The sequence below is a fragment of the Clarias gariepinus genome, chromosome 2 (genome assembly GCF_024256425.1).
Source record: "Clarias gariepinus isolate MV-2021 ecotype Netherlands chromosome 2, CGAR_prim_01v2, whole genome shotgun sequence".
Taxonomy (NCBI): Eukaryota; Metazoa; Chordata; class Actinopteri; order Siluriformes; family Clariidae; genus Clarias; species Clarias gariepinus.
Window position 1 is genome coordinate 40,320,789 of NC_071101.1, and position 60,948 is coordinate 40,381,736.

At 42.5% G+C, this 60,948-nt stretch overlaps 1 protein-coding gene across 1 annotated transcript; it reads left to right on the plus strand.

Annotated features, from left to right (window-relative positions):
* Positions 1-9,265: 9,265 nt before the first annotated feature.
* On the plus strand, positions 9,266-59,945 carry sh3rf1 (SH3 domain containing ring finger 1). Its single transcript, XM_053488305.1, has 12 exons — positions 9,266-9,559; positions 11,367-11,874; positions 33,429-33,704; positions 34,279-34,374; positions 38,043-38,360; positions 50,999-51,109; positions 52,250-52,377; positions 53,648-53,818; positions 53,950-54,233; positions 54,346-54,677; positions 56,897-57,285; positions 57,456-59,945. Exons 2-12 carry the CDS (start codon positions 11,500-11,502, stop codon positions 57,622-57,624), a joined length of 2,649 nt encoding a protein of 882 aa, XP_053344280.1. The 5' UTR covers positions 9,266-9,559; positions 11,367-11,499; the 3' UTR covers positions 57,625-59,945.
* The last annotated feature ends 1,003 nt before the right edge of the window (positions 59,946-60,948 follow it).

A 60,948-nucleotide genomic window follows, 5' to 3' on the forward strand; every position in this document is an offset into this window, starting at 1 on the left:
AGCGCTACAGGGAGACAGGAAGGACAGCTGATCATCCTCGCAGTGGAAGACCACGTGTAACGACACCTGCACAGGATCGGTACATCCGAATATCACACCTGCGTGACAGGTATAATTTACAGTTTTTGTTGCTGGCATGAATCTGTGGTTTTTAAGGTTCCAGCATGAATTAACAATAGGACGAGATGTCCTATTTACTGAAGATGATTAATAGGATGATGATGTGCTACCACCCAGATCATTTCTGCTTAACAGTTCAACTACAGTCATTTGTTTAAAGAAGGTGGCACGGTGGCGCAGTGATTAGCAGTGTGGCTTCACACCTCCAGCAAGGGTTTTCCTGCCCCTCCATGTTCTCCTTGTGCTTGGTAGGTTTCCTCACAGTACTCTGGTTTTCTCCACAGTTCAAAAACATGAAGATGAAGCTAATCGGTGTTCCCAGTGCCTGTAGTGTGGCACCCTGTCCAGGGTGTACCCTGTGGGCCTTGTGCCCAAAGTCTCCTGGGATAGGTTCCACCCTGTATAATGCATAAAGTGATATAGAGGATGGGTGAAGATAAATAGTTAGATAAAAGAATGAGATGTACTTTGAATCTGTTTGTGAGGTTTGTATATTACAGTATGTTTAATGTTTAATCATTAAGAAAAGTTAGTTTCTGTCGCCACTGGCATTATAAAAGCTACAAACAGTCATTTCATCTGCAGCCTCTTTTCTTTTTTTAAAAACAAAAAAGCTTCTCATGTAACTGAGAAACTGGAAAACGTCCTGAAGATTTTTGAAAAAAAAAAAAAAAAGACTGACGGCGGGCTTTCTTCCAAAAATGCTAAATGAGCTTTTCCTTTAAAACAGATATTAATTTGTTAAATTAATACAACTTTGTGGACCTTAATGAAGTAGCCAGTTGCTGTTAGAGAAACCATGGTCTGTTAGAGTTAGTTTATTAATATACACCTGTGATTTGTCTTGCAGACAGGGCTGGTATAATTAAAAATGATTCATCACCTCCTGACTAATCAAATTTGAGATCTATTAGCTACAAACTACGGAATTACTAATTGGTTACACGGTACTCAGGATGTTGTGTTAATGGGTGCATTGCAAACCACTTGCGCTCTTGCACAGTTCTAAAAATAATTCCAACTCGAGCTATAATTAGCTTGGTGATTTATCAGACGAGTACATCATTTTGGGGGTCATCCAGTAAGTTAGCCTCAACTCCGATGGCTGTCATCCCTCCCCCCTAGGGCTTGTTGTAAAAGTCTCCAGGCAACAGTGACATAGGACCTGAAGGTTACTGCCAGGTCCAATAAGATCCCAGATGCCAGCCAAGGGCCAAGATATCGTAAATCAGCCTGTTTTTATTACACACATTCACAGCCCCTTCTCTCTCTCTCTCTCTCTCTCTCTCTGTTTCACCCTCCTCGATTGCAGTGTCCTCAAACACATGGAGATTAGTGTAAATCACGGCATTTTATTGTTCTCTCCCTCTGCCCTTGAGCTCTTCACACCGCAGCCCTTCTGCTTTACTGCAGTGCTCTGTAATGGGCCAGTAGTGTTGGCAGAATGGAGTCGAAAAGGAAATCCGTTACATTTAAAAGATATAGACACACGCATCCAATCGTATTCGTTCTTTCTTCATTTTCCTTTTAGTCATCTGTGACTTGCACAAGAGCAGACACAGTCTTTGTTCTGAACGGTTCATTGAAAATGCTAACTGGAAGCAGATTTAACTTTACAACCAGCATCAAAATACTAAAAAATCTCAGTGTATCATTTATATAATTTCACTAATATAGGATTTCGCAGATTTCACCCTATCAAGCACACTGTTTTTGATTCTACACAAAGAGCAAAGAAAATGTTTCAGCTACATAATGAAATATACAGTAGTATAGGATAGTACGGTATACAACACACAGTCATAGCCAGTATTATAGATACAAAAGTAAAATTCAACGCTTCAATTACATTCTCAAATTTTAAAAGTGTGCCAATAAGGATAATACAATTAATTTGTTATTTTATACAATATAATTGATATACAACTATCCATATTCAGTATGAAGTCCTTTTTTCATCAAAACCTGCTGGATCCGGCTGGGCATAGACTCAAAAAGACTCCCGCACCACTCTGGTGTCACTCGCTCAATCCATGGCCGCTTCATTGCATCCTAAAGATCATGTACAGAAATTCAAACTATTTTTGGGCGCAGGTGGACACGCCGGATTCAGAAGGGAAACGTCCTACCACCCATCTATTAACTAAACCATTCTAATTATCAACACTAAATAGACCTGAACTGATTAGTGTTATCACCTGTTTTGCGCACAAAGAGAACTCGGATACGTGGCATATTTAAGCAATATTACAGTTAGAGGGTGGGGTGCTGTTGTAGCGAATATCAGGATGGCTGTGATGCAGTTGTAGGCACGAGTGCAGTGAGCGAGTGCTATTTTGTAATTAACAAGAGTGAAAATTGTTTAAAATTATTATAAATACTATGTGTTCAAAGATGAGGAGAATAAACTATAGACGTGGTGGACAGCCCTGAGAAATCTACAACATTTACTTTATATATCCACTTATTCTTCTTTAGAATGCCAGTTAACATCTGGGGTTGTGGGGTTGAATCCCATTAAATGGAAAGCTAGTGTGCTGTGTAAGTTAGAATCTCTCGTTCCACATACCAAGTAGTGCCCTTGATCGGGGTTACTGAAGGATTTGGTATTCAGCCTTTTGTTCGAATACTAAACAAAATAACACAGATAGTTCAGAGGCAATTTGTAATTGATTTGTAATCAATTACTAAGGAGAACTGTTTTAGATGAATGTGGGTTTTGGCAGGTAGCCACTCTCTCCTCAGTACTGCCGAGTGTTCTGACCTACTTTCACCCATGCTGGCGACTGACAGTTTAGTGTAATTAACAACTGTTAGAACATCTGGGATGCAGATTCGTATTGGCGTTTCGTCCACACGGATCCGGCATTTTAGGAGACTAAAACCGCTATTTTTTTTAAACGGATCCCAAAGTGGATAAATCTGAAAACGACACCCTTGCGTCTTCGTGTGTACGGCCAATCCGTATATTTTGTGAAACGATGATGTCATCACATCACGTGTCGGCTGCGTCACACATAACAGCAACAACAATAATGGCGGACTTCATTGGTTCGTATACAGCGCGAAGGTTATGCGCATGCTCAAAGTCTTCTTCTCCATGTATAGTGTATCTCTATGGCAGAATTACAGCGCCCCATACTGGTCTGGCATATATACTACACCGTTTTCAGTGGTTTCGTGTGTACGCAGATATTTCTTGAGACGACGCCATGTTCACGAAAAAAAATGATCGTGTAGGGAATGCACCGGCTTCGTGTGGACGAAGTCTAAATGTCCTGGTGCTGTTATGCTCTATTATTCTGGCACATGGAACTCTTGTCCAATTAGATTACTTGGTCAAAACTAACCGTTGTATATGTTTTTCTTAATAATTTTGGCCACCGTTGTATAAATGGGGTTAAACTGAGCTGAGATTTAATGCTCTAATGTACATGGAAATGTATATCTTTGCATTGTATTGGGGTGAGAATTATATACATAGACATCTAAAATTGTGGATTTAGTATTCTAGGCATTCTAGAGGAGCAGGGGTGTCTGGTAGGATGAAAAAGCAAACGAATTAGCAAACAGATTTGAAAAATCTATTAGGGATAAATCAATAGCTTTATAAGAGCATGGGACTTGAGCGGTCAGTAGTGGCTTGAGATGAGGGCACCTTCTTGGGGTGCATGTAGAAGAAGATGAATGGTAGTTGTGATTGAGATCACTACATGATGTTTAGAAGTAATCAGCCTACCTTATAGGTTTAGGAGTACAAAAGGTGCATTAAGAAGAGAATTTAGGAGAAATATGTTGATAGTACGAGATTTCTTGGTCTATGTCCCAGAATGGTTTCGAGATTAGATTATTTTACTATACAAGAGAACAATGTAGCCTATGTATTTGGGATCCTGTACTGTAGCAAAGTGCAGATTGAAACTTTGCAAAAAATTTGCCACTTTGTGCCTGTCAGTGATTTATTTGTTTGCCAGTTTTCATATACTCCAGATTCTTGTGGTTGGTGAGGAAGGTAAACGGATGGGCCAATCCCCCTAACCAATGATGGCATTGTCCTAATGCAAGCTTAACAGCCATCTTCTGGAGATCTTGTCACATGAAGGCCCTGTGTGGTCTGCTTGGGATATGTGTTCCACTTTACCATGAAGACGATCCTGTCCTTGGCTGATGCAGACTGCTGTTCTCTGTGGACTTTTGATGGCAGTCGCTTAATAGTTAGGACTGGAATTTCCTACAGTCTACCTGATCCTTCAATAATGAACTAGAAGATATTAACTTAAAACACATTAACTGTTACATTGAAATTCCACCTGCCCTATAAACAGTATGACTGCACTACAATCCCTGCTATCCGTTATCACACAAATGGATGGGTTTCCTGTTCAGTCTGGTTCCTGAGCTTTGGGGCAACACCCACAGTGCTGCCCTAACATGTTATTACTTATAGATACATTTCAGGTGTTTGGATTTAGGTAGACAGTTATTCTATCTACTTTCAAACACTTTTAACTTTCTAAAGGGTAATATATCCTAAAGGGGTTTTATTTAGAACATTTTGTGTAAGCAAAACCCTTCTGTTGTCAGGTAGTTGTGGATTCTGTGGGCTGGTCCCACCAGGTCAGTAGAACCAATAAGCTCCAGAGGGTGCTAGATGTAATATTTAATTAAAGACAGTAAACTGTGCTGACTGTCAAGTGTAATAGAAAAAAAACACATATTTATTAAATCTTTATGTCCTTGTGCTGCAAGTGGCCACTTGCGACTGTGACGTGTTCATGAGAGGAAATCAGCAAGGGTGTTCTTAATGTTTTATTGTCTCTAATTATTCTGGAGACACTTTGCTTGTCTTTCATTTTAAGCAGGTCCTTTCCTAAAATGTGACTTTAATCTTTTACGATTACTTATTAGATAGTAGAGATACACAGCAAAGAGCTAATAACCCTGAGGCTGTTCACTGGTGATGTGACCTTATGATGCTTTGTGATCGCTGACACGAATGTGACCTGACGAGTGATTTTATGCTCAGATGGCGTTCTTGAACTTTGATGTGTATATATATTACAGCTGCCTGTTTTAGTCTTTTTGCATGCCATTGTTATTCTGGAAATCACCAGGTCTTGCCTTAAGTCCTAGAATGTTTTGATGAAGGGCCAGAGCTTCAGTTACAAGGATGAAACCTGCCTTTGTTTCGAGAGAACAGGGGAAATTTAGACATAAGGGCGTCAGGGGACCTTGTGTTTTCCCCCCCCTTTTTTTTCTTGCTATTACTCACTGATTAATGTAATATATATCCAAGAGATTCTGTTTATATCTGTGGGTTCGAGTTGGGACTAAAGTACCATAATAATCTCACAATCTTCAAACAGCAATGAAAATGTGATGTAATGGACACATTAACTAGCATGTGTGTGTGTGTGTGCAGGCTGGCAAGCAGCTGGAAATCTGACCTTTGAGCAGCCAGGTGGAATACCTGTTGAAAAGCTTTGATAAATGGGCTGGCAAAGCCGTCTTCATTACTGCGCCCTGCGTCTGAATGCGCTTGGAAACATGTATACCATGACTGTTATTAATTGTGCACATTGGGAATTTCCTGCTTCTGTATGAGTTTTCATATTTATTTTACTAACGTTATTGTAGGCAGACCTAATTCATTACTTCCCACGTTGTATTCTGCTATTTTGGCCAGGTCTCTCTCTTGACACTTTTACCTGGTTAAATAAATTAATTGATGAATTATGTCCTTAACTCCAGCCACGTCTGCTGTGTCATTGTGATAGACAGTGAACCTAAACTTAGACGCCATAGACTTAATTAGTTTTATTTAGCTAGTCCTCCACATTACTAACACAATGTTAGCATTTTATCGAGGATTGTGGAAAAAAGTTAACTTCAAATCATAAAATGTAGGCTTTAAACTAGCTACACTACTAGCAAACATCCTAAGTAACTAATTTAACTAGCTAGATAGTGTATTAGTTCACATTTAAAGTGTTAGGCATGTTTAAATGGGCAATTTGTTAGCTAGTGTTAATACTGCTAAACAAAATTCTGTGATGTCATTTGTTAATAGTTCTTCCATTTCATGTTCACAAGCAAAAATAATCAGGATTATTAGTTAATTGAATAAAAATAATAATTTTCTTTTTGTAAATGTTTATAAACTTTTTCATAATGAATTTTAGGTAGCTTTGGTTTTTGCTAGGTAATGCTAATTTAAGCATCATAAAAATGTAGGCTCAAATTAACTAGCTACATTTAGCTTAAAAGCAATTAAAGTAATTAAGTTCACCAGCTTATGTTATTCAATAAGCCAAGACCCGTGGCAATATCTGCATTTTAAAGTTCAGCATTGAAAATGCAGAAAACACATTCAATACAGGTTAGCCATTAGCTAGCTGAGTGAACTAGACTGGCTTGTTTAAATGCCTTGTTTACATGTCAGATGGATATTTGATAGTGATTTGACATTTATTTTTAATAAAAAGCTAAAAACAGAGCTAGAAATATGTATGAAGTAACACGAGTTAATTAGTGAATTAACCTAGCAAGCTATTGATACCTCAACAGGTATCGAAGTTAACTACCCAGCATTTGTTATGTTTCTGTATAGCACTGATTACATCATTTTACTATTTAATTAGTTCACTCATTTTCTACTTAAAACCATAACATGCTCAAAATGAGAGAAATAAATGAATAAATTGTACTTCATCTTGATGTAAGGTTCAAATAAAACATGCACACGTTTAACGTCCTGATAAGGTAATATAAATTCATTCCCTCATATTGAGTAATTGAAGAGCATGACCTTTCTCATGAATAAAGGTGTTAAACTGATTGCCATTTACAGAAGACAAAAAGAAGAGACTCTTAGCCACAATAAAACATTTAATTGGTGCGAACAAAAATGCTGTATATCCGTGAATGACGATCCCAGTCGAGGTGGTTTGGAGGACACTGCAGTCGTTCCCATGAACGTTCAGCTTGAACCTTTAATTTCGATCCTTGAATTTTGCCAACTTGCGCAAGAGACGCTTATGTCTGTGGGAACTGTACACACAATCATTCACAAATACCGCTTGCACATTATTGCCACTCAGCTGGGAGTTATTGCCACGTCCCGTGTACAGACCTGGCCTTACTCCAAGCCATTTCCACATGTTTGGCCCATTAAAGATAATTGCATTTTACTGTTCTGTTATTCATAGTTCATTCACTCATTTTCAGAGAATGAAACACTCATTTCAAATGAAACATACTAGAAAAAAAATATATAATGTGATCACTCTGGGGCACTGTAAATTTCCCTACTGTTAAAAATGGAGGTGGTGCTCACTAAGCATAACTTAGTGCAACTTAGTTGCTTAGTTGAAATAAGAACAGAATAGAAAATTTGCTGATAGCTGTGTTGATTGTAACACACAATATGGCACTTAGTATGACTGCAGATTAATCCCTGCTATCTGACAACACCTAAATGAGGATGAGTACCTTATTGACTCTGGTTCCTCTCAAGGTTTCTTCCTATTGCCATGTCAGGGAGATTTTCCCCTCTGCCCTTGGCTTGCTCATCAGGGATGATCCAGCAATTGTGATTTACTCAGTGAAACCTCGTCATATGAATTAATTTGTCCTGGAGGTAAGTTCTAAAAGCAAAATTTTTTTATAAGAAATATATAAGAAATAATATAAAGAGAAAAAATCCACCCAGAAATATTACCAATATTACCATTGTACAACACTTTAATCATATTATTGCATATAAAACCATTTCTAAACATGTACGTGTAGTAAAAGATAAAATAAGACATTAAACCTCACTTAACCAGTTCCTTTTGGCACTGGCTGCTTTGTCTTTTTAGTGATTATACCTTTCTTAATTTTCACTGAAAGTGGCTCCATTTTCTTTTTGCTTTTTCTTGGGACCCATGGTGCAATATCTCCAATAAATCTTGCTCAAAATGCCAAAAAACAATCAAAAAGAAAATCATAAAATGTATAAAGTATCATCGCTTGGCTTTCCACTGATGCAATCCAGTTGCATTTTTTCTTTTTCTAATTTTATCCCTAATTTAGTCGTATCCAATTACGACTTCGGCCATTAAGGCGCTCCTGCATTAAGGCTACTAATACCAGTCAGGGAGGACCGAATACTCTGAAAATCCTTTGTATTTCAATGCAAATTTCTTGCAAAATTTTTATTCTTAAGGTGAAAATTCATAAGTGAGTGCATTCGTATGTTGAGGTTCAGCTGTACTTGTTTCCTCACCCTTTTCAAATGAATTTCCATCATATTTTTTATTCTTTAATAAATGCTGTTTTGGTTGGTGGGTTTCCTCCAGGTACTCCTGCTTTCTCCCTCAGTCCAAATACATGGAGATTATGCTAACTGGCATTCCCAAATTGCCCACAGTGTGTAAGTGCATGTGTGAATGTTGACCGGAGGCTCTTACGGTTGTAAAAACAGGAATAAATATAATAGTAATTGTATTTGGTCTCCATGGTCCCTAGATGGATGGATTTTTGACATACTGTACAACGAATCACATGAATTCTTCACCAGACAACCGGTTCACTTTTATTTGAGTAAGTATTTAATGTTTACAGTACATTGACTTCTACACAAGAGAATTCCTCCTACAGGAGCACTACATTTACACTCAGTAGTGCTGACTTCAGGGTTTTGCACTTTCCCCAGCACTGATTTTGTACTAACACTGCCACGGAGGTGCTATCCACTCCAGCAGGCTGTAGAACAATGAGAAGTCTGAGATGGGAGGAGTTCACCTCCACTCACTGGACTTTTGTGTCTGCAGGCGTCCGTCTGATTTTGCGTCACAACCTGGAGTAGCTTCTCAATCAGTGTGGGCGGAGACTACAAACAAACAAACAAAAAAAATTCAGAGCGCAACGCAGTAGTACAAAACAGTTTTTTTTTCTTCCCCTTGCTCAGACTTTTATTCTGTTTGGGAAAAAACACCAACAACGTGTTTGTGTTTCTTTTAAGTAGTACAAGTATCGCGGGTTCTTTATGATAATGTTACCCCCCCCCCCCCCGCTCCCTCCGTCCCTCCCTCCCGAGTGAGAGCTGTTCCTCATGTGTCTGCGTGTAACACAAGATCAACTCAGTTGATCATGGCGCTCGGAGGCGGCGGGGTCTCGGTCCTCTTGCTTTTTCCTTGTTTTCCCTAAACTATTCCCAGCACAAGATCTCCTCCGACTCGGATCAGCAACACACACACACACGCACATACACAACACTGAAGTCGACTGATTTATTTTGGACTTTGAGATACCGGATGTGAACATGTAAACGTCTGGGTCGGCTCAAGGATCGAGATTTCAGTGTCCCTTCGGCTTTTCCTTTTCCTCAAGTTTCCCAGTTTGAAGCGGAACAACTCGGCTGTTTCTGGAAGAGGAAGGAGAGGCCGTGTGTAAGGTAGATTTCATCTGTCTCACACAGCTCTTACACATAAACTTATATTTATGGACATGGAATAGTTGGGATTCGGGATATCAAAGTAATCTGATGTGTGTGTGTGTGAGAGAGAGAGAGAGAGAGTGTGTGTGTGTGTGTGAGAGAGAGAGAGAGAGATTGTGGAAAGCATGTGATATTGCGGCAAAGTTTAAATTTCACATTGTATCTAATATGCGTCCGTTTTGTTTGATGTTTGTTTCTTTGTTTGTTCTGCAACTGTTGTTTTTCGGATAACATCAGAGACTGGTTACATTTGTAGCGCTGCACGGAAACAATGTTGCCTAATGATAGTCTTGGAAAAACACTGTTGTTTTCTAACTCTAACTACACATTACTGCCGCCGTTACTCATTATCCGAGCGTGTTTACTTCGCATGTGTAAGGGGAAAAAAACGGCTTCGTTGGAAGTCGGCTTTTTTCGGCTCGTTCCGGCGGACTGATCTCAGTCACCTTGCAGCAAAGCCATCCGAATCGTGATTGATAAATCTGGGCTCATTATTATTATTATTATTTAAACAACCATTTATAATAATTATTTAATATAGAATTATGTATAAATTAGTTGATATTTCTTTAAAAGCTTTGTATTTTATTTGTTTTTTTTTTTAGCTTGGTGCTTGTAAAATGCAGAGTTATTATTCTGAGCAGTTTAAAGCGGCAGAATGTCTCTTTACAGGCAGAAAAAGATTTACTACATTTTTATTTGAACATTTCCTTTCACCTTTTCCTGTCCTTGTTGCATTTTTTAGTCACACCTGGAAAAAACATCAGGATGCCCAAACAACACACCTGTCCTGTAATAGAGTTTAAAAACTCGTAAAGGTGCCATTATTTTTATTAGGTTATTATGATGTGATAGTAATGTCCTATGGATGGTTTAAGTAAGACTAGTCTTGTACTTCTTCTGCATTCTCTCTCTTTCTCTCTCTCACACACACAGAAAAAGAAATGTGTGATCATGCAGGAGGAGTACAAGACCAGCCTCAAGTCTTAGTTAAAACTAGTATGGCATTTGGGTGCCATTATTTTTGCATATACACTATTTATTTGTTAGTAATGACCTATGTATGGTTTAAACAGGACTTGACTGTAGTCCTGTAGACCTGCATGCTCACGCATTTGTGTGTGTGTGTGTGGTGTTAGCCTTTTGTCTGCCTGTTGGCTTGGTACTGGTGCTTTTTTCTCTCTCTCTCGCTCTCTTTAATGAGGTATAAAGTCCTTTGTCCAAAGAGGTGTTTTAATGCTAATAGAATAGTTTAGCAAGTCTGGAGGGGTGTTTTCTCTGCCGGCCTGAAATCCGACTCCCACGATTTTGTTTTGATGATGGAGTTTTCCCTAAACACCCTGCATTCCACAGAATATCCGATATCTCACCTCTTTAAAAGAAGAAACACTTGAAGTCGATATGGCAATAGCGAAAGAATGTTTACTGGCTCAGAACCTGTTTTTGTGGAATGTATTTATATTTACTTTTATTCGGTTATTCAGCTTCATTCTGGTCAGGGTTAAGGTGGATCCAGGGTCGGTCCTGGGAATGGACATCCTGAGTAGGATCCCAGTCTGTCGCATTCACACTTACAAGGATTAAGTGAAGCCAATTTACCCTCTGGCATGAGGTGGGGAAAAAAAAAAACCTGGAAACTTTCAGAGATACAGGGAGAAGTATAGAAACTCGAACAGGCAGTAGTTTGTATATACAACTCTAGATCATAATCTGTATATCTTTGTTCTGCTACATTAAATACAACATTGCATCTGTCTCTTTGCAGTGCCTGTTAATAACCCAACAATGGTCATGGTATGGGCGTGACATGACAGCTGAGGAGAACCTCGATCCTTTCGCATGCACGCGCACCCACAAGCAAAATGTGTCTTTTATATCCGAGAGCCCAGCTGGAGTGAATGAGGGACAGCACGAGCACCGCGATGGACGAATCGGCCCTGCTGGATCTGCTTGAGTGCCCGGTGTGCCTAGAAAGGCTAGATGTCACCGCCAAGGTACTGCCGTGCCAGCATACGTTCTGCCGCCGCTGCCTGCTTGGCATCGTGGGATCGCGCGGCGAGCTGAGGTGCCCTGAATGTCGCACGCTTGTGGAGAGCGGCGTGGACGAGTTGCCCAGCAACATCCTTCTTGTGCGCTTGCTCGACGGCATCAAGCAACGGCCCTGGCGAGCAGGTACGGGTTGTACCAACGGCTCGGCTGGCGGGGGAGGCAGAGAGCATGCGAACCCGGGAACGCAACCCCAGAGAGCTCAGACCAAAAGTTCTGCTGTCAGGGTGAGTCGAGTTTTCTGCCTTGCTTATGTGTAGTTGATGGTGGTGGGTGAGACAGGTGATGGCTACCACCTGCCTGTAGATTCCTTTGTGTCTGGTTTATAAGAAATGTCTGAAAGCATATTGATTGCATTCTGTGAGAGCCAAGTGTGTGTGCAAGGGTGTGACCAAACCTAAACCCAATAAAAGACATTTTTTTATGAGCATGCTTTTTGTGGCAGACACATCAGCAAGACGCAAGTTTTTACAGATAAAAGTCATGAAGATATTGTCAAATATTGTTGAGTTCCTGGTCCAGGGCAGTCCTGGCCCAGGATCTCAGTTGCTGAGCTGAAGGTTAGGGCTTCAAGCCACACCACTTGAGAGAGAAAGAGACACTTAACCTTGTACCCCATACAGCATGAAGGGTATCCGTCGTCAAACCTGTGCCAGATCTTGTGGATCAAATGATCCGATGTGACACTTTCTAGGATAAAAGGCCAAAAGCTCAAGAATGAAAAAAAGATTCTAAGTTTCCCGTTCAAGTGTGAGCACAAAAGCACAGTAATCAGATCCTAGTAAAACATCAGTAGAAGATAAATGCCTTGGCATTGAATCCACAACCAGCACAAGCAGCTGTAAAGCACAACTAATCACAGTAACTACAGTTGTTATGGTGCTCGACTAAACAAGCATGTTTTTTTTTTACCCTCCCAAAACAAGCAATTAATTCTGATCGTGTAGCAACCCAACCTTTTATTATTCAATTGTTATAAAAAAGGAGGCAGCATGGTGGCCTAGTGGTTAGCACTGTCGCGTTGCACCTCCAGGGTCTGGGTTCGATTCCTTTGGTTTCCGCAAACAGTCCAAAGACAGGCAGATTAGGCTGATTGACGTCCCTAAAGTGCCCTTAGTGTGTGAATGAGTGTGTGTGTGTGTGCCCTGCGATGGATTGGCAACCCTGTCCAGGGGGTTCCCGCCTCATGCTCCCAGTCTCCTAGGATAAGCTCCACGCCCCCCCCGTGACCCTGTATACAGGATAAAGTGGTATGTGAGTGATCAAATAGTCAGGGCTCAGTGGTTAAGGCATTGGACTACAGTTCAGAAGATCGCTGGTTCAAGCCATACAACCACCAAATTTCCACTTTTGGAGCCTTGAGCTAGTCCCTTAACCCATAACTACTCAGGTGTATAATGGGGGATGTCGCTTTGGATAAATGTGGACGCCAAAAGTTTTCAATAAGTGAAATCAATTAGGACTTATAAAAGGTTGTGGAAAGCAAGCAGTTATGAGCCAAAGTGCTGGAGTTGCTCTTACTAACACGCTGTTGATTTTTCATATTTTCCTGTTTACATGTAATGCCGTGAAGCATCTGTGCGACTAGTCTATTCCTGTTCCCTCATGAGCACCAAGAGCTTATCACGTCACCAAGAACCCAGAACAGCTTAAACTCGTCTTTTCTAAAGACTTTCTCATTGTAGAACCTTCTGACCTTCAGACTGTTTGTGCTGCGACTGGAGACTCCTTCCTAAACATCTCCCAGCTCTAATACCATTATTGACCGTGACGTCGTGTGGCCATGTCGGGATGGTAAACAGGAAGTGTTGGCTCAGAAAAGTGACGGAATGACATCTGTTAATTGTTGAATGGTTTACTTTTACCGCTATAATGCAGAATGAGGTCATGTTTCAAAAAGTATTGTTACCCTTGTGTATCTGCCCAGACTTGCTATACCCTGATGACATTCGTGCGTGTCCGTGAGCCCTGATTGCATCTCGTTACAGTTCTTTAGTGTGCTTTTTGCGACAAGAGAAACAGTATTAACTGGGTCTTTCCGTGTGTGCATGCAGGCACATGCAGGAATCTGAGACAAAAGGAAACGCATACATGTCGATGCCCTTGTTATTGCGGGTGCGCATAATAACTTGTGTGTGTGTGTGTACTTCTATTATAGGTTTGCGGTGATGTGTTCTCGCTCGTGTGGTGATGAACCTGCACGGTCGTCATGGCAGCAGTTTTTGTTTTGTTTTTGTTTTGTCTTCTCGTCTGTCTTACTTTTGGTCTGAACCGGGACCAAAAACACAGATGTCCCTATAATCAAGCCTCGTTTTCCTGCTCGCGTTACCCTCTTAGTCATCGTCTCTTTTGTTCCGGTCAGATTGAGTTTGACGTCTTTTTGTAGCCTTTTCTCCGCAAGGTGTTGGGTTACCACCGTCCCGTCCCCTAAGGATCTACCGTTCAGCTGATCAGATTAACGTGCCGTACCTGCCTCCTACATCAAAGCTAGATTTCTAGCGGGAAGGAAATGTTTAACTCTGGCTCTTCACCACTCTTTTTTTCTTTTCTTTTTTTTCGTAGAAGTAGTGCAAATCAGCCTCAGGGTTACTTTGTGTATGCGCATGATTAGTGTTCGTTATCTGCCGACTGCAGGAAAACTGTGACTTTCTGCAACGAGCCAAGTGTGTGTCAGGATAAGGCTCAACTCCGTTTCACCTGCTTTTTAATATCGATCAAACGTTCTTTCATATCAACAGGAACAGAATCACTTCGAGCATACGGCGTCACGCTGACAACTGTAGACTTTAATCTCTCCGCTTTTTCCTGGGATCTGTTTGTGAGAGCTTGCGGTGCTGCAGCAAAATGCATTGTGTCTTGAGAGCAGTGTGTGTGCACCTCAGGTATGTGTATGAGCGATGCCAGTAACAGAGTTCTGTGCCGATGGTGTCGGCTCCTTTCATGGAGCTCTTTGCTGTTGTGGTGTTGTTAGGCTCTGATTTAGGATGCGCGCGCACACACACACACACACACGGACTTCATTTCTACCTCTGTTTTGGATCGGAATAGCTTCCCGTCTTTTACGCTAGCAACAAATGATCAAAATCCGATCACAGCGTCGTATCTACAATGCAAATCATCTTGTTACGAGCGACTTCCTTGGGGCGTTCGTGTTCCTGGTTGTTTTATGCGCTCCCTTGAGGGCGCCAAGGAATACCTTCATTATCATATGGTGCATAATGTATTGAGAAGGAGAGAGCTGTTACGTGGCAATCAAACATAAATCAGATCTCCTGTAGGTACTTCAAGCTTTCTATATTTTAGATCCTTGTATCGTTGCACTGAATCCGAAAAACGGATTAAATATATATTTTTTTAATGGTGCAGTTCCTCTGTAATCCTACAGGTGGAGCACTCTAAACTATTCATTGTGTATTTTGAATTCTGTTTAATCTTCGAAACGAATGAATATTGAATCAGGATATTTATAAAATCATGATGCTTACAGAATCGCTATACAAACCAGATCGGCTCCTAGGTATCGCAATAATATCGAATCGTTTGGTCCCTGGTGATTCCTCATTCACTTATGGTCTATACCGCCTTATCCTGTGTACAGGGTCACGGGAGGCATGAAGCCTATCCCAAGGACAATCAGGACCCCAAGGATGAGGCTCGTTATTTGGGAACCCTGATTGTCTCAAGCCTGGGGAGAACATGCCAACTCCATGCACACAGACCCCGAGGAGGGAATCGAACCCGCACCCTGTTGGTGCAAGGCGACGGTGCTCAGAAAACCTCAGTAGTGCGAAGTGTTCTTCGGCACGGTACAAATCAATCACCGCCTAATATAAAAACGCCCTAAGACTCATGAACAAGGGTGTCTGGCGATTTACATGGCGAGTGGGATGCCATTGCGTTCATCTGGTTGCCGTATGTATTTCGTCCCGTGCCTGCTTGCTCAATACGCTAAACATCCATGTATACAAAGGCTAATGCATTTAGAGACACCTGTTCCGGGTTAAGCTCTTAAGCTCTCCGCTGGACCGGGCCATCTGAGAGAGATTACAGCACACCTCTGTTTTTGATCTCTCAAACGCTTTCACTTGCTCTCAAGCTCTAAACCAAACGATCGTCACCCTCCGTCTTCGTCAATCTCTTTGTGTCTCTTTTAACGCGACGGACAGACGGAGCTCTCGCTAACAAGACTCCCGCCACACATGCTGTGACGCTCGGCTAACATACCCAGCTGTCGAGCCCATAAAAGGATGGGGGGAGGGGGGTGGATAGCTGGGGGACATGGAGGCAGTGCTGGAGAGAGACAGAATTGAGGCTTGGACGAGCCGAGGTGTTGGGGAATTTTATTGGTTCGAGGACCAAATGTCGCCCCAGATGACACTGTTGCTCGGTGTACTGCAGGTAGAAAAGCACTAGTCTTTTTTTTTCTTTTTTTACAGGACCAAAAGGAAGTACATGAGACTTATTTACTCACCAAACAGGCACAAGGGTCACCTTTTGTTAGCGTGAGACGAAACTTAACTGCTGGTTTTACTTTAACAGACTGTAAGACGACGGTCCTGCACATGCTCACTTGAAGAAGATTTCAATCCATAGGCGTTTAATTCAATAACTGAGGGATTAGGTTTCTTTAGTTATGCATTAGCCAGACTTCTAGCCTTTTCGAGTCCCTGCATGCACAATGCAAAGCCCTGATTACATTGCAATAACTCCCAGCTGAGTTCTTGTACCATGCAAATGGTGCTCATGAATGATGGTGTGTACAGTTCCTATAGACAGATGTGTCCTTCTGTAAGATGTTTCAAATTTCATCACAAGTCCCGGTTTGATTTGAACGTCCCTCCTAATTTTAGACGTCTATTAAATGCTGCCCTTATCCTTCTATTATAACTATAATCACTAATACACTAACTACAAGGATGAGATCAACTCTACCACCTTAAGTACATATCTTTCATAGAATCTAATCTTCGTGTCACAAATTGTGTTAAATGCTGATATTGTAATCCTCTGTCCTGTTAATTGATATATATATGTATAAGACACTTTTGACCCTCTCAGCCAAGGCGTCCCACGAAGAAATAACAGCAGGGGCTCAGGAGTCAGGTTGAAAGGTCATAAGTGTGTGAGGTCAGGAGTCATGTGTGAGAAAGAGAAATCTACCCTTTGATCCCCCTGAGACACACATGGACACATGCGGAGCCGGAGCGATATTAATGGGTAGAGTTGTATCATCATTAGTGCCTGATTAGGGGTATTTACACCAACGCTCGTCACGGTTGAAGGAGATCTGTTACGCAAAACTGTGCTTCGTTTTTAGACATTCAGGCGGGTCTCCAGGAAGCAAAAAAAAAAGATGAGGGTTTAAATAAGCCAGTTAGATTTTTCCCCTAATGTGACATCATATAAGAAGAGCCCCATCAGCAGTAGGTTGTTAATATAGATACTGAAACAATGACAATATCCAACATGTTTAAATATTGATCTGCACACCCCTCCACCCGCCAAACATCAATGGCATTTGGCGGACGCCCTTATCCGGCGCGACTTACATTTTTATCTCATTCTGCATCTGAGCAGTTGAGGGTTAAACGTCTTGCTCAAGATCCCCAACAGTGGCAACTTGGTGGTGCTGGGATTTGACCCTGGGACCTTCTGATCAGTAGTCCAACTCTTGACCCCTAGCAAACGATTGCTCTCCAGCAGTTAAAGTGTAGAGTGAACAGTATATCAATCCTGAGAAAGACATTTAGCTTGCATTCTTCCTTACACATTGCTCACTTCCTGCGTATCCAAGATGGCAGCCTACCAGCTCGGCATCTGCTACACCGTTTTATTTAACTTTTTTTTTGACTATATGGATTCTTTTTCTAGGGCTCGTACTAAAAGTTTAAATTATGAATAAGAAAGTAAAAAAGAAAACTTTCTGCACCCATCATTAGCTGGTAACAGCATGTCCCAAGGTCTTATAACAGCATGCATCCAATCTATCTTCTCCAACGGCAGTCTGCTTTCGGCTACAGCATTATTATTTAATGAAAGAATTTAAGAATATAAGTTAGTTCCTACAAGCACTTCAGTTATAACATTGGTTACTTTCTATTGAAGCTTTTGATGTCAGAAGGGTGGACACCCACTCGGGTACCAGTCCTTAAGGTTTTGAAGCTTGCAGCCAGGAAAGTGTGATGTATTGTGAATTAGCCGCGAATGTATCAGCATGATGAAATATAAATATTTGATTTGCCACAGTAGTACTTCTACATCAAATACGAGGGCGTATGAAAAAGTTTCAAGACTAGTTCTGTAACACTTACGCACACAGCCACATAAGTGTCATAAGTCAGTGTGCCAAAAGACATCATCCTGTCTACATCGGGAGCTGTGCAACTGGTGCTGTTCTCACCACGTCCGCTTTTTTGTTCATGGACAGCAAGTTAGAACAAAGAGCGAACAAATCAAGTTCTGCGTGAAACTCTGCAAATTTGTCACAGAGACGTTTGACGTGATCGGGCAAGTTTATGGCGGTGCTGCAATGAGTCGTTCGAGGTGTTTTGTTTGAGTGGCACGCTCACTTTAAGAGCTGAAGAACATCACTGGAAGGCGACGAGAGGTCAGAAAGACCTTCAATGAGCTCAGCACCCGAAAACTGTCGAAACCATTCGTCAACTTGTACATGATGGTCGTTGGAGAGTGATCCACAATCCTGCTGTCATTGTCGAACAGACCAGACAGTCCTCACATGTGATTTAAACATGCGCCGCGTTGCTGCCAAGTTCGTCCCCAGGCTGCTGACCCAGGAGCAGAAGGAACATTGCGTTGAAGCCGGCCAAGAACTCCGTAAGCGTCCCGCGGATGACCTTTCCTTCATGTCGAGGATCATTACAGATGACGACACTTGGGTGTATGGACAGGACCCTGAGACGAAGCAACGGTCTTCACAGTGGAAGAGCCCATCATCTCCATGAGTGAAAAAGGTGTTGGAGGTGTTTTTCCCTCGGCTGAAATAACGCATCTTATATGAGGTCACAATAGGGGGAAAAGTCTAGATGGCTTGTTTAAGCCTAAATCAAATCAAAAATGATAAAAAGGTGGATGAGGGAATTTGTTTTTTTGTAACGTTTAATCAATAAAAAGTTCATCTATAAACTGGTCCTGCTTGTAATGAACTGAGATTGTGGCAATTTTCCTACATGTAATTTTTATTGCTGATTTTAAAATGAAGCCCTATGAGCTTTTTTTTTCTTAGTACTGCCAATAGATTAAAACTTAATCTAGTTAATCATAGTAATAGTCTCTGATTAACCCAGATTAATCACAATTTAAAAATACTCAGATTTACTTGTATGATAAACGTGTAATATTGGAATATACCGATTCTCCCGCACCCCCACTCCAGCATGCACCCTGACCCTGCCACCCACACACACACTCAGAACTAAAAGGTTTCCCGAAATAATGTCTGTCGGTTGCATTGTTGCGTGCGGTGTCAGGAGACGAGCTTCCCCAGGAGCTCATAGTTTAGTCCTGCAGTTCCTCTCTTTGATGTGTGAATTCCTGCTTCTTTGCTTCTGACTCCTCTTTCCGGTGTGTGTGTGTGTGTGTGTGTGTGTGTGTGTGTGTGTGTGTGTGTGTGTGTGTGTGTGTGTGTGTGTGTGTGTGTGTGTGTGTGTGTGTGTGTGTGTGTGTGTGTGTGTGTGTGTGTGTGTGTGTGTGTGTCTGTGTGTGTGTCTGTGTGTGTGTGTGTGTCTGTGTGTGTGTGTGTGTGTGTGTGTGTCTGTGTGTGTGTGTGTGTCTGTGTGTGTGTCTGTGTGTGTGTGTGTGTCTGTGTGTGTGTGTCTGTGTGTGTGTCTGTGTGTGTGTGTCTGTGTGTGTGTGTCTGTGTGTGTGTGTGTCTGTGTGTCTGTGTGTGTGTGTGTGTGTGTAAGAGTATGTGTAAGAGTGAGTAAGTGAGCCGGTCAGGTCTTTTAATACACTCAGTAAGACTGCTGTTTATTGTGCCCCGGTGTGTATAAACCCCTCCCACGCCGGTTCTCGTGACCGGCCAAGCCGCGTTGACTCACACTGGCCCTTTGTGATGACATCATTCATGCCGCAAGAACCCCTGGCTGACCCGAGCCTGTGTCATGGCAGCCCCATGTTAAGGCCAAAGCCCTGCAGGCAAGCCTACACTTAACTCACACACACACACACGATCGCAGTGTTCTTAGCTTTTGGGTTTTCTTGCTCTTTCTGACACACTCGAATACTCTTCTCTGACTTTCTGTGTTTAATCGTCATTGTTCTTGCAGCATTTTTTTCATTTTCATTGTGCTTAATCCAAACCCCCTCCCAACACCCCCCTGTCCCACCCCGCCCCCCCTCCCCATCATTCCCCCTTTGCCATTTCAGCTGCTTGCGGGAAGTCATGCGGAACTAAAAGGATGAGTTCCCAAAGATATTTGTGTGTGTGTGTGTGTGACAGAGTGAGAATGTGCGGGTCAGCCCCATTACTCACCGTATGAGTTTTTTTCTTTTTTCTTTCTTTCCTATTTAGTCTTAGGATAATTGATCTTCCAATGCCCTGACTTTGTCCTTTCCTTCATTTTTTTGCGCAAGAAAGGGTGAGGTTATAAAAATGTCCTTGTCTCCGAGACTTCCGGGACACTCGACACCGCAGTATGGAGTCTGGCTGGTGAAGTGACAAGTGCTGTGTTTAATTTAACTTCACGCAACGAGTTCAAAGTGGAGATAAGAGTCTTACTTTTAGAAGAGGTGCATTGTGGTACAGCACATCACTGAAAAAAGTGTGTGTGTGTGTTGAATATTTTTTGCTCCGGCTTGTTAGGAAGTTTGTGTGTGTTTGAGCCTTTACCTTAAGGTTACATTTCACAAGGGGCGAAGACATCAAATGGCGCAATGAAGCGATACCACTGTAGCCATGACTACAAGCTCTTCATTTCATAATATTGTGCCCTGGGGAGTGTGTGTCTGTGTGTGTGTGTGTCTATGTGTGTGAATGTAAGCGATGCTTTTTGATGTGTCTCAACATAAGGAATTGAAACGCAGATGTGGAAAACAGGGTAATTAAAGTTCTTTTTGCATTATTGTGCACACAAACGCACACACACAGACACACACACACGCGCACACGTCAGACTGTAAGGAGATTTCAGATTAGAAGCGACACAGCAGTGCAGTAATAACTCACACACAGTGTAGGGTTTAACACTTCTCACTCAATACTCTCCGTCACATCACACGCTGGGCTTCCATTCACTTCCTCTCTCTCTCTCTCTCTCTCTCTCTCTCTCTCTCTATCCTTTTTCTGTTGCACTCCCTGTCCTTCTGCTCATCTCCCCACCTTTCTCTTCTTTCTCCTTCTCTTTCTTCTGCATTTCATGTTGTCTTTCCTCTTCTCTCTCTCTGTTCAGTTCAGAAGGGCTTTATTGGCAGACTGTTATCCAAAGAGTTACGTTGTTGCCAAAGCAATTATAAAGCATTGATTACATTATAAACATCAATCTGAATATATAAACATTATAACCATATTACAGTAATTTAAAAAAAAATCACGCTCTCCCTGTCCTTTTCCTTCTCTCTCTGTCTCTCTCCGTCTCCTTCTCTCATCTTTTTCTGTTTTCTCCCTCTGCTTTTCTCTCGTTCTTTTTCTCTCCTGAAGTTCATTGTTTTTTTTCTGTTTTTACCTTCCCCTCTCTCTCTCTCTCTCTCTCTCTCTCTCTCTCTCTCTCTCTTTCTCTCTGTCTCTTTGAATCCAATTAATTTCTTCCAGCCCCCCGTCAGCTCTATCTCTCCATATCTCTATCTGTTTTGCGTTCTCTCCCTTTGTTGTTCTCTTTGAAATCAGTTCACTTGTTTCTCTCTCTCTCTCTCTCTCTCTTTCTCTCTCCTCCTCCCTCTTTCGTGACTAAGCATTATTATACTGTATAACTGTAGTGTTTTGAACAATCTCCGATTCAGCGCTGTGTGTGGCCCAGGACTTCAGCAGTCAGCACTGAAACATCGCTAATCAGCTGTGTGTGTGTGTGTGTGTGTGTGTGTTTGAGGGGCCACTAGCTCTTGATCTGTTCTTTTCAGCGGACTTCTCCGTGACGGATCATGGTGGCATATGCACACAAACACAGCGTCTAATCGATCCACGCCGAGAGATAACCGTTTCAAAACAATAAGCGTGTGTGCTTTCTGATAAAGCCTGTCCAGCTAACCTCTTTAACCTCATTAGACTGTCATCACCAGTCTCCACCCTGCATCCAAACACACAACACATAATTCTCCACCCCATAACAACGCCGCTCCTGAATACCTGTTCCCGTAGAAACCTTAAAAGTGGTTGTCCTGGGCGCTATCGCTGCTGAACACTGACGCCGAAGCTAATTTTAGTACTCAGTACTAATTGTTGAATTTTTTTTTTATTTATTTGTGTTTCGTTAGTTATTACCCCTAACGCATTGCTATTAATAATTGTGTATTCAAATCAGCTCGGCAGTCTCTCAGTGCTGTGAGAGTTTTTGTCTGGTTCATTTTGATCAGTGACTGAACACAGAACACTCGCGATCCTCTCTCGGGAACCGTCCCCTAGTCCACTTGAAGAGACGTCTGTATCCAGAGAGACTTCCATTTTTATCTCATTATACATTCAGGGGTTAAGGGACTTACTCAAGTGGTAACTTGGTGGTCATGGAGTTCGAACCTGGGACCTTTTGATCCGTAGTCCAATGCCTTAATTTCTGAGCTACCCCTGATCCCAGTACACACTACAGCGTTCTATACCATCGAAGTCAGCCGTACCTGAGAACGGAAGTAGACCCCTGTTTAGACGTGAGTTCATCGGTGCCGTCGGCCTCCAAGTTCAAGTATCATAAGGATGAGAACTGAATCCTCCTGTTGCACTGCTCTAGAGTCCCAGCTTGGCGGTAAATATCGGATGTATACACTATGCCAGATATGCTATTATCCTGTCTGGGTAATCTATTTGATTTTATTTCTTATTTATATTGATATGCCTTATAATAATAATTAGATTTTTTTTCTTCATATTTTTGGAAGCAACATGTTAACATATGCAGCGTTCGAGAACACATCTAGCTTCGTGATCTGATAAAAGTTTCAGTTAAGACCCATACGTAAGTGTGTATGTTGCTAGCACTGTCGTCTTGCACCTCCGGGGTTCGATCGATTCCCGCCTTGAGTCTGTGTGCATGGAACTTGCTAAGGCTAATTGGCGTTCCCCTAATTAATTGCCCTTAGTGTGTGAAAGAGCGTGTTAGTGTGTGTGTGTTTGTGCACTGTGATGGATTGGCACTCTGTCGAGGGTGTACCCCTTCTCATGCCCCAAGTCTTCTGGGATAGCCTCCCGGCCCCCCTGCGTACAGGTTTAAGTGGTATAGATGATGAGTGAGTGGGTGAGAGTGTATGTTGCTGTACTAAAAATTGAGACATCATATTCTGTGTCTTTTAAATTTGAAATTAAAGGGTAAATAGAGCAGTTAAGACTCCACAGTGAATCATCTTGGTCACACATGGTGTTCTCATTTGCATTTATAGCATTTGGCAGATGTTCTTACAGAAATTCTCTGGCGTTCGTTTGGAAAACATCTTTATATCAAGTCTAAAGATACCAACAGAAACGAACTAGAGCACAGAAACCAGAGTCTAGCTAGTCAGTCATCTCTTCTCGTACACCCCCACTAATGGTGCAGACCGAAAACAACTGTCCTGAGACCAGCAATAAAGTGTAGTCTTCCTGGAGAGAAAGCATTCCAAAGCAAACCAGGACCGATATACATGGTTCAGTTGGGTTAATGCCCGCTAACCCCTGTTTTGCCTTGGTATGAACTTTTGGCCACTTCGGTGGATTAACACAGTTGTTTTCCAGCTGCTTCACTTTCAAACTGTATGTTTTGCCTACAGTGGGAAATACAAGCAATGCGATGTACCAAGGTGAGCATAGGTTAACCTGATGGCATAGTGGGTAACACTGTGGCCTTGCACCTCCAGGGTCCTGGCCCCTCCGCTTTCCTCCCACGGCAGATTAGGGTTAGGCTAATTGGCGTTCCCAAATTGCCCATAATGTGTGAATGTTGACCAGAGGTCCTACCATGGTCCCAAAATGGGGATAAATACAATGATGTTCACTGGTTGGACTAAAGAGGTTCCTAGATGGATGGATGGTAGGTTAACCTCCATCCTGAATGTATCGTTCCCATGTAGGGGAAAATGCTTTAAGTTTGTAAACTCAAGTGACAGACCGGAGCAAATGAACTAAGATGTGGAAGCACCCTAAGTGAGACCCGCTGATGAACCGCCAAGCCCCCAGTCCTGAACCATCATGAATTTGAGTAGTTCTTTGACTTTTAAAAAGCACTAAAACTGGAGACTCCTTCCAAACTCAGATAGATTATTTGATATAATTGAGCCATTATTCAATTAATATTGGAGTTAATCTTTCAGCTGGTCCTTTCGAGATGTCGCCACCAGGATTCTCCAATCTGCATAACACCTTTGCATGGCCCCTATATAAAGCTCAAAAACAAAATAACTCATTGTGTAGCTCAGTGATGAATCTAGACTGGTTCATGCTGATGTCAGTCTTGAACCTGTGCGCATGGCTCCTGCTATTTCTAGACCAACCTGGGATTAAATGCTGCTTGGGTACGACGGTGGTCTTGACTCTTGACTAGAGGAGAGACACGACTCCAGAGCGGACACGAGGAAGACCGCCTGCGTGTCTCAGAGTGCACATGAATATGTTTCCCAGCTGATGCAACTGATGTAATGCGACTGAGTGAAATCTCACACCTAACCGTCAAGACTTCAACTCTCCAGCTGGTCACCGAGTACACACCAGACCCAGAATGCACTGCTGCTCTTAATAAAGGGAGTTAAAAAAATCTAAAAAAATAGTTCTTATATTTTAACACTTTAATATTAATAGAAGATGCATATGTGGCTCAGTGGTAGGTTTTTTTCCTACCGCACGGAAAGCCTGAGTTTGATTCCCACCCAATGCCCTAAACCCCAGCCAGCGGATGCAGTGCCAGTCCCAAGCCTGGATAAAACGGGAGCGTTTCGCCAGGAAGCGCATCCAGCGTAAAAAGCCAAAAAGGTAGAACTGAGTCGGCTCATTTGACTCGGCTCGGCCATGCGACATGACTCTTTTTGATTCCCTAATCATTCTTTTTTTTTTTTCATTTTTTTTTTTTCCCAGTGTGGATGAAGTTTGTAATATTTTGACCATGATGTCATCCTGATCCCACTGATCTCTTTTTCTCCGAGCAGAAATTGATGGATAGAAAGTTTAAAAAGCCGGATAGAAGGAGTGAAGCGTTGTTGAGCACCTGATCCTCATACGGAGGGGATGGATAAAGAGGTGTTTAGAAGCGGAGATGGGAGAAGCCGAGGAGTGGAAACGAAATTAGAGCTTGTTGCAGATGCAGCTGCTGCTGAGTCACGAGTTTCTAAGGAGCAAGAGGACGAAGAAACTTTTACATCGTACAGCTTTATAGCGCTGTCTTGATGTCTTCTGGGGCGGAGATCTGCTGTCTGTTGGGAAAGAGGGACATGAAGGGAGAGGAAAAGAGAGAAAAGGAGATCTGTCAAAGAAGGGGTAACAAGGGAACAAGACATGGAGGAGGATGCACATAGAGAGAGACGAGCAGAAAATAAAGAGAGATGCATAGGAAAAGAGAGGGAGAGACGGTGAAAAAGACACACACACACACACACACACAAGAAAAGATATAAACTGCTGACCAAAACCCAGCCATGAAGGTGTACTCTCACTCACATTTTTTACTTTTTTGAAAAGTTTTGCACCAAAAAAAAAAAGTATGCAACATCCCACACACACACACACACACCGGGTCTTGAGAACTAATGAGCCGCATTAACTCTACATTTATAAGGCTGGATGCACACTTTCCTTTTTTTTTTTTGCTATGTTCTCAGCTCAACAAACCACACACACACTCTTCAGAGTCGGTTTTATGAATACCACATGCTCTCTTGTACCATTCGGTAATTCTCCCATAAACTTGAAACTCCCTCCTTGCTAAAACACTCTTTTTGATGACTAATGTATAGCGTACCAAATGCCTTCACACCTCCACATGGTCACGGTTTGGCTCGGTGAAGCTCCGAGACACGCCGGCCTCGCCTTCAAGAAAGCGAACTCCAGTCTCATCCCCAGGTTTTCTCGGTCTCTATGTACACATGGCCGCCTCATGGCTCATCTGTCCACACTTTCAGGCCTGGGCAGCTTTGATCACACGCAAGGACTCCGGCTCCCACGAGCCCCTGCAGGCCGCTGCCAGGCAGCTTGTCTCGATCAGGCTAAATGGCTGCGATTCCCACGAGTCCCCAAATTACGGTTTAATGCGCGAAGGCTGAGCACATGGAGAGAACAGAATTTATAGAGGTCAGTGGCCGATGACTGTGGAGCAGGTGTGCTGTAATGAGGATTGTGCAAGGGGCGTGTGCTGGATTAATAAATACCATAGTTGTGTGTGTGTGTGTGTTGGCTAACATCATCCAGGCCTGATTTTGCTTTATAGAAGTTGACTAGAACTGTGTGTAGAGGGTGGAGGTATGAGGCAAAGGAGAGGTTGAAGTCAAGTGAACTGGAAGGATCAGGTTGGTGTGTGATCCTGATCCAGACCCACATCTGTTGTCCAGACAGCTGGTCGTGAGTGTGTGAGTGTGTTCCTATTTTACTCCTCCTACTCTCCTTCCTTGTTGTATTTGGTTCTGCTCACTTTCTGACTCTGACACTGGCACTTATTTAGTGAACCGTTCTTTAAGTATATGTTTGTTTAACTTTTATGGAAGGAGTCTCCAGTGTCAGCACTTCTCAGATTTCCAGTAAAAAACAAACAATAAATGGAACCATCCGTCCATCTAGGAACCTTTGTAGGCCAACTAGGAACCGTGGAGGCCAATGGGTGATTTACCAGGGTATTTATGTATTATTGACCTCCAGTCAACATTCACATGTGCGTTAACACACTATGGACAATTTGGGAACACCAGTAAGCCTAACCTGCATATCCTTGGATTGTGGGAAGAATGGAGAAAACCCACCAAGCACATGCAAACTCCATGCACACAGAGACCCGAAGCGGGAATCGAACCCACATCTTGGAGGTGCAAGGTGACAGTGCTAACCACTAAGCTACTAAATGGATAAAAAGTTTTTATGTCTTTCTTAATCGATAAACCGTAAATTTGTTGGCGAAATCCTGTAATGGAAAAGGATTATAGTGTTTCTTGACACTAATACTAAACATTTACTTTAACTAGTCGTTAATTGTTTTTCTGTAGCATTGTTTTATCCTGCCTGATCATTTTAATTAATTATAATACATTTTTGTTACCTGAAGTAGTAATAATAATATGATCTTAAGAGACCCAACACGTGGATTGTAACCGTTACAAAAAAGTGGAAAGGCATGAACACCAGGTGGGGAAAGGTTCAAGTTCTGCTTGAACAAACAAGCTGAAAGTCCAGGAAGTGCAGTGTTAAGCTGAAATAGTATCTGCTTCTACCTGAACTGTTCTGTCTCCGCCACCTACTTTGTGACCTGCTGCATGGGTGAGGACTCGGCTTTACGGCCGGACCGTTTAATTTCAGACTATATTTCAAGCCAGTTAGTCGACGGATTCTCACGAGGGTGCTTAAAGAGGCGATAAAGCGAGGCAGCGTATGTGTAGAGGCGCTCGCTTCGGACTAATTGCTCCTGGGGAAAGGTGGCTAGGTGGGAGGAGGCGACGCAGGACCAGATGGGAGCGAGGTGTGAGATATGGGCCGGCTGTGCTCCCCACTAGCTGCAAACAAGGTCATAAGGAGCCCATTTCAGCTAATGGGATTGTAATCAGAACAACATGGCGGCACCGGACCGCCTGCGCACCGCAATGCTGTGTCATGAGCAGTCAACCCCCCGATTTGGAGCAGGGATCAGTAAACAAAACACAAAATGTGCTTGGGAGAATTGCCTCCTGAGCCACTTGCCGGTGTGTGTATGTGCACGCACAGTGCTAATCTCTGACTGGAAACCCTTGAGGGCTGAAAGGGTGGGGGATTAAGGCAATCCGCTGTCTAGTTTCCTCCCCACACCCTCAATAACAGCACCTAATAAACGCTGATAGACTGCGGAGATTTAGAACAAAGAGTTGCCTGTGAAAACACTGCTACTCTTTACTGCCTGTGGAAACATCCCCCTCCCCCTCACCACCACACACCAACCCCCCGCAGACAAAACAAAACATTCACCTCAGCTTTTAATAGCCATTAGCTACTGTGTACAGAGATTTACATTAAATAATTGTCACGGTATACTTCATTGAGGCGTAATTGCTAGTGGCAGTGGAACAGTCAAGTTAGTTCTACGGAAGTGCACAGATCACCAATGCCTGCTAATTAGCAAGCCAACTTCGTCAGACAGATTAAACTACAGAACGATATCCCTTTTTTTTTTTTTTTCAAGAAAGTAACTTTCCAAGTCTCTGTCACAAAAGTGATGCCTGAAAAACACTATACACTGTATTGTATAGCCAATAAAAAGAAGGTAGTACCTTCCCCTACATTTTGATTACAGCACACAATGTGGTGTCCAGTTCATGAGTGAAAATCATTCCTCATAGTCCCAAAACCACTCGTTCACAATTTGAGTTCTGAAATATCCCAATGCCATCATAAATACATGTGACTTTTTTTTCCTTTCTTTTTTTTGCCACATGACGTTGGTGAGTCTAGACCTGACCAACTGAAGTAACCCCAGATCATAACCCTGCTTCCAGAGGCTTGTACAGTGGACACTATGCATGATGGGTGCATCGCTTTATGTTCTTCCCTTCTTACCCATCACTCTGGAATAGACTCAGTCTGGACTCATCAGATCTTTCGCTCTACAGTCCAATCTTTATGCTCTCCAGGATTTGAAGCCTTCTTTTTTTCATGGACACAGCTTTTTAGTCCCAATCCTGAGGGTTCTCATCTCTGATTACAACTTCACCAAAGTGTTTAACTGTTTTTTTTTTTCTCATAAAGGTGGTGATGGCTGAGATCCTTTACTTCCAGGCTTTGGGGGTTTTTTAATCCAGTTTCAGTCATTTCTTCTCTTTAGTTGTTTCTTTGTTTGATGCAGAGCAATAATTTGACCTGTCTGAAATTGTGACCCCCTTTTTTTTTTTTTTTTGGCCTTGGATGATCAGCGATTTAAATGCATTAATGCAGACTAACTAGCCGCAAAAACAAGCGAGCCGTTGCTATTGTAACCATTTTCCATAGACAGAACATTACACAGAGATATTGTGTAATCTATATTTTACAGGATTAAGAAAATGGCAAGTATTAATGATGCAAGAGTAGGCTGCCACCAGTCAGGATGTGGCCCAGAAGTTGATTGACAGCATGCCTGAGTGAATAGCAGGGGTCTTGGAAAAGAAGGATCAACACTGCAAATACTGACACTCTCCTTAAAGTTGGTGTAATTGTCAATAAAACCTTTTGACACTTATGGAATGCTTATGGAATGCTTTAATTATACTTTAGAACACTATCTGATCTGACGAAAAGATTTAAAAACGCTTAAAAACGTATATCTGTATCTGTACCCTACACACCAACTATTAACGGTCGCATGCATGCATCCTGTAGAGAAGGTTTTTTTTTAACCGCCAAAAAAGCTTGAAATTAATTTACTGGACGGAGTAAAAATGTTCAAGCCTGGAGCAACAAATCAAAGCAAGGGTTAAGATAAGTCCAACAACGAGGCTGGTGACGCAACGCGTCCAGAATGTGCTCAGCTGCACTCTGGTTGCGAAAGCTAGAGATTATATACCTGAAAGTGCACCGTGTTGGAAGCCGTTCCTGTGATTGTAATGAGTTCCAGGCGTCGGTCTGGACAACATATCATTATCCCCAAACATGTCACAGGAGAGATTTCAACTTCCTCCGCGTTGCCTCTGGAATAAACGCTTTGCGCTCTATATTTGGAATAACATATGATAACTATCATCAGCTCAGACCAGGCGGAAGTGTATGTGCAGAAGGAACATCTGTAATAGATGTACTGTTATACAAGTTGCAACAAATCAACTGTCTAAACATTGTTAGTTAATCTGCAGAGTTTATTTTCCGAACAGAAATAGAAAATTGGAAACGAGCTTACGGGTCTCTTTAGGATTTAAGATTCTTCAGTTTCTAACCCTAACCTGCTCTCTCATCTACTCATCATCCTGTCGACATCAGGTTGACGCTTGGGGAGGAGCCGTGTTCCTTGTCGCATCTCTGCAAGCACTAATTACGTTTGACGCTACCACAGATTCTATCTGACGGATTACCTGGCACCCTGTGAGGCCGAGGTGCCCGCAAAATGGCACAAGAGTCTCTCAGGACTGCGACAGAACACGCAACGTGACGAAAGAAGAACGTCTGAAGGCGTATACGTGGTTTTATTTATCGAAGATTGAGATCGAGTTGTGCAGTGGTCGGTTTGATCGCCTTATCAACTAGGGATTCCATGTTCGTATTATTGGTGATGCTGTAGCCTACCGCAGCTGGGAGACTAGAAAGAGCCGATTCCATGAGCTCTCTCAGAGGGGAGGGATGGAAGGCACATGGCGCTCTTAAGTCAATCATGGCTCTACAGCCAATCACAGACGTCTATGAGCTCTTGCAAGCGGAAGGGACGGATAGCAGCGCTGTCTTTTCTCAGTGTGTTACGCCGCTCCCAATGGTTCGAAATGAAAACACGTGGTTGTCTTCGCCTTTGCCGCTATTAGTAGTCATCTAATAGTAGTGGATATGACTAAATTGGTGAAAAAAAGAAAAAGGGCGAGGATTGAAAAATGTGCAGTTTTCGGAAAATACTCAACAATGAAGTGCAGTCTGATTAGGATCTGATCTGAAGTCGATTATGTCTCAGCAGTGCTTTTCCTAGAAAATGACCACTTAAACTCAGGACTAATGTTGGTTTAATAAGACAGAAAGTTATGCCACTTTTGAGCACCTTATCTGCTCCCTCCTTTTTTATGTTTTACAACCATAACCCAGACCTCAACAGGTGCTGAAAGACAGAAAACAGGCCGAGAAAGCCTGAGCTCAGGCAGGACCGTTTGTGTTTTTTTTAGGCAAGAAGATGGAGTAATGCACCTTTTTATTCATTAAAAAAAAAACATGATTCATCACAGGATATGCTTAGAATAACACACCACGTTCACTATGGGTGAAAGACTGAGTACGGGTCAGTGAGATGTAGTGTTTTAGTTCAGAACCAGAGTCGATAGAACGCACCTTGAGCTCATGCGGTATGTCATGATTGGAAACACAAGTGGGATTATTTCTGACGTGCGCTCAAACACACACAAGGTTATTACTCGGAAAGGCAATCCTTTTATGTTCCTCCAGTTCCTGTACGACGGTGCACCTGACACTCAAACCAAAAAAAATAAAAAAATGCAAAAAAAAAACAAAAAAACATGTGCACGAGAGAGAGAGAGAGACCACCCCAGCTTCATTCTTTCATTAGATGGTTTCCCGTCTTCCTTCTTCCTGGCAGAAGTGGCTCTGTCTGTAAATGTGCTGACAGCTGGTTCTGTAAGAGGCCCATGGAGGGGAAGGAAGAAAGGCGAGGAACATTGAGGGGGGAAAAGAAAACGAGAAGCACAGAGGGATTAAACATGGGCATTGGACCGTGAGCTTTGGGTTTGTTATCAAAGTCCTTGTACCACTCTGGCTGAAAATTCCCCCCAATAAAAGAACGGAAAAAAAAACACTGCTTGCACAAAATTGGATCTTAGGTGGATATCTGATTAATTTTTTATCTTGATCCAACGAGATCTTGTGCTTTTTTTTTTTTTTTTTCCAGGGTTGTTTTTGCATTCAAGTCTAATTCACTGTCTATCCATCAAAGGATTTTTCAACAACTTGTTTCTAAGCAAATGTTGAAAAGTTGCCATAGCAATTATGATCAAGTGCTTGTTTCTGTAGTTTTCATGTTTAACAATACTGTTTAGTGGAATATATATTTGAGGGATGTTCAAGTCACACCGGTCCTTTAGCTTGTGCAGAATAACAGAACACAGTTATGAGTCCCAACTCACTTTCTATCTCTATATAATCCCCTGCTACACTTATGCACTTATCCCAGCGTTTCACTAGTGCATGGATACCATCTAGGTAGAAAGTTTTCTTAGTACACCGAAGCCATGATCAGACTGCTTGCTTCATCATGTCTGAAACACTGGCCTCCCAGGAACTCCTTTAACAGTCCGAACATGTGGAAATGTGTCTCCGTAATCACCGTAATGTGTTTGAAGGAAGTCCTGGTTTGACTTGAACGCCCCTGTAGTGTTTACTTTTGGATGTTTTCAACTTCTTCCTATCAAACATGCTGCATCACAGGGCTTCATAATAGACTTTGAGCAAAGTGCCGTCTGCCATCTTCCTCATACATGAGCTGAGGGATGCTCATGATTGACTAGTGATGCTTTGACTTATGAGCAGACAGAGGGATGTTTGTATCTGATGGATGCTTGCTATATCCTGGATGTATATGCATATTTTCCAGATATGTAAGTTTAGTATGTCTAGACACACTATACTTAATATCTTCTTGATTCTACATTGTCAAAATTCTACTTATGTAATTTAACTCAATTGTATAATTAATTGATTAGTTATTAATACACCATGGTGTCATGTATACATATATACCAGTTTTATATATATATACACATATACAGTTATGTATAGCTTTTGGGATTTGGAAATAAATAGGCTGGTAAGAACCATTTTTTCCCCCCTTCTGGTTTGATGGACAGAAGACAAAATGGTAATGATTGGCACAGTGTTGCTCTCAGCCCTGACACTTCATCTGCTTCTCTGTCTCTAGTGTGATCTGGGACCGCACGGATGATCATGAAACATAATTCACGTTTTCCGTTTGCCAACTTTTAGCGAAATCTGTTTAAAATTTGCAGAACGTTTGAGTAAATGAATGTATGCATGCTTGGCGTTTTCTCCCCTTTTTGTGGCACGTAAATGGCAGCGAGGGTGTGCTAATCCTCTAGTGTGTACGTCCATGTCTGTGGGTCATTAGTCGTAAACAGTACAGTCGTGCCAACCTTCTCTATGCAAACCCTCTCTCTTTCTCTCTCTCAAGCACGGAGAGTGTGTGCTGAGATGTTTAGGATTCTCTCTGTGTTTGAAGCAGAGAGGAGGAAGTTTGTGGTGGGGGAAGCACTCGAGCTCCCTTCCCCCTGCCTGTGGATCATTGTCACTACTGAATGGAGCTTTGACTGGTTCCAGACGACTGGGCCAGCACCACAAAGCTCTTCACACACTGATAAATGGGTCTCGGCCCGCAGTATTGTGGATCCTTGGGCGAACCCCGGAGCATTCTGGGACTGCTGGACAACAGGCTTGTCAGTGAGTGAAGCAACACAGATGGGGCTGAAATGCAAGGCAATGCAAGCAGTCAGTCAGACAAATCAGTGCTGGCATTAAGTGTGTGTGTGTGTCTTTTGGAGCAAGGCAGAGATTTATCCCACTGCTTTTTGCTTGATTCCAGAGAGTCATTGGCTGTGTAGATTGCAGTTAATGGCTCTTTGTTAGCAGTTAAAAAACCTTCAGTAAAGAGTGTATAATAGGAGTATGGACACCATGGGTATTTTACACAGACCCCTCATACGCATGCTCTTCTACACTTTCTCACTGTTTTTCCCTTATTTTAAGGATAAGCACGCCTTTGTTTAAATGGTACTAAAGCAAGTCTTCATCTCGTTGCAGGGCGTACCCCAGCTCCCGTGCGCCAAGGCCTTGTACAACTACGACGGCAAGGAACCCGGTGACCTCAAGTTCGGCAAGGGTGACATCATCATCCTGCGCCGGCAGGTGGACGAGAACTGGTATCATGGCGAAGTGGGCGGAGTGCACGGCTTCTTCCCGGCCAGCTTCGTTCAGGTGATCAAGCCACTCCCACAGCCACCACCTCAGTGCAAGGCCCTGTACGATTTCGAGCTGAAGGACAAGGAGGCTGACAAGGACTGCCTTCCCTTCTCAAAGGTGAGGAACTTGTGTGACATTGTACTTTAACAGGTTTATGCAAAGAATTATTATTTTGGCCTCCGAGTGGCGCAGCGGTAAAGTGCTCGCCCTATCATCCGGAGATCGCTGGTTCGATTCCCAGGTGATGCTGTAAACTCTCGCAGCTGGAGGTCTAGAGAGAGCTGATTGGCCGAGCTCTCTCAGAGGGGAGGGATGAGAGAGACTTGGTGCACTCACATTAATCACGACTCTACAGCCAATCAGGGGCATCTGTGAGCTCACGAACATGGAAGAAGCGGATAGCTCTGTCCTCCGAGTGTGTTACACCGCCCAACGGTGCGTGAACGAGCAGTTCGAAAAGATGTGGTTGGCTTCACGTAGTTTAGAGGAAACACATGATGGTCTTCGGCCCTCCCGACTGAGTGGTAGAAGTAGTCTTAATGTGGAGCCCCCTAGTGACAGGGAGGAATTGTACACGACGAAATTAGGGAGAAAATCGCGGGAAAAAAAAAAAACAAAATTTTCATCTTCATTAATAATTATCATAATTTTAAACTAATTATCCTTCTGGTGTAATTTCCCTGCTTTTCAGGATGACATTCTGACAGTAATTCGACGTGTGGATCAAAACTGGGCTGAGGGAATGCTGGGAGATAAGATCGGCATCTTCCCCATATCCTATGTAGAGGTAAGCCACATGCTGATGGGTTCCATTGTTCCAGTTAAGAAAGCATTGCCAAGTTTTACAAAACTGTTCAGTTCTGTATTTAAACGGTTTCTGTACTGTTTGGTTCCTGTTAGTATCTTAAAAATAACTTTTAAGTCAAGCGACAGCAGGAAATGGCTCGAGCAAACCCCCCTGCCCCTTAACAGTGACCTAACACTGGAACATTGGAAGAGGTATTTCATAACAATCCCAGAGCTGACCATGACCACGAGTACCGAAGGGAATAACTGGCTCTGTTTTTCGGGTGGAAACGTTGGCCATCTGGCATCTTGGGTCTCTGTAACCTTGGGTGTTATGCAAGGCGTCACTTTTCCCTCCCCTTTGGGCAAAAAGCGATGGAAGTGCGTGCTTACATTCATCAATTTAGCTGATGGTTGGAAACTAGTGTGATTTTTCTATTGACTAAATTTAAGAGAAAATCAGGTGGCTTTATAATAAAAAAAGAACATCGAGCACATGTTTCTTGGACATGCTACTATAATCATCTTTCATTTGCGATTTCAGTAGACACATCTGTGACTGTATAGACAGTCTCTTTGAAAGCCCCAAGCATTCAGAAAGACATTTCCATCATCAGCTTCAATAACTGCCAGCATGGCCAATTATTCAGCTCTTTTTTTTTTTTTTTTTTTTTTAACAGTCCATGATGTCAGTGAAGCCCCCTGAATGGCAGAGCTCTAAAACCGGCCTTCTGAATAGAGATGCGTGACAACCTTCCGTTGCAAAACACCAGTCACTTTGCTAATGACTGATGCGAAGTAGCCCCATGGGCTTGAATGGAACAGCTGGTGAGCCTGTTGTGTGAGCTGAGGCGTGACCTCACAGATCCTCACGTGCACAGACACTCATTTCGTGTCATCACTCTGCTCATCACACGCTCACATCCTCACCACTCTATTGATATATAAAGTTTCTAAACAGTCCTCAGTACTTCTGTCACTGCTCGCTCTAAAAATGTCATGCTCATACCCTTACAAGATCATTACTCGATCTTCTGATACACACATCACACCAGTTGTTCTTCCACCATTGTGCTAAAATTATCATGCTCAGTTAGATCACTCAGTTAGTCAGCCAATCTGTCAGTTACTCGGGTTCTCACTCATTCACTCACTCAGAGGGTCAGTCAGTTTCTTGAGCAGTCTTCACTCCCTCGCTCTCTTAGGAATATAGACAGTTAGTTACTTACTTCGGTAGTCATTCTTTGATCCAGGCAGGTGGTCACTCATTTGGACAGTCACTCAATCTCTTGTTAAGTCAGTTGCTCTCTGTGAGTGACTGTTAGAGCGTGACTGACTGACTGTCTGTGATTACGCGGGCGACTGAGAGGGGGCGACCAGCTGACTGTCTGCGACTGAGAGGGGGCGACTGCCTGACTGACTGACTGACTGGCCCGACTGTCTGTGATTAAGCAGGCGACTGACTGACTGACTGTCTGTGATTAAGCGGGCGACTGAGAGGGGGCGACTAGCTGACTGTCTGTGAGTGAGCAGGTGACTGGCTGGCCCGACTGTCTGTGAGTGACTGTTAGTGCGTGACTGACTGACTGTCTGTGAGTGAGCGGGCGACTGGCTGGCCCGACTGTCTGTGAGTGAGCGGGCGACTGGCTGGCCCGACTGTCTGTGAGTGAGCGGGCGACTGGCTGGCCCGACTGTCTGTGAGTGAGCGGGCGACTGGCTGGCCCGACTGTCTGTGAGTGAGCGGGCGACTGGCTGGCCCGACTGTCTGTGAGTGAGCGGGCGACTGGCTGGCCCGACTGTCTGTGAGTGAGCGGGCGACTGGCTGGCCCGACTGTCTGTGAGTGAGCGGGCGACTGGCTGGCCCGACTGTCTGTGAGTGAGCGGGCGACTGGCTGGCCCGACCTCCTGTGAGTGAGCGGGCGACTGGCTGGCCCGACTGTCCGTGAGTCTGGGAATTCACTGTCATAAAATTAGTCAGTCACTTACTTACTCACAGACAGTCACCAGTCACTCACTCACTCACTCACTCACTCACTATGGCACTTGCTGGCTCACTAGCTCACTCACTCAATCAATCTTGCAGTCAGTTACTCATGCACTCATTATTTCAGGCAGTAAACCAGTCTTTTAGGTAGAAAATCAATAGGTCAAGTAGTCCATCAGACAGCTGAGCACTCTTTCACATACTGAACCATTCGCTCACTCTTTTAATAACAGAATGGTTACACTCTTCTCCCAAAACTCACATCTTCATGCTGTCTAGCATGTGTCTCTCCGTCATTAACCTGGGCCCTAAAATAAACTTCAGAACAATCCAAAATAGCTCCTGTCGCGCGCACAGATCTTCAGCAGTGACACTCGCATGCAAATAGAGAAATAAAAGTAGGGGAAACAGGGGGCGGAGGGACAAGGATCACAAAAGCCATAGCTATTTTCATTGTGCCGGCTTGTTTCCAAAAACAAGCGAGCGCTTTTGTGCGTGTAATATCAGACTCGGCTGACATCAGAAAAGACACGAACACGGCTGTATGAAAGAGAGTGACAGAAGGGGGGTGTAGGGGGCGCATAGCTGTTTCTGGCACTCGTGCTGTTTCTGTGTTCCTCTGTGTGCCTGTTAATGGGTGATGACGTGACTGTCTGGAGTGTGTACATGAATGCAATCCGTAAGAATGATGATCATTAAATTAAAGCAGTTTAATTCACTACAGAAACAAAGATGCATGGCTGCAAAAGTTTGCGTACCCTAAGAAGTTATTTGCACCCAGCAAGACAATGTTTTACAGATGTTACATTTAAGAAATGACCAAAGGAGAAGTGTTGCATAAAGAGGGGGAGAAAAACTCATCTGAAAAATATTCTCCTTCGCTTTCAGGACTGCCTCCAAGTTCTTTTGTATCATCATTCTTTCTGACATTTCTGTTCTAACCCTGTCATACGCAGGTCTGGCGAATGAAAAGATAATGCATAGACTTAAATTCCTCCTGTTGTTCTTGCACTGTTGTCTTTTTGTAGGATACACCCACATTTATATATTTTTTTGCCCTTTGTTTTTGAGGGTTAAACAAAAGGATGCACTTTTTTCCATCCAGAAACTATTGGGAATATAACCAATATCTAATCTACTATCGTATATCAATAGGCCTTGGCTGATTTCCACCCTTTACACACACACACACACAATAATAGAATGCATAGGTATTTGCTGAGCAGAAAAAGTTTTATGGCTAATGCACACACGCCTTTAACATCAACATTGCCTTTTAATGTCTTTACATGTATAAGCTTGACTCGATTAGCATGTGCTCCAGGATATGCAGCTGAACTCGACTTGGTGCACAACCAGTTCCACATCTGGTTGGCTGCTTTTATGTAGCGGTGTAGAGTTTGCTGCTTGGGTGTTGTGTGTATGTGAATGGAACAGAGCCCTGTTACCACTAAGCGAAAGTGTTTCTACTTTACTTTTACTACTCTATTCGTTAAGCGGAGCTGCTCCTAAGTGACAGTAATACATGGCTGGTTTTCTTTTTCTACCCACTCCCCTGCTTTCGCTTCCGCTTCTCATCGTGTCATCCTTGTATCTTCTCACGTCTTTATCCCGACAATAGGCTTCACACATTGCGCAAATTGCTCTCTAACATTCTGAATATCTGCCTTCTCTTCGTTTTCCAGTTTAACTCGGCTGCACGGCAGCTCATCGAGCTCGACAAGGTGCCAGACGACTCCGCCGAGGGCACGTCCTCCTCTTCCTCATGCTCCTCAGGCCCTCAAACCAACGGCTCACACAAAGCACCAGGCGAGAAAAAGAACAGCAAGAAGCGCCACTCGTTCACCTCACTGACCATGTCCCATAAGCCTTGCCTGGCCCCGCCGCCACAGCGCCACTCCATGGAGATCAGCGGCCCCGTGCTGATCAGCTCCTCGAACCCTACAGCGGCGGCGCGCATCGGAGAGCTTAGCGGGGGTTTGTCTTCAAGCGCCCCCTCCCAGGTGAGTGAAAAGGAAAAACAGACGTGGATGACTTGCACGCTTTTGCATCATCATATAAGAAGAGTACAAAGAATTACACTCTGAAGGATTTCACAAACACGAGAACAAGTCATTTATATATATAAATGTTGTGTCTGAGATATAGGTATTTAGATAAACTTAGATATAGTTTATAAAAAGGTAAGGATAAGCATCCTTTAACTGTTTCCCCAGTCTTTAACATTTTTGGGTTTTCCCCCCACATTTTCACCTGCCAGTTCATAACCACAAGCCTGATCTGTGCTATCATATGACCTCGACCAACTGGTGAGGATGAAAGACATGACTCGGCCCTATCTTTTCATTTGGCTCTCATAGAGCAGTTTGAATGAACATTATATGTGCCCCCTTCCCTCTAAATGAGCTTAGAGACAGCGATGATTGGCGATCTCTTTTTTTTGTTACCTCAGGGCCCAAGCACTTAACATGCTCAAAAAGTCATTAAAATCAGCTCACAAGTTGAAATCTGCTGCCTGTGGGATGCCTGAGCAGCTGGGCCCTGGGCGTGGCACAAGGCTTTCACACGAGACTTTGCTGCATAGCTCATACACACTTGCATGTATACGTGTGAAACTTTCTCTGTGCATGTCAACAGGAAGTCAGTTATTTTGGGTTGCCTGCAAAACGCACCTAATGGAATTTGATGTACTCCTCCTAGGGGATTTACATGTTCGCCTCCAAACCAGGCCAATGCGATCTCATGGCATTGAGGATGCAAAATTGCGAAGGGATTTTTGATATCTCAAACAGTTCAGCCGTGACGATGCTTTAAACCTATGCCGAAAAGGTGGCTAATAATTTCCTGGGTGACATCAGATTTTTATTTATTTTTTTGCCTTCGGGGTTTTTCAGAGGTCTAAACGTTCAATTCACCTTATTCTAAAATTGTCATATTGGAATTGATATCTCCCCTCTAAATGCATGTGCCCACTGTCTTTTTGGTGCACCCAGGTGGCGATGGCGCTGGTGCTTGGGCCCAATCATCATTGGCTAACTTTTTAATTATTTGTTAATTTTTTTTTGTTAATTTATTTGTAAAAAGGCACATCAATTTGCAGTAACCTAATGTTTGAAACAAACCCACACTTAACCCATAATAAGTGCAGAATATCCTGCAATAGGCCAAATACTCATTTTTTTAAAATCATTCCTAAAGCAAAGTCTTCATAGCCAGTGGTGATTTTTTTCTGATCTGAAACACCAGTTTGCTTCCCCTGTTGTTGAAAATGCCATTAGCTAATTAATTGGAATAAGATATGCTGAATGTCAGGATGAAGTAAGATCAATTTACCCACAGGTCCTATAAACGCACCCACCCACACAGTTCCATATTTGTCTCGTCAACTTCATCTCGTAAAGATTCCTGATGTTGCCACAGCTGTATTTTAAAGACATTCAGGAATAGCAGAACATTTTTGGTGAGTCTGCTTATGAATATTCATAACTTTTGAGTTTAAATATTCATGACTCCCTACAGCGGGGTGTTTAAAATAGGCATGATTTTTTTTTTTTTTTTTGTTTGAATAAGGAACCTTTCTTGTTTATTTTTTTTTCCCTAGACTGAAAATTACAGCAATTTCCACGTAGACCGATTCTCCTTTTTATTGTATTGTGTTATTTAACCTGTACTTGATGCAGTATAGTATTCTTGCTGAAGTCAGGGGGAGTAGCAGGTCAGTGTTAATTACAGTGTCACACTTTTCGTTAGCAGACAAAACAATAAACTCTCTGGTTAGGATCCCGGATCATGGATGCTAACTCGGCACGGATACGGAACGTGATTTTTAAAACGCATGTCTGTGCAGGATACAAATCCCCCTATAAGGCGGAAGGGTGTGTTCATGTCTGTGTTGTCTCAAAAGACCATGAGTGAAAGAAGGAATGAAATGCCAGTTCAGATGTGTTTACCCGCACCGGTTTCGTTCCTTCTGTCTGCTCTATGCTGCTCCCAGAGTCTCCGGAAATCAGAAATAGATGACAGCTTTCAACCTCGCTGCCCGCAAAGAAATCGAGGTTATAGAAGTAATGACAGCATGACAGTCAGCCTCTGTACCTCTGGACCCACTGATATGTGAGAGACAGGCATAGTGACATTCTGTAACCTTGCTGCACATCAATTTTCAAATCAGAAGGTGCCGATTCATTTCCTTTAACTGTGGTATAGTTCCAGCTGCAATTTTTATGTAATACATTTGTTCTTATATGTTATCGTTTCATTTAGTGAAAGACGCTCCACACAATTCATGGTGAATAATAAAACACCTTTAAAAAAAAATGCTTGTTATTTAACCAAGAAAAATCTTTCTGTGCAGAGACATTTATTTATAGTTTATGCATGACGTCCCTAGTGCCGGTGCTTTGTAACAGCCAGCGAGCTTTCCAGCACAGGAACGTCTATAGGATGGAGGATACTGCTCCCTGTCATTAATTCAACAATTAAAATCATCATCCATAATACATCACTATGGTGTACAGTACTGTGCAAAAGTCTTGATCCATTCAAAATGAAGAAATGACGAATGAGCCGGAGAGTCAGACTTTTTTGTGCTTTTAATGTAGTCTTGAGGAATAGTTCGCCAAAACTTTTCTTGGCTCTCATTTTCATTCCAGTCTCTGCGCCTAAGCGGTTTCAGAGGAATTATTTTTGTTTGTTAAGCCAAACAGTGACATAAGAATCATGTAAGCATAAAAACATCTAACTTAAGACATGAACCAGAGTGAAACAGGTGCAGATGATGACAGACGATCAGGCCGGGGATTAGTATACTGGTGGGGCTGAATGCTGAGGGGTTGGAACGGACGAGAGGGGAAACGAGGTCGCTGCTGAGGTCATATCTTTTAAGCACTTTTCAGAATTCGTTCTCATTTCTTTAGTTTGATCTTTGTCAGGGATTTTAATTTAATAAAGTATGAAGAAGTAAGGAGCGGCTCAAGACCTTTGTGCACTACGGCAAGTGGAAATGGATAACTTGAGGCTTGTTACGGACATCCACTTTGCATCTTGGAAGACCACAACCTGTCTTGTTTTCTCCTCTTGGCTTTCCTTAGCACTGAGAACGACGGATAGGTCACCTCTACCGGGACGGATTTGGAGTCTCTCAGGTTTCTGTCTGATCTGAAAGCTGTTTGGCAGCAGGAAAGGCTGAGACGGAGCCGAGAGAACACTGATCCTTATTCAGCTCTCTGAATGCCGTCCGTGGCAGCGGAATGAGGAAGTGTCTGCGTAGTCTTTTGCTTCATTTGTATAGACTAACAATGTCTGCATGTTGATGGGAGACAAGGGAAATCTGATAAAGTGGGGACAGTTTGGCAGTCCTCTAGTTGTTGTAATTGTGGACTTTGATACTTATTAGTAAGCTTAGGATTATGTTGGATGGAAGCAGAAATTATATGGTGGTTCATAAAATAAATCTATATAGCTGATTCTTCTTTAGTGTTGGGTTATTTTTAAACAATAGGGCTTAAATCCGATTTGGTCATTTGGTGTTGATTACTTTAGTCTCCAGTGCAGTTCAGATAACGGTGTTCTTCAACATAAAAAGAACATACATGTAATGCTTTCTGTAAGGGAAACTGCACTGATCCACTGCACGTTTATACAAATATCTAATCGGTCAATCACACGGCAGCAACTCAATGCATTTTGGCATGCAGACATGGTAGGGATGGTCTGCTGAAGCTCAAACCCAGGATCAAAATGGGGAAGAAAGGTGATTTAAGTGATTTGGAACACAGCATGGTAGTTGATGACAGCCAGGCAGGTCTGAGTATTTCCTGAACCTGATGATCTACTGGGATTTTCACGTTCGACCATCTCTAGGGTTTACAGAGAATGATCTGAAAAAGAGAAAATATCCAGTGAGCTGCAGTTCTCTGGGTGGAAATACCTTGTTGATGCCCGAGGTCAGAGGAAAATGGCTAGACTGGTTTGAGCTGATAGAAAAGCAACATTAAGTCAAATTGCATCTTACACGAGGTTTGCTGAAGTGAATCTCTGAATGCACAACATGTCGAACCTTGAGGCAGACGGACTATAGCAGGCCAACTCTGTCAGCTTAGAACTGGAAACTGAGGCTACAGTTCACATGGACTCACTAAATATGTACAAAAACATGGTCTGGTCGGGTGCGTCTCGATTTCTGCTGCGATATTCGGATGGTATTGTCAGAATTTGGCGTAAACATGAAACGTATCCATCCTGCTGTGTATTAGTGGTTCAGGCTGCTGGTGATGTAATGGTGTGAGGTATATCTTCTTGGCACACTTTGGGCCTCTTGGTACCATTTGAGCATCGTTTAAAAAACACGAGTATTGTTGCTGACCATGTCCATCCCTTTATGATCAGGATAACATGCCAAGTCACAAAGCTAAAATCATCTCAAATTGGTTTCTTGAACATGACAATGAGGTCATTGTACTGAAATGGCCTCCACAGTCACCAGGATCTCAATCCAATAGAGCACCTTTGGGATGTGATGGAACAGGACATTCGGATCATGGATGTGTAGCCGACAAATCTGCAGCAACTGCGTGATACGATCATGTCAATATGGACCAGAAACTCTAAGGAATGTTTCCAGCATCTTGTTATATCAATGCCACTAAGAATTAAGGCAACTCTGAAGACAAAACTTGGTTCAAGCCACACCCAACAATATCATGGCGTGCAACATGATAAAGTTTGAAGTTTACTGGTATAATATTTTTTAAAAGAAAAACTGGTCGACTTAGTCCTTGAGGCATCCACGTCAACGCCATTGATGTCAAATTTAGCTTTAATTAAATGAATTAAAACAACTGTAACTGTCGGCATGTTACCGTGGTAGAAAAATTGAGCTTGAGCTTGTCTATACTGCTGTATACAGGGTGGTGGGGGGCTATCCCAGGAGACTTGGGGAGTACACCCTGGATGGGGTCCCAGTCCATCACAGGGTTCTGGCAGTACTTTATCTTCTCAGAATTACAATTTAGTGTAACTGTACACCCCTTTTGAACTTGGTGCTTGTCCGCAAGGTGCAACTGCTGCTTTATAAACATGTAGATGTTTTACAAAGACTTTACAGTGAGTATATGTCAGTTTATATCAAACCTCTCTGTTTCATCTAAACTCTGCGCGCCTGATGACACGCTAGCTCCATTTCCTTTGTGCTTTGTGTCTATAATTAGCCTCCTTTTTTTAGTTACACCAGCGCCGTTTTCTTGTTTGTCCGTTCACGTTACCGCATTAAACGGCACAGATCTCCGAACACGCCTAGCTAGCCCGAAGCCCTCCGCTCTGATGTCTCTCCCTCCCTCCTTCTTGTTTCATCTGTCTGTTTTCATCCTTCAATTTCCCTCTTTTGCCCCCCTCCTCATCTGTTTCACATCCTGCTATCCCTTGTTTTTCCCTCCCCCACGTAGGCATCTTTTTCGTTCCCCGACAGCCGACTCGTTCCCCGGGCTTCGCCGTAATTAATTCAATTTAGTTCACGCCGCTGCTTTGCGACGTCTGACAGACGGCTGGTGCCGGTCGCGAAACATCCTGACATCAACAAACAGTCTCTGCGATGTTTCACCTCTCTTTTTCTTTCTGCATAAGGCAGTACGAGCCTTCAGTCACGCGATTCTTCTCTCCATCATGCTGGCTTTTATTTTAAAGGGCTATAATCAAGTCTATTTAAACATTCTTGTCTGGTTGCTTCACTGCTAATAATTAACTACACGATCCAAAATACCACTAAAGTGCATTCATGCTTGTAACATGAAACACACATCGCACACCTAATACTCCATGAGAGCGTGTTATGCTTCCCAGGACTACGTTATGGGATTACATCATGTAGCTCACCGAACATGACCCATCTATCAGTCTGGGTCTTGCACGTTCTCACTCTTTCTCTTCTACTTTAAAAGGTCTTAAAAGATAGGATACAGCGATAGGATAAGGGCACACGGGAAATGCGAATAGGGATAGTTGAAGTTGGTTAGAGAAGAGGCTGCGTCTGAGGGAAGGAGAGACCCAGGGTTATGAGAGAATGAGGGAGTGAAAGTAGAGGAGTAACTTTAACAGCACATCTAATATTTCTAATATGAATTTGTCCAAGTTTCATCCAACTCCTCTAGGAATAGTTTTCTGGCAGAGGAAAGGTGACTTGAAGCCAACCGTTTGGAGCTGAAGTGTAAGCAGTTCCTCGCTTCAAAACCAGAAACACATGCATGTGAAGCAACTTTTACTGCTTTAAAATCCATCATCTCGTCGCTTTTTCTTTGTGGGTGCGAAACAGATCATAAATTTTACTGGATTAAACAAAATATATCTTACCCTAAATTAGTCGTCAACTGACTTTTTAATTATGCAGGCTAATCTTGGTGATGCATTGAATGAAGCATGTAATCCTATTTAAGATTCTTAGTACGTTGGAAAAGCAAGTCAAACATTTTCGCACTCTGTCTGTTGAATTTATTTTAATTAACTTTTTTTCGTGTTTAATTTATGGCATACACATGGAGAGCCCTGACCAATCCAAAAAAAAAAAGCATCTAAAGATGGGAGACACATCTAAAAGTCTAAAAATAATTATATATTTTTTACGTAATAGGTACACTTGAATTTGAAATCGTTGAACCACTTTTGGGTGGCATATTTACATACAATACAGCTGTGGCCAAAAGTTTCCTTTCTCACTGGTCTCAGGATGCGTTACTGTTGGCATGAGTACTTGGGGAATCATCAGAGAAAATGACTTTACTCCAGTTCGCAGCAGTCCAATCCCTGTACCTTTAGCAGAATATCAGTCTGTTCCTTATGTTTTTCCTGGAGAGAAGTGGCTTCTTTGCGGCTCTGCTCAAAATGTATGAAGGTGAGCATTACCATCAGTCCTGTGTCATCCAACAGTAAAGCATCTTAGAACCACTCACCTGTGGGGTCGCTTCTCAGCCCAGGAAGTGGACTCAGTCACAATTTTGCTAAAAAATTTATAAAATGAAGATTGATGAATAAAGAATGGTACAAACCATCTTCCAAGAACAACTTCTCACAACCATCCAAGAACAGTTAGGTGACAATGCCTTTAACAGTATGATGAATTTGGGGGACAAAACATCGAAACTTTGGGTCCATGGCCAGAAAACCTCCCAGACCTTAATCCCATTGAGAACTTGTGGTCAAGCCTCAGGAGGCGGGTGGACAAACAAAAAGCCACAAATTCTGACAAAATTCCAAGTATTGATTATGCAAGAATGGGCTTCCATCAGTCAGGATGTGGCCCAGAAGTGGATTGACAGCACGCCAGGGTGAATTCCAGAGGTGTTGGAAAAAGAAGGGCAAATATTGACTCTTTGCATAAACTTAATGTAATTGTCAATAAAAGCCTTTGACACTTATGAAGTGCTTGTAATTACACTACAGTATACCATAGTAAAATCTGACAAAAACATTGAAGACAATGAAGCACAGTGAGTAAACAATTGGTACAGCCAAACGTAGGCTAGGGTTTGCATCAAGACTTTAAGAGAACATAATTTACCTGCTCTTAGTGTGAGGGATGCTCTCACTTAACGAATAGTTTCTGGGCATCTTCCCACATTTTGGGGCATTTTCACGTCAAGGACCTGGGATTGTTTAAAAGAACAGTTGTCCACAGCGCCTGGTTCAGCGAGAACACAAGCGTTCCAAGCTCGGGAACTGCACCCAAATCCGTTTGAAAAGGTGGTCTTGAACATGGTCCGGTATACTCGGGTATGGATCAAATCAGATATGGAAACCAGTTGTACCTGAACACGTGACCTCAAAGGGGCCTCCGAAATCTCATCATAGGCATAGTGCGGAGATTGACGTTCTCGTTCTCTTCTTCTCCTTATTAATTAATGGCTCACAAATGAACTAGACTGTATCAGAGATTGACAAATACACAAGTGTACCCGAGTAAGGAGAACAAAAAAAATAGGAGTGGCGAGCAATCATTCCTAGTCACGGTACAAATCACTTGTGCCAATTGTTAAAACACCCTTAGAATGCGTTAAGCTGCACTGTAATGTAGCATGAGCCTCAGTTTGAGAAGATGCAACAGTTTGTTTCACATCTCGCCTTAGGAAGCATTCTTTATCCTCACTAGTTAGTAGCAATCTTGTGATAGAAATATCTTGAGAAATAGCAATGACTAAAGCATTTGCAGAAAAGTACAGAGCTCCCACCAGTTTCCACCCCCTTATGTAGTCTTGTGTCTCGTCTCTACTGTTCAGACACAGAGGAAATGAGTGGGCAGTTTGGGATCTTTAGTTTCAGAGAGTGAATTTCCCACCATGATCACCCACCACGATCATCAGCAGCTCTGTAGTGCTGGAAACCTGGGAGGAAAGAAGCGTTCAAGTTTAAGCTCGCATACACACTTTAAAAACGGTGCACATTTCAGATTTCTAAATCAGATCTCGCACACTACTACTAATTAATAACCGATCCGGCAGATTTAACTTGGCCTCGTGCACAGTTCATTACACACAATAACTTTTAGCACTTTGTGTTCTGAAACATGCGAGCTAAAGTGAGAGAGAGGTACTTTCAGGTCATAGTGTTGGCAGGCTCGTGAGAGTTCTGGACCGAGGAAACAAAATAAAGGTGTCTGTGAGTGATGTGTCCTCTAGGCAGATTTACAATATGCAGAATCGTTGCACGAAGACTTCCTGTGCACCGTGAGAGCGAGATGAGGAAATCGAATCATATTTAAAAGGCTGCGCAGGATGTTATCCCTTTCTCTAGAATTATTACTTCACTCCCGTCCCTGTTGACTCCTATTTTTGGCCCTTGTGTGCATCTGCATTAAAACTGGCTTTATGTTCCAAGAGAGACTTACTGGAACTTCCTTCAGTTTACTGCTCCCTCTCCGGAGTCTCTCCGGAGATTTTCAGCATTCTCACTTTGAACCGTTTTTTGTTTTTCTTGCAGCTAGTGACCGGTGTGGAATTTCTCTTCTGCTTTTCTCGTGAAAAAGTTTTTATTAAAAGATCTGCCAGCCCACACCTATTGTTTAAGCTTTGTTTTGTGTCTTTGGTTACCAGTGTCATGTTTGTATGGCTAATTGTACTGTTTTTAGATGTCCAGGAAATATAACACACTCAAGATGTGTTTGTATTCTATTATGGCTCAATAGCTGAGCTGATTAATGTGCAAAAGGCAAGCACCCACACATAGACTGAAAAGGAATAAAAGAAGGTTCAAAAGCAGGATTTAGAGCAGATGAGGACATTTGAAATGGATAAATAGTTGATCCATCAGTTTAATTGTGCGGACAAAGACATGGATTTATGGTGATGTCGGTATAAAAAGCTGCGCTGCTCTAAGGACAGGCCTTGACAGATTCGGAAATCAGTTCATGAAGTACCTTGTTTTTTTTTTTTTTATTAGAGAAAGATTGAACCACCCAGCTGAAAAACAAGGGACGAACCAGTATCCACCCTGTCTTATTTCCCTTGGTGAAACAGCCGTTCGTTTTTTTTTTTGTTTGTTTTTTTCTATTTCCGTTGGATTAACGTTATAATGTGATGTCTGTCTTATTAGGGGCTTTAATAAATACATTTTCTATAACAGATGCTCTCCCAGTCTGTGCAGACTGCAAGGTTAATTACCGGTGTATACAGGCATTTGTAATGCAATATGTTTTGAGTTTCTATAGTAACAGCTCAGTTACATTTAACAGAAACTCGAATGTTGGATGCACTTTAAGATGTCCTGTAAAGAAAACTTTGAACATGACAGAGTCGTTATTTATAGCCTTTTCTAACACTGAAACTACTGAAAGCACAAACTTGCTTTGTGGACGTTCAGCATTTAATGTAACTGTAAGTCGATAAAAAAAACATGCCATGCTTTTTAATACATGAAAACAAAATGTAATCATTTGGCAAGTTGATTTAAGAAAAAATTAAAATTATAAGAAATGCATCTTGGTGTTTTTCAAGAAAAATATTTGGCCAAACCTGCAAATGACATTGTATCCAAATACAATGCGGAATTGGTCCAGCTTTTAAACTTTCACTCTTCTTGGACGGCTGTCCACAAGATTTTTAGTCTGGGGAATTTGTTCATTCTGTAAAGTATTTATGAGGTCAGGCACTGATGTTGGACGAGAAAGCCTGGCTCGCAATCTCCGTTCCTGTTCATCCCAAAGGTGCTCGATGGGGTTGAAGTCAGGGCTCTATGTTAGGGCCATTCAAGTTCTTCCACACCGAACTCATTAAACCATGTCTTTATAGTCCTTGCTTTGTGCACTGGGATATAGTCACGTTGGAATGAAAAGGGTCTTCCCAAAACTGTTGTCACAAAGTTGTTGTGCCGAAGCATTAAGATTGCCCTTCACTGGGGATAAGGCGCCCGATTGAAACACTTGCAATCAACAATTAACAGGTTTGGACAAATACTTAGGGTATATTGTCCATATAGTGTATAAATTGTCCTACTCATCAAATGCTCCTCATAACATTATCTTTCACTAGATAGACCAGCTAAATAAAAATGCTTGTTAAGCAACTCTGCTGACACAAGGGGAATTAGGAAGCGATTTGCGAGCTATTCAGAATTGCGTGATACTATAACACTCCTTTAAAGGACACGTGCTGATGGTTGTTAACGGTATAAGTTTCCATTTGAATAGACTCCAGCATCTGTGTGAATGATGTGGAGAAAAACATGAATTGCAGATGGTAGAGAGCGAAAAGGGGGCCTTTAGGCATTCAGTATTCAACATTTTAAGAGTAAATTCGAACAAGGGAATAATGTGCAGAGAGGAAGCCTGGTATGCCTGTTAGTGGCTTTAATAAATTTCTCATTACAGCCTCGTTGTTGTGAATGAGCCGTGCATTAGCAGTTTATTTTATTAACATTTTAACTTTTCATCATTTTGGCAGCTGTTTTCAGGTAAAACATCTCACAAGTGAGGCGTTATCCAGGCCAAGCACAGAGCTGTTAAATGTTTAAAGTGCCTGAGGGTTAAGGAAAACCGTAAAATGCCTGACCGTTGAGGAGGGACAAAAGGAGTCACAATTTAACTCTGTTTTGGTGTGAAAACTAGTAGCCCGTTCCCATATCCCTATAGTCCCTTGACTGGCCCATATCCTGATCGTTCATGGTTCGTGACACTAACTCTAATATAGATTATTTTTAAATTGAAATTAAATTTTCCTTTAAGGTAAAGCACTACAGGTGGTGCACTGGGAAATATTCACACTTCTGCAGGCAGTCGGAGCAAATTATAGTTTAAGTTTGTTTGGAATTGTATTTTTTTTTTAAATAATAATATTGGGATATTTACAAATTTGTGATACTAACAGAATCGCAATACAAATCTAATCGCCATCTAAGGATTGCAATAATATCGTAACGGCTAGTCCCTGGTGTTTCCCATCCCTACTGTTAATATAATACGATGTTGAGTCAAAAATGATCCGCACTCTGTCTATAGAGTATATAAGCACTTATAAGACCAACAGAAGTTTCAATATAACCGAAGTGTGGATCATTTTTGACTATCCTTCGTTGATACCAGCAGTTCTTTTTTGCCTCACGCATCCAATACCCAGAAAAAGTAAACAATTTTTCACTTTTGGTTTATTAAAATGTAACATGGTTCTCCTTGCCTCACACTACTCCTCTCAGAATCACCGCCACCTCCTTCTGCACTAATAGACAATTTTTCCAGATTACGGAAGGACAAAAGTGACTAGAGTGCAGATCAGCACAAAAAAAACCCTAAACAGTTATATAACTCTAACGCGAGCACGGAACTTCGGCTTCTTGCATTTTAAATACTTCATTAAGCCAAAGTGAAGACACAAGCTCGAATTACATCCCGTTGTGTAATGAGAGAACACAACAGCTCATAGCCAAAGCCTTTCTGCCTTATCCTTAAGGATAAAGACTATATCTATATAGTATCAGATTATGTTTTATGTTGCGTATAACTTTATAGACTAACTAATGGGATCTATGGAGAGCTAAATCGACACGTGCCCAGTGGGATTGCTAATAAATGTTTTTATTCACACCTGGATTTGTCCAAACTGAGAACATCTGGAGACATTTGTGTGCGCAACATCTGCGTTCAGAGATCAGGATTTCACGTCTAATCCGATGTCCTGTTCTTGCTTTTTTTTTACATTTATTTTCTTTTTTATATATATAGTGAGTTGCTTCATGCAGGTTCACCTTTCCATATCTTTCTCTAGACAGTAATTAGCTCCAGTAGATCTCTCAAACTGCTCCGGAGGGGGCGCGTGTCATACGCCTCTCCCGCTGCCAAAGATATGGCGTTATTGCTTCTGACATTTTCAGGTTGGTCGTGTTAAGTCGAGGTGGATCGTTCTTCATGAAAGCGAGTCATGTGTGCCTAGCCAGGCTTATGCGCAGGGAAAAATAAAAACCATGAAGACAGATGTGTCTCTTTGGAATTGAGTTCTGTTTTTCTTAACAGCCATCACGTCCAGACTTGTCCTGTCTGTTTTACGAGGATCTGAGACATTCCCTCCACTCAGATTTTTTTTTTCTCTAAAGAATGTCTTTGGTCTCAATGCTTCTGCTGTCAATTATGGTTAATTGACGCACATATCTTTTCATCCCCTTTTCCATCCAGGTTCACATTTGCACAACAGGCTTGATCGTCACCCCACCTCCCAGCAGTCCTGTAACGACGGCGACGGTCTTCACTTTTCCTCCAGAGACCAGCTACGCCTCGATCCCAGTGGTCAGTCCTAACACTAAGTATTCCCTTATTTCCCGTGTGGCTCTGAAACTATGTGTGGTGCGGTGTGAAAAGGTCAGCCGGTCAGATGTTATGCTGTTAATCGTGCTTGAGTGGTCTTTGTAGCAGCTCCCATTCGCTACACTACCAGTCACATGACTGATATCACATGATTAATCAACACCTGAATTGTAAAGCACATTAACAGATACAAAACACAATTCTGTTTTTTTTTTTTCCTTTTTTAAAATACATGCATCAGATTTCAACCTTATCTGTTTGATGATTGATGACTTTATGTATTTACGTATGTGCGCACATTCAGATTTACGACTTGATCTTCTCGGTTTAGACATCAGCTGAAAACCAAACCGAATACACACACACACAGACACTTAAAACCCCACACACACCCCAGATGAAATTGGAAAGGAGGAACAAAGCCATGTGCCATCTGATACTAAGACACCCCCTTTGGTGCTCTCTCTTGGCCTTAGACCACACACTCATGTCTGCGAGTGATTGATGTATCTCAGACGGCTGTGTGGTGTGTCTGTGTGTGTTCTGTGTCTGTTTCGCTTTCCATATCTCAATTTAAATGCATTGATTTGTTTGGAAAAAATAATAAGGTTTAGAGCAACATTTTTCCCTCCTTTCTTTTTCACCCGGCCCGATTAGTTTTAATAGGTTTTGGGAATTGATGCATACCGAAACATTTGTAGGTTGGGAGTAATTATTTTTCAACAGAAGCGTCGGGTAGGTTAATAATCGTTTCCAGGATAAACTCTGGATTCAGGACGGCCCTGATTGTTATAAAGTGCTTCCTGAGTGAATGAAAGAACTAATGAGGTCCATTTCAAAACTTTCAAAAAACTGTTTTATGTTTTCTAGAATTATTACAGGTTAAAACTACAATGCTACAATGTCTCGCCCCCCAAATTACACACACATTTGCAACGGAGTTTACAACATAAAAGAACGCATTTTAGGTTTTATTTTCGAGGCACTTTCTCATGCGTCTGCTGCGCCGTCATTTCTGTTTCACACCATGCATCCTTACTCTAGATAAAACAGAAATAATTTGTAAATAAAATTTGTTTTTTGCAATTTGTAGTATAGTTTAGTCATTTTTTTTTATTTCAGGACACTTTACCTCCTCCTCCACCTCCTCCCCCACAATCCTCCACTGTGGGCGCCACATCCTCGTTGGCCGCAGGACAGAGGCCGTCCCCCACCACAAGTGACCAGAGTGGACGACAGAGACCGACTGTGTAAGTGTTAAAGCCATACACGTCCTTGCTGAAAAATATATGGCCGTACATGTTTTTCATTTGCTATGCACGTGAGATTTTGTCTCTGCGTGACCTCACTGCAGCTGAGCATGCCCGAGCACAGGTGAAAGTTCGGAGGTCGTCAGTGGGGTGGGAGGGGGACGGTTCAGTTGCAGTCTCTCGGGTCCCATCCCAGAGTCTGACTCTGTGATTTATCCCCTAACCTTTCACCCCTCGCCTGTGCTTCACTCTCACTACCCTTAAACATGCGTGACTAATTTGTATCATATAAAAAATAATGTCCGCGCCCGTTTTTTGACCTTGCACAAGTCAAGTGAGTGATTTCTGCTGCCATTTCAGCATGACCTCACAAGATTTTAAATGATGTCAGGATGCTTTACTGTTAAAATTTTTTTCCCCCCCGGATGCCCCAAACAATTAAAACGGGGATTCATTAGAGAAAATGACTTTACCCCAGTCCTCAGCAGTCCAATCAGTGTACCCTTTGCAGCATCTCACTCTGTCTGTGATGTTTTTCCTGGAGAGGAGTAGCTTCTCTTCTGTCATTCTTGAAGTGCATGAAGGTGAGCGTTACCATCAGTCCTGTGTCATCCAACAGTAAAGCATCCTGAGACCATTCATTTGTTTGGTTGCTTCTCAGCCAGGGGAGTGGGTTCACTCACAGTTTTGCCTAAGAACACAGCCATGAATAAAGAATGGTACAAAAACATCCTCCAAGAACACCTTCTCGCAACCATCCAAGAACAGTTTGGTGAGGAACAATGCCTTTTCCATAACTGGCAAGGAACAAAACATCGAAATGTTGCATCCATGGCCAGGAAACTTCCCAGACATTAATCCCACTGAGAACTTGTGGTCAACCTCAAGAGGCTGGTGGACAAACAAAACCTCGCAAATTTAGACTAATTCTGATTATGCAAGAGTGTGCTGCTATCAGTCAGGATGTGGCCCAAAAGTTGATTGACAGCATGTCAGGGTGAATTACAGAGGTCTTGAAAAAGAAGGTTCAACACTGCATATATTGACTTTTTGCATTTTTAACTTGATGTCATGGTCAATAAAAGCCTGACACTTATAAAATGCTTATAATTATACGTCACAGTAACATCTGACAAAAAGATCTAAAATTACTGAAGCAGCAGACTTTGTGAAAATTAGTATTAGTCATTCTCAAAACTTTACTTACTGTACTTGCAGTGCAACTCTGGATCGATGTAGTAATAAAATGATTGATACGCGTGACTCTCAGGTACATTGCGATGTTCCCGTACACCCCTCGTAAGGAGGATGAGCTGGAGCTGAGAAAGGGCGAGATGTTCCTGGTGCTGGAGCGCTGTCAGGACGGCTGGTTTAAAGGAACGTCCATGCACACCGGCAAGATTGGAGTCTTTCCTGGCAACTACATGAGTCCTGTCAGCAGGTACATATAAACACAAACAGGCCATTAGTTATTGTTAAAAGCAGAAGCATCAGTTTTTATGTATCATTTTCAGAAAAATCCTTCTTAATTATACAATAGACATGTATTGAGAGATTGTTTTTGGTTTTCAGAACTGTGGCAAACAGCAGTCAGCCCAAAGTGCCGTTAGCAATGTGCTCGCAGGCTGGACGCGGCGTCACCTTAGTTAGCTCCTCGCCCTCCCCCATCGGAGCTGCCCTGGGTGGTGTTGACCCCAACAAGCCACTCCCTATTTGCACAGGTCCCGCCCCTTCGAGCCCAATTCCAGCCACTGTAGTGACAGCGGCTCATGTGCCACCTGGTCAGCATCCCAAAGTGCTCATGCATGTGACGTCACAGATGACCGTGAACCAGGCTCGAAACGCTGTGAGGACCGGTAAGACATGTATAGTACAATATCTTTCACACTGTTATGCAAATTGTTTCAACTTTCCAGCAGCACCAAGCTTGTATAGAGATATTTATTAACACAGCCTCTCCCGCTCTAGCTGTGTGCCACACTCAGGATCGGCCCACTGCAGCTGTAACACCCATCCAATCCCAGAACGCCATGGCTTTCCTGCCTCACCTGGCCGTGTGTCCGCAGCCGTCACCTGGTTGCATTTCCGCTTCGAACCCTACGTCAAACAGATTGGGAGCGGCTATGGGTTGCGCCGCCACCTCGCTTACCCCACCCAACATCAGCGCTGCTTCTTTGGAGGTCGACGGCATGAGACCCAACGCCATGATGTCACTCCCGGTTGCTTCTGGTAACGGCAAGCCTCACGGTGCCACCGCAGCAAATCAGGCTTCTGGATGTAAACTAGACAAGGACTGCAAGGTAAGCAGGGGCAGTTACAGCCAAAAGTTTTAAACTGGATGATGATGGTTGGGGAAATAAAGTTAAGAACTGTATATGTCACACTTGGGGCATTATGTGTGTACTCATTTACATCCTCTGATTAGCTAATTAACTAGGTTTTAATGGGTAGAATCTGAGAGAGATGTTCTGCAGTGTGGTGCGTGAACACTCACTAATGGTGGCCTGAGGATACTCAGCAGCATAAAACATCTGCTGGAGTGGAATCCGTGCTGTTAAACTGCTGAATCAAATAACATGCTGCGAATACTCCGGTGAAGCCAAGCCCGAGTTTCTGCATACATGTTTCCGTTTTGCGTCATTTCTATCAATTGGTTATGCCTCATCTCATCTCAAATGTGTTACTTAAGCTTTTTTGCGGCCTGCTGTTTAAGATTAAACTATTTAAAAATGTATTCGAAAAAGCTTTTTTAAATAAAGATGTTCTTGTGGAGTGTCCATTGTACACGTTCTTTACTATAAAAATGGTAATGTATTAAAATGAGTGCATTAATAGAACTTGACCTGCCGCTGGAACCGTCATTGCTGCAGGTGTTAAGAAAAAAAAAATCAACACCACCTGACAGAACCATCAGATTATGGAGAATTCAACACTGTTGTGGTATAAATATTGCATAATACACACTCATGGCTTGAAGGCTTTGTCTCAGTCAGCTAGAAGTTTTCTCTATGCTTATGATTTCCCAGACTGGTACCGTATCTCTTCTATCATCGCTTTGACTCAGATGGATGGTTGTTTCCCTTTTATTTGTCTTGGGATCAGGGATGTCAGGCATAGCTAACATTTTTCATTAGTCTCCACCTCACAAGAAATGCAACTGATATTGTTGAAGCCGTGACATTTCAAGGTGATGCTGAAGAACTCGCATCAGCTGAGACCGAGAGAGTACTCTGCCTCCGCTGTGAAGTGATGCACTAAAGGACACTGCAAAGATTACAGATGATACTTAAAATGCATGCGAGAAAGTGAAAAAGGGAATGTTGATATAAATATTAGATCATGTTACATATAGCAGTTATGTAATGGTGGTTGTATAGCCATGGACAAATGTTTTAAAAATGACCTTAATATTAATAAGCTTAATGAGCTTTAGATGTTTTTTCAGATGTTACTTTGGTATGCTATAGTGTAATTACAAGCAGTTCATTAATGTCGAAGCCATTTATTAACGATTACATTACGTTTATGCGAAGACCCAATATTTGCACTGGTGATCCTTTTTATCCCTCTACAATTCACCCTGGCATGCTGTCACTCAACGTCTGGTCCACATCCTGACTGATGGCGGCCCATTCTTGCATAATCGATGCTTGGCGCTTGTCAGAGTTTGTGGGGTTTTGTTTGTCCACCCACCTCTTGAGGACTGACCACAAGTTCTCAACGGGATTAGGCTCTGCAGAGTTTCCTGGCCATGGACCCAAATTTTCAATGGTTTGTTCCCAAAGCCACTTGATCCTCATGTTTGCCTCATGGCAAGGTTCTCCATCATGCTGGAAGAAGCATTGTTCATCAGTAAACTGTTCTTGGATGGTTGTGAGAAGTTTCCCTTGGAGGATGTTTTTGTACCATTTTTTTAAATTGATGGCTGTGTTCTTAGACAAAATTGTGAGTGAACCCACTCCCCTGGCTGAGAAGCAGCACCACACGATTGGCTCGAGAAACAGAACATAGAAATTTTGGGTTTTCTGGCCAGGAAGCTCTCCAGACTTTAATCCCATTGGGAACTTGTGGTCAATCCTCGAGAGGCGGGTGGACAAACAAAACCCCACAAATTCTGACAAACTTTTGACTATTGCAAGAATGAGCTGTCAGTCAGTCAGGATGTGGCCCAGAAGTTGATTGACAGCATGCCAGGGTGAATTGTTAAGGTCTCGAAAAAGAAAAATAAATACAAATATTGTCTCTTTGCATAAAAAATTACTATTAGTGTCATTCTTAAAACTTTTGGCCACGACTGTAGTTGGATAAAAGCGTAGAGAGAAAATTATTTGCCGCACTACCATTTTCAAGCCTTTGCTATTAGAAGATGGTTTAAAAAAACATAAATAGAATAAATGTCTATCATAAACTAAGATAAAACCATGTGTGAGAATGTGATGTTAGTTTTTTTTTTGTATCTATGACGCATACAAGAATATTTCAGCGTGTAAACTTCTGTACTCTCTTTCGCTATTTTTAGAGGGAGAAGAAAGGTCTGTTGAAGCTGTTGTCAAACAAAAAGAAACTCCGCCCCTCTCCCCCGTCTTCCCCGACTCTGGAGGCGGAGCAAGCCGTCGCCGCGGACATGCCGCAAGGAGCCATGGCACCTGAAATTCCCGTGCCCAGCCCAACACCAATGGCCGGTGGAAACCATTGCCGGAGCGGGCCCTGTCCTGTGGAGGTGGAGACGCCTGCACCTTCTTCATCGTCATCTTCATCATCAGCGGCGTCGGCATCATCATCAAATTCTGACGCTGCACGCCGGAGTGGCTGTCAGGAAAACTCCGCCCCTATCGCGCCTCCACCACGACAACCGTGCTCCTCTCTTCTGTCCATGCAGCACGACGGACGGCCAATAGTGTGCGAGAGGTACAGAAACACCACTCTCTTTTTTTTGTTTTTAAAAACAGGGATTATAACGTGTTTAGGGTAAAGCTAGCAAAGAACTTGTAATCACAATATCTGAAGTGGTAAAGGTCTTTGAATTTCAGGGCTGGAAACAGATAAGAGTATTAATGCTGTTGGCTGTTCCTGTTCAGGTACCGCGTGGTGGTGTCTTACCCTCCACAGAGCGAGGCCGAGCTGGAGCTGAAGGAGGGCGACATCGTGTTCGTGCACAAGAAGCGCGAGGACGGCTGGTTCAAAGGCACGCTCCAGAGGAACGGCCGGACTGGCCTCTTTCCCGGCAGCTTTGTCGACAGCATCTGACTCGAACACATGCTTGATATCAGGCAAAATTACACCAAGCTGTTATGAGGTTAGCAGCCGCCGTTGCCTGGAAATCTTCTGGCAACGACCCAGCGAAAGGACGAGTATCAGCAGCGTCTACTTGATGGCGGATCTAAGCACAAATCAACTTTTTTTTGTCTTTTTTTCTTTTTGATAAACACATCCTGGACGCCATGGGACTTTCACAGTCTCCTGGAGCAGAACACAAACTTAACTGCAGTTTTACACAGAGACATGTTAAAACACACAAAGCACATATTTCAAGCACATGTACAAAACAGACAGCCTGAGACCGCGCTCACTCTCCGAGGAGACTCGAAGGAGAGTCGAGCCAATCCGTTAATTTATGTACCTGTATTTCAGAACGATTTAAATGCATGCCTTGTACGGCATCACTTTATTGTATATAAGCAAACAGAGCTTATCTATGAGTGGACTGAGCAAAGCTGAAAAGGATGAATTTATTATACTCCTTTTTAAAAATGATGTAGTGTCGATTGTAGGGTGTTGTTGGATGATTAACATACGAACTATAATTGGCTGCCCCCGATGTGTCGCCGATTTGCGTCTCCTGGTCATCGCCGGATGGAATCGCCGATCGCGAATTGCTTCAACAGAACGGATGTTGGTCACCGCCCAGTGAAACTACTGTTGATCATCTTGAAGATAGAGTTGCCCTTTAATTTACTACTGATTAAAAAAAAAATACTGATATTCGAATTGTATTCAGTGCATATAAATATACATAGAGAAATTGCGATTACTTGATTAAGGGGTTGGTGGATTTATGAGCAAAACAAAGCGGTTCTATTGAGTGGATTGTCGAGCGTCGAAGTTGCGATGGTAAATCCTAGTGAACATGACTGAGTGTTACGGAAAAAGGAGGAACGATGTAACGGATCTGCTGTAGATTTTATTCTGTAATGTGGTTTAGAGGTAGTGTGGTTAATACTTATGATATGATATAACTTTTGATATTTAAAAACGGCAACGAAAAGTAAAATACACTCCATAGAAAAGCATCTGAGCAGAGATGGCGTAGACTTTTAACTCAAATTGTACTAATTATATTTCTGTATTAAAATATGATAGCTGCTGGCTCCCTTTGTGTTTTTTTTTTTTTTTTATATAACTGACAGCTGAGTGATGGATCACTAAAGCACACATTCTTTTACGTTTGGTGTCGTCTTGTGTTTGTGTGTGTGGGTGTGTGTGCTCGAGCATGTGTTGCTGTGTGTTCCTGATTTACACCTAATGTTTAGTCTATTGCACTATGCTCAACAGAGGAGGGATTGATTTATTTCGATCATGGTGCAACAGCCCTTGAGCCCGGCGTTCCATCTATGGGGTTCCTTATTTTGCATCACAGTTTCATCTGTGGTGGTCTGGTCAGGCATGCAGGTCGAAGTTTGTGGTATAATCTTAGACTTTTTGTGCAACTCATTCGAGGTGCGTGTTATGAAACATCAAGACCATACCACAAACCCATGGCTTGCATCAAATATAATTTTTCCCCTTAAACATCCTCTTCTGCACATAATAAACCCATTATGCTTGATGTACTTTTGACAGAATGAAAGAAATTGTCATTTAAAAAAAAAAAAAAGTTCTATTATTCAAATCAAAAAGTCTTAAATTAGTGACCAAAACCTTATGCAGTCATAATTTGTCCCTTTCATAATTCCCAGAGGCATTTCTACCTGATCCAGTGTTTTACCTTCCTGTAAACCTTAAACATAATTTACTTTGATTGCTGGTTAGCAAACATTGATGATTGATGTGATTGCAAAATGCTGTTTACAAGTATGTGCTGGTGTAGCTTGTTTTTTGTTTTTTTGGTACGGGAAGCTCAAGTGCCTGTTCTGTGCTGTCGAGTCCGCCTGAGATAATTCTGTCAATAAAGTTGCACAAACTCAAGAAAACAATGAGATTCATACCGAAGCGGACACGTTAATTTACTCCATCTTTATTTCTTTAGTCATACGCACCTTTTTTTTAACACTCCCCCTCCCCCCATATAGCTGTCTAGGCACCTCTTCATCGTGCTAGCCCAAATGATTCTCATGCCTTGTTAGAGAGACAAAGTACTAAACCTGACTTGAACACAAAATCTTGTTTCATTATTATTATTTTATTATTATTATTATTTTCAAGACAACCCTTTTTGTTGCTGGTTTTAGTACATGCTCGACTGTATGTCTGCTAGTGGTGACGTTCCCTCTTATTCAGTACTAAATTCTTGGAAGATAGTCATTTTGTAATGTGTTTAACTGTAATAAAAGATCATGATTTCTAAAAGACCTTTTCAGTGCTGCTCTTGTCTTCTCACTCATTTACAGCCGAAGTTTTCAGCGCCCACTGGAAAATATACAGTGAGTACGGAAAGTATTTAGACCCCCTTAAATTTTTCACTGTTATATTGCAGCCATTTGCTAAAATCATTTAAGTTCATTTTTCCCTCATTAATATACACACAGCAACCCATATTGATAGTTGACATTTTTGCAGATTTATTTAAAAAAGAAAAACTGATATCTTATGGGCCTACAGTAAGTATTCAGACCCTTTGCTGTGACACTCATATTTCACTCAGGTGCTGTGCATTTCTTCTGATCATCCTTGAGATGGTTCTACACCTTCACTTGACCCAGCTGTGTTGGATTATACTGATTGGATTTGATTAGGAAAGCCACACACCTGTCTATAAAAGACCTTACAGCTCACAATGCATGTGGGAGCAAATGAGAATCATGAGGTCTAAGGAACTGCCTGAAGAGCTCAGAGACAGAATTGTGGCAAGGCACAGATCTGGCCAAGGTTACGAAAATATTTCTGCTGCACTTAAGGTTCCTAAGAGCACAGCGGCCTCCATAATCCTTAAATGGAAGACGTTTGGGATGACCAGAACCCTTTCTGGTGCTGGTCGTCTGCCCAAACTGAGCTAACGAGGGAGAAGAGCCTCCGTGAGGAAGGTAAAGAAGAACCCAAAGATCACTGTGGCTGAGGTCCAGAGATGCAGTCTGGAGATTGGAGAAAGTTGTAGAAAGTCAACCATCACTGCAGCCCTCCACCAGTCGGGGCTTTAAGGCGGTGTGGCCCCACGGAAGCCTCTCCTCAGTGCAAGACGCATTAAAAAACAGCTGAAGAACTCCCAGATGGTGAGAAATAAGATCCTATGGTCTGATGAGACCAAGATAGAACTTTTTGCCGATAATTCTAAGCGGCATGTTTGGAGAAAACCTGGCAATGCTCATCACCTCTCCAATACAGTCCCAACAGTGAAGCATGGTGGTGGCAGCATCA

Coding starts and splice junctions, on each gene's coding strand:
- sh3rf1 (XM_053488305.1), top strand. CDS start 11,500: ATGAGGGACAGCACGAGCACCGCGATGGACGAATCGGCCCTGCTGGAT. Junction 38,361..50,998: donor CTTCAAGCGCCCCCTCCCAG/GTGAGTGAAAAG, acceptor TTTTCCATCCAG/GTTCACATTTGCACAACAGG. Junction 53,819..53,949: donor TACATGAGTCCTGTCAGCAG/GTACATATAAAC, acceptor TTTGGTTTTCAG/AACTGTGGCAAACAGCAGTC.